The sequence below is a fragment of the Cylas formicarius genome, unplaced genomic scaffold (genome assembly GCF_029955315.1).
Source record: "Cylas formicarius isolate icCylForm1 unplaced genomic scaffold, icCylForm1.1 PGA_scaffold_6__28_contigs__length_40554024, whole genome shotgun sequence".
NCBI classification, from domain to species: Eukaryota; Metazoa; Arthropoda; class Insecta; order Coleoptera; family Brentidae; genus Cylas; species Cylas formicarius.
The window spans coordinates 31,189,676-31,261,764 of record NW_026844347.1 but is presented as its reverse complement, the minus strand read 5'-3'; the positions used below and the strand labels follow the sequence as shown (position 1 = coordinate 31,261,764).

The 72,089-nt window shown below is 33.5% G+C and overlaps 3 protein-coding genes across 6 annotated transcripts; 2 read left to right on the top strand and 1 right to left on the bottom strand.

Annotated features, from left to right (window-relative positions):
- Positions 1-13,972: 13,972 nt before the first annotated feature.
- Positions 13,973-48,957, top strand: LOC132704032 (obg-like ATPase 1). Of its 2 annotated transcripts, none has more exons than XM_060673650.1 (11): positions 13,973-14,075; positions 16,027-16,208; positions 23,615-23,675; positions 31,870-31,997; positions 32,060-32,235; positions 38,093-38,170; positions 38,588-38,685; positions 40,533-40,679; positions 45,724-45,820; positions 48,462-48,609; positions 48,716-48,957. In XM_060673650.1, exons 2-11 carry the CDS (start codon positions 16,028-16,030, stop codon positions 48,799-48,801), a joined length of 1,200 nt encoding a protein of 399 aa, XP_060529633.1. In that variant the 5' UTR covers positions 13,973-14,075; position 16,027; the 3' UTR covers positions 48,802-48,957. The 2 variants fall into 2 exon arrangements, with proteins under 2 accessions (XP_060529633.1, XP_060529632.1); XM_060673649.1 differs by having other exon boundaries at positions 16,027-16,212; positions 23,619-23,675.
- A 180-nt stretch (positions 48,958-49,137) lies between these two features.
- On the bottom strand, positions 49,138-55,122 carry LOC132703390 (uronyl 2-sulfotransferase-like). Of its 3 annotated transcripts, none has more exons than XM_060672622.1 (5): positions 54,591-55,120; positions 52,301-52,458; positions 49,752-49,874; positions 49,459-49,625; positions 49,138-49,389 (listed from the first exon to the last, which is right to left on the bottom strand). In XM_060672622.1, exons 1-5 carry the CDS (start codon positions 54,957-54,959, stop codon positions 49,256-49,258), a joined length of 951 nt encoding a protein of 316 aa, XP_060528605.1. In that variant the 5' UTR covers positions 54,960-55,120; the 3' UTR covers positions 49,138-49,255. The 3 variants fall into 3 exon arrangements, with proteins under 3 accessions (XP_060528605.1, XP_060528607.1, XP_060528606.1); XM_060672623.1 differs by having other exon boundaries at positions 49,266-49,400; positions 54,591-55,122; XM_060672624.1 differs by lacking the exon at positions 49,752-49,874 and having other exon boundaries at positions 54,591-55,122.
- Positions 55,123-56,852: 1,730 nt separating this feature from the next.
- Positions 56,853-59,949, top strand: LOC132703068 (protein kintoun). The gene is made up of 2 exons (XM_060672117.1): positions 56,853-59,252; positions 59,496-59,949. Exons 1-2 carry the CDS (start codon positions 57,238-57,240, stop codon positions 59,713-59,715), a joined length of 2,235 nt encoding a protein of 744 aa, XP_060528100.1. The 5' UTR covers positions 56,853-57,237; the 3' UTR covers positions 59,716-59,949.
- The last annotated feature ends 12,140 nt before the right edge of the window (positions 59,950-72,089 follow it).

The following is a 72,089-nucleotide window of genomic DNA, read 5'->3' as shown; positions in this document are numbered from 1 at the left end:
TATCGTAGATTTTCAACAATGTGAATTGCTGGTTGCATTGATAACGTTTCGGGTGAATGAAGTTTCATTACTAAATAACATCATCCGACAAATCCTTTGACTTCTCAATATCCAGCGATTAAATTCAAGTCTAGAAACATAGTCGATATTTTTTAAAGCTTGTGCAGGGAAAATGTGATACCCGTAAATTGTGTAATGTTCTCTCATCCGGCCTACGTTAAGCCTATTACCTTTTTTTTTTCAAAGAAAATTCCACAGGCTACTGTTATACTTTTTATAAAACTTCTGGATTCCTCCTGCTTCGGTTTTTGTGGAGTCGAACTAGCTAACGTTTCGCCATTCATCCTGTTGGCTTCTTCAGAGCTTGATTGAAGCTGGCTCTCACTTGCTTTTATATTGTTTGAGGGGGATGAATTTAAATGAGGGGCATAAAGACCATCTCAGATGACTGACTTCCATATTAGTGACAGGTAGAGACCTGAGTCGCGGTTAAGATTGGTAGGTTGCATATAGATTTCCATAGACTCTCGGATTTTTCGTCGGTGGAAGAATTGATTACGTGCAAGAATTTTAATTTTATTGAATAAAATTTTGTGTCCGGTTTCGTGATTGAGTTCGGCAACTGCTGAGTTTATTTGTCTTAGTCTTATTGCTCTTTCATGTTCTTTGAGCCTGGTTGATATTTTTCGTTCGATCTCTCCGATATATTCTTTACCGCATAAATGCTGTAAATTCCTGGCATCTCAATGGAGTTTTGTCTTTGACCGATCGAAGATGTTGAGAGATTTTTAAAACAAGTGGTAAATCTGGTTTTGGAAGGTTGTGGTGAAGCGTATTTTGTGATGGAACGCTTAATATCTTTAATGTGGAAATTATTAGAGATAAGAGCAGAGGTAAGGTGTTTTGATTCTGAAGAAGCCAACAGGATGATTGACGAAACGTTAGCTAGTTCGACTCAACAAAAACCGACGCAAGAAGAATCCAGAAGTTTTATAAAAACTATTACCTATTCTACGCTACACTACTATTTTATATTAATTTTTCTCAAACATCGATGGACATTGCTAAAAACAGTTCTACAAGGCACTCTACGAGTGGGAAATTTTCGCCGATATTCATCAACTGCCGCTCCTCCGTCTCTGTTGCACAATCCATAAACAAGAGTATATTAATGTATCACAAGAAAATCGATAAGCAAAATTCATTTAATTGACGTTCATTGTCTCAATCAAATAACTACGAGACATATAGAGGACCTGCCTATGCTGACCGTACAGGAAGGAACTCATGAAGCAACTATTTAATTTTTTTTGAGAGAGTTTTTAACCAATGGTAGCTCTAATGGCAAATTCGGCTTTTAACAAACAATTTTTAACTTAAAATCACCCCAGCAACACACTCCCTATGGCAGTCATTTCGTAGTACACCTTGTATAGAGCGTTCACTGTACTAATACTGTTGGTGGTCCATTGTGATGTCTGTGTATACTTTTTGCAAAACTTCTTCAATATTTTTTTTAGTGAACGCAACTCTTGTTATGATGGTATTCCGAATGCGATTGCATCCCGGTAAGTAACCGACGGTAACAACGTACAACCAACGGGGGTCTGTTTGGTTAAACAAGGGCGCGTGCTCCGAGGATAATGCGCGTAGCCGCCCTTGATTTTTATCAAACGAGTAGGACGTACGATTTTTCGATAATGCATTTATTGATATAAAAGTAGCAGAAAATGGGGCTTTGTTGTGTTGGGCCATGTGTTAGAGACGGGGACGACCTCCGTTGGATCCCGTTACGCCCCCATCAGCTGCAGCAGTTTTCGTCGAGTTTTAGTTAGTTAAAAAAAGGCGGAGAAAATGTGTCACATTTGCGACCCGTGCCAAATATAATAAGCCGGAAACGGTTGAAATCTGCTAAAATGTTTTTGCAAAATTGCGCGAACGCCCTCGTCCATATAATACGACCGATTATACCGGTATAAGTAGGTCGATGTTTGGTGTCCGGTGTCAAATTTAGCGCTGTCAAACGCGTTTAGAATGTTGCTTCCGATCACTTCATTCCGGGAAAATTTGGAACTTGGCCAGTTTTAATACGTAGGGCGTTACAGAATGTTAAGAAAGTTTAAGGGCAAATCCTATTTTTAAAAATATCAAGAAAAATTCCTGTAAAATTAGGTCTAGAAATATTTCATTATCGTGAGACTGGCTTTTTAAACTTTTCCGTGATTTGCAGCTTATTCAAATTTTACCGACGTTTTGGGAGAAGTAGAAACAATTTTACGATTTTCAACAGAGCACAAACAAACGACATAAAAAATACAATGAATGAAAAGGGCATAAGACCCAATCTGTACAAAAAAACAATACAGTGTGTCCGAGGTTTGTTGTCATTGTGGGATATCTCGGTTAAAAGTAAAACTAGAGTCTTGCAGTTAGCGTTTCATGGTGCTCCTTTTTTGTGAAACTAGTTTTTTCAGTTTTTTGATTTTTTGAATCACGACTTAAAGTTTTTATTTTTAAATGAGACACAATGTATAATTTTACATCATTGTATTGCATCTGCTTAAGGCTTTCCGGATATATGTAACACTTTACCATTTGTTTTTCATCAGGTCTGCATTCAATATTAAAATATTTTATTATGACTTCTTATAGATCACCAAATGCAAATAAGGTTGTGTTATTATTATTAAATATTTTTTTAATAACTGTATTATACCATAATTTTATACATTCAACAAATAGTTGGTTTTAATTAATTAACATTTATTAAGGGTTTAATGTTTTAACTTGTACTTTTATTAAATTTCTGGTAGACTGGAATTTGCAGGAGGTGTTCTAACTCTTGCCAAAACATTAATTTCACGAAATTCTCTTTACGTTTGTTATACGTTTTTGGCCGACCTTTGCGAAAACATCCAAAATTGAGCAGATTTTTTTTAAGCCTACTAACATACCAGCACAGCATGTCATATTTGTCAACATTCCCAAAGGATTTTGTTAACAGCCATAACATTTAGAATAATTTTAAAAACAAATTCAATGCTTTAATAAACTTGCCGAAGCAATAATCAGTACTCTTTGTAACATTGATAATTCGACAGACAAAGCGTTTTCTTTTGTTTTTGTCAGAGACAACTCTTTAAAACAATAAATGAGAACAAAAATTGCACTTTAACAACCAGTCTACCAGAAATTTTTAAAAAGTACAAGTTTAAACATTAATGTTGTGTTGAATCTATAGAATTATGGTGTAATATAATTATTAAAAAAATATTTAATAATAATAGCAAAACCTTATTTGCATTTGATGATCTTAAAAAAGTCATAATAAAACATTATAATATTAAATACAGACCTGAACAAAAACAATTGGTAAAGTGTATATATATATATATATATATATATATATATATATATATATATATATATATATATATATATATATATATATATATATATATATATATATATATATATATATATATATATATATATATATATATATATATATATATATATATATATATATATATATATATATATATATATATATATTCGGAAAGCCCTTGGCAGATGCAATACAGTGACGTAAAATTATATATTTAAAAATACACAATCTCATATAGTAATCATGGATTGTTTTATGAAGAAGCTTCTTGAAGAGTATGAATTTCAAACAATAAATTCGAAAATGGTCTTCACATAAAACTTGATTATCCCTGTTTTGAAGCTTAAAGCATCGCACACTTTTGAATGCAATAAAGCAAAATGTCATGATTTTAATATATCGATAAACTTCACAATTTATGAATTAGAAAAATGTCGCTGGATAACTTACTTTACAAATTTTCGGTATATGGTAACTAACAAAGTTTTCCAAGTAGTCAAATGTATTACGTACAGCCAATCCCGAATCGGTGGGTGTCACCAAAGTTTGAGTCAAGGTTTTGTTTAAAATACTTTATTGGCATTAGTTCAATTCATGATCGATCTTTTGTGGTAAGCTTGTCATTTAAATTGGTGATTTATTAGAAAAAAAAGAAAGAGAGTTAGTGTGGGTGTCATCTATAGTTTGCCCGTATTATTAACCTGCTTAAAATAAAAGACTCAAAAATCTGAAGTCTATTAATAGAGTCAGAAATCGCTAGGTCATTGTTGCACTTATCACCTTGCCTCAAGGATCAATAAATTATCATCGCGCTTTTAAAAACCACTCCTCAAATAAATTTTTAATTATTTTCTTAGCTGTACCATATTTTACTTAATGCACTTAACCGGGATCATTAATAACGTCCACATTAAATTTTTAACTTATATTTGCATTGTGCGTTAAATAAAACGCGATGGAAGTTATGACCGATTTTATTTATGGCCGTTATTTAGTGCTGTTCCTCCTTTAGCTGGTTTCCCTGCACACATGCACACATATTTAAAATAAAACAAGAATTGATATCATCGTATGATAAATGTTCGGTGCTTTTTTTCAGCCACGAAAAGTATGTTCCCATTTTTTAATCATCCCTTTTTTTTGACGAAATTTACTTAACATACTCGAAATAGTTTTAAAGCTTTGGGATTCTAATTTTTTTCTCATTCGATCTTTTTATTTGTTTATTTGGCAAAAAATTACAATTTGATATAAGCAGAAAAATGGAGAACAGCTAGTAATGTCTAGTGAAAAATTAGCAAAGAATTTCTAAATGATAATACGAACATACATTCAAGAAGACACCAGAACATTTTTTATCCAGCAAAAAAAACTAAAATCATCACAATTCTGTTTTCTTCTCTGAATACCATTATTTCAATATGTTATTATTTATAATTATTTTACCATGTTAGATAATGAATATTAATAATTTTTGCGCTTATGATTCTGTGTTATTTTACTTAATAAAATTGACTGTTGTTAAATTTTCTGCATATGTTTCATTTTTAACATACAGTTTACCACAGAAAGAATATAGCTTTATTGGGAATAATACATCCATACATCCATACATTTTCATATCTTTTAGATGTTGATCTCATGTTAGTAACGACATCGTTTCAACAACATTAGAATTAGGAAAATTAAATAAATTAAATAATAAAATATTATTGTGTGTTATTAGGGTGAAATTTTTTCGATAATTTGAAGAAAAAAAATTAAGTCAATGTTAGTACGCATTTGCCTTATTTTTATATTTTTATTGAAACTGCCTCATACATTTTGTTAAAATTGAGGTAGGGAGGATCACACCACATATTTTCTCTGGTGAAAATAAATTTTCAATTTTCCACAGTGGCGTTGGAGTAAATATGAATCTGAATGTTTTGAACGAACAAATTTTAAAATAAAATTTCCTGTCTTCCTGGCTTTTTTTAAAATCGTAATATGTACGTTTTGATTTGAAAACCCTCTGTCGGACAACAAAATTTTTATTTATAAAACATTGTTTCTATGGATCATGGGCCTCTACCGAACAGTTAACAAAATATCTAAAGCATTTTTAAGGAAAATGAGAAAATCCCGTTTTCTTCATATTTTCAACAAAATGTATATCAAAAACAAAGCTAAAAATCATCCAAGGAGCACCCCTCAGGATGAGCATCTTGTTAAAGGTACATTTATTTCTAAAGTTTAAATATTAGTTACTGCTGTCAAATTAGTTGGTTTCATTAACCACTGGAACCACTGACTTTTTTGACAGTCGACATCTCATCAACGTTTTTTCTTAACTTTAGCAAATGTTTTCGCATTGGGTTTCGTTTGGTTTAAATAAAAACAAACCCAGTTTTCTCGTGATTTTATTTGGACACTGGTTATGAAGTTTATAATCAAAAGCACAAAAATTTTTAAACTTGTTACTTTCACCTCGATGCTTCAATTTTTGAACTTTGCGGTTAGTTTTGATTAGTTTTCCTACTGATTCTTCATTTTTTGGACAGATTTTAATTATGACTTCTCATATTTATATCGATTGGTTTAAACTGGTTAATGAGATTGTAAGTAATTTTAAGTATTATGCTGTTAGAAAAATTGTATAAATTTACGGAAAATATATTAGTATGTATAAGAAAAAGGTTTAATGGTTGTTTAATTGTAAACATTCAAAAGATTAAACGGTATCTGTAAAATATCTTTTTGAAAATCTTCCACATCCACTTCAGATAGTCGTCACAAAAGACGGCGCCGGGCTTTTTTTCTCTTCCCGCTTAGAACTGTTAATTTTACAAGTTCATGTATTAGCTTTATGTGAGACATACTCAAAGAGATTATATAATAATTTTAATTCTATAATAATAAATAATTTTCTCGTCTCAGTTAGGGTTTACGGGTAAAATGTGAAAGAGCGTCGCGAGGTCAACTTTGGAGGTTTTTTCGGGCGATTTTTTCTTCTAAAAAGTCTATTTTCTAACACTAAAAACATGAAACCCTTGCGTGCTCCAGAAAAAAATTACGTATATTCCATATTTTCACTTTTTGAGTGTATATCATCAGGTTTTTCAGGAATCACATTTTCGTGTTTAGATGAAAGCTGATGATTTTCTTCTTGAATGATACTATTGTCATCAATGTAATCTTTTATCCCTTTATTAGCGCCATCATTATAATCCATTGGAGTGTCTGGTTTCTAAAAAATATACGTTTAGCCTCAAATATCTGTAATAAATACACAAATTTCATCTTTCACCAAAAAAAATCCTCCTTATACGTTATGTTGTTCAAATGTGGTCGAAGTGGACAATTTTGCAGAGGCCTACAGAGACGATCTCAAAATATAATAAGCACCAGATATGAAAAAAGGTATGATTACTAATACTTGCTCATAAATATCTTATTTTATGTGACACTAATAATTCTATACTGATTGTAACAAAAGACGGCGCTGGGCTATTTTTCTCTTACTTATTGGTGTTGGGTAGGAGATATTCAAAGAAAGTATATTACAATTTTAGTTCTATAACATTTTCTTGTCTGAGTTAGGGTTTACGAGTAAAATGTCAAAGAGCGTTTTTGTTTTTGTTTTTTTAGTCGATTTTTTCTTCTCAAAACTTTTATTTTCTAACACTAGAAACATGAAATCCTTGTGTGATGCGGAAACGCGGGAAATTGGAAAACGTCGAATAAGAACCTCTCACCGGGCGAATCTCTTTGTCCGATCAATTTCGCAACTCGCGATATTCGAAATATGCATAAAATATGTCCGCCGCCAGTTAACAGTAGGTAAATCGTTCTGCCACGAACCGCAACACGCGGAGCCATTAGCCGAAAGCGCCATTACGAGCATTAGAAGCAGTTATTTTTTGTTGCTCAATTTGGCACGACGATCGAGCGGACGCACTGTAATCAGATAAAATGATTGAAAGATGCATTTTATGCAAAACGCCCATGCTCGCTCCCAGAACCGCTCCGGCTACACCCAGTTTAAATATGAAAGGGTAGGCCAGTGGATATTTTAATGCATTTTATGGATTCGTGTTCGACGTTTATCTGTATTATAGACCTTTGATAATTTCCATATAGGATGATGACGGCCATGTTGGCGATCTGGAGAGCTGCCGGCCCGCGAAATTATAGTGATGATACGGCAGACATTTGCTGATTTGACCCCTCGGGCTAAGTCGATTCCGCGTCGAGCGTCGATTGCGCGCGATGACAATAACGGCGCGTCGCTTACATTGTTACAGATTCCTACGCTTTACTTTTTTAACTTAAAAGCCCAGATACAATTGTTTTGCGAAATTTCATCAAGAAAGTCTAAATTTGCATGTTAGTTACTAACTACAGTACGACTTTTTTAGAAAGATGACGATTACGTCATAATGATGACACCAGCAAATGAAATAAGAATACGCTTGATATCATTGCTAACGTAATCGTCATCTTTCGTGAATACTATTATAATGCTTTTAAAATTTTAGCATTGTAACGTTACATAAGAAAACCATAAAATTTTTCTCATTTGTTGAGGCGTCATAAAGCCATCATAAAACATCAACTCATAATGAAGAATGTAACTTATCAATTCTTTTCCCCACCAAAAAAACACGTTTTGTTTCTAGTCGCCGCCAACCTGGCAACAGAAACAACAGCGAAACTTCCTTAAACATTCTGTCCATACCAAGAGAACTCATTCTAGTTTCTTAACAATGAGGTGCGACGAAGATTCATAGGCAACATTTTACTAAACCATATCTTTTAAACAGAAGGTCATATGGTGTCATACGTCTTCTAAGTTCATTAAATAATAATATCACAATATCTGATGGATTGATAATGGAATCGTTACCTATAAAGCTGCTATTTTCTTCCAACCAGAGAATTTCCATCTTTAATTGTGCCAGAAGTCTGTGATCCTATTATATCAGTTCTTAAGGACAAATTAAGGTAAGTGAAGTATTTTAGTATTTAAAGTATACAAAAGTAAAAATTTTCAAAACCTGAAAAATAGACTACATTCTGAATTTATCTAATAATAATGTTATTGTCAAAAAGATAATACATTAAAAAGTAGTTAATAAATCATCGTAATTAATGTCGTGTTGTCCGTTTGGTGGTTCTTGAATCTTCATATTTGAGGATCAGTTGATGACAATGTTTGAGGCAAAGGTGAAAGCGTATACTCAGAGGCAGACAGAAGATGAATATAGCGATTCTTTGTTTGTTGGCATATAAATCTGAGGTGTCCCATTGTATGTGTGGGGGTGATCGTAATTGCCTCCTACGTCTAGTTTTTCACTGATTTGTGGCTTTTCAATAAAAGTAAATATTCATTCTGTAACTCCATCACACCATCCTCTGTATATTCCATATTTTCACTTTGTGTTTTTGTAAGAAAAATGAGAAATCACCAAAATTTTTTGAAAAAAATGTGAATTTCGTGAATATGGCTGCCAATTATTTTTTTCTTGTAAAAAGGGAAATAATAAACTATTTACAAAATTCACAACCAATTTTCACTTTTTTTAGGAAATTGTATGTGTGGTTGTGTTAAAAAAAAAGAAGGAAGGAAGGAAGGAAGAAGGAATGGAACAAAACTTCTTATTAAAGAGTAAAAACTTCTGTCGCAGTGTTGGCACATATACTTAACAAACTGAAATTTTCAAAACATCACCAAATTTTGCTGGGTTGGTTGACCAACACCAAATAGTCTGCCATAGGCGTCTCGGTGTGATACACGTATAAGAAAACATTTTTTTAATTATGCATTACATACATTTTATTGAGTATTGATTTTTATTAAGCATTATACAAAAAATTTATTTTCCAAAAATTAAATTATAAAATATCACATTATTCTTCGTTATCTAAGGAACTGTCATATCCTTTTGACGATATATTTAACGGATACGATTTATCAAGCATTCGATATTCCATATTTTCTCTTCTTCCAATATGGACGATTCCCTGTCTTCCCTGAATGCACTCGTTGACAGTTCTTCCATAAAAGCTTTTTTGTTTGTCACATAACGTTCATTAATCTACGTCATATCAAGAGAGATATTTATTAGTATCGAATTTGCAATAAAGGTCAAAAATGATTTTTTTACAAAGTTTTGCACGTAAACTACAACGTCAACTATGTTTAAGTAAAGTAAATTTTACGTTGTATGAAAAAATGAAAATATCTTTCTATATTGGCAGTGTTGACAATCTAACAAAGTGAAATTTTAAACACATCACCGAATTTTGCTGAGTTGGTTGGCCTTGGTCGCAAATTTCTTTCATTGTATGGCAATGACTTCACCAACACCAAATAGTATGCCATAAGCGTGCCGGTGGGATATACGTATAACGAAATAATTTTAGTTATTCATTACGTACACTTTATTGAGTTGCAATTTTTATTAAACATTATACAAAAAATTGATTATACAAAAATTGAATTATAACATATTATAATATTTAACGGATCCGATTGATCAATTATTCAATATCTCACATTTTCTCCCCTTTCAATATGGACGATTATTAGTTTTTCCCCTGAAGGAACTCGTTGGCCGGTCCTCCACAAAAGCTTGGCGAGCATTGGTTATATTTTTATCTGTCACATAACCTTCATTAATCTACGTCATATCAAGATAGATATTTGTTGCAAAGTTTTGCACGTAAACAATAACTTCAACTATCTTGACGTAAAGTAAATTTTACGTTGCATGAAAAAATGGAAATATCTTTCTATATAAACCAAGTTTTGGCGGGTGCATCGTTGCATGTCATGTAAAATAATTTCAACATCCTCGTGTACATCGCAGAAGTTATTAATCTACAGAATAGTGGTAAATTGTAGTAAAAATTTTGGTTTTTTAAATTTTCTCCATTTGAATTGGTAACAAATTTTACAAAAATGCTCAGAAAGAGGTACTGAAAAGGAAAATGGAAAAATTTCAGGTTGTATCACTTAAACAATCGGCACCAAAAATATTTTGCAGTATCTGATGGAATTTTCAATAAGCAAGTTCCGTTTTGCTAAATCACACCTTGCATATAAGAATGTTTCACCAGCATGTTTCAATAAAATAAATCTTTCTGGAAATTGTGAAAGAACATTTAGGCAAATGCCGACAATTGCAACCAAATACCAATGAACGGTTCATATAGAGAGACATCTTTGCGTTTCCTGTTGGTCGATCTATCTTACTTCTTCATCGTCTTGGTACAAAAAAAACCTCTAATCTTTTGTGAAATAGTAACGCAATACGGATACATAGCAACGATTTTGCGTTGTTCCGACAAAGTGTGGGCTCCCGGAAGCGGCAACTATTGTGGCGGACACCTTTTGTGTTTCGCCCACAATTGCGGTTTTTGCGCACAGAGAAGACGCGGAACGGATACCGGCTTGATGTCATTATTTTCCGAACCGTCTTGCAAAGGCGATTGTATTAATGGAACCGTCACGTCACATGTAATAGTCAAAGCAAACCACCAGACTTCTTAAATTCTACCCCCAAAATTTATGATTTCATTACATTTAAGTTGGATATTCTATTCTATCCTATTCTATTCTATCCATCTATCTATCTATTCTATACTATTCTAACATGTTGGAAATTTGATAGAATATACATATATGTTGCAATACAAAACAGTATGTAAAAAATTATACATAATATCGGATATTTTCTAGAAAATGATTATACCATAAAGGCAGCTTGGCTGTTTGTTTAACCAAACATTCAAGTTACAAAACAAATCTTGCTGATCTAGAAGTCCTGATGCAATTATTGTTATATTGTTATGAAAACGCTGAGTATGCCGTAAATATAAATCAATTTCTTTATATTTGTCCTCAAAGTTTACTTTCTAAAATATTTTGTCTGGACTTTCCTTCTCATTTTTCGGTATACCTGGTTTTTATTCCATATTACAGTTTCGTTTTTAAAATTCTTCGTAAATTTTTATTTAAATTGGTGTAAAAGTTCTTTCAAATTAAAAAATTCTCATTAGTTATAGTCATTGGAAGAGAACCAATACGGATACACTTTTTAATGCTCTTCTTTTCTGCTTTTCTATAACAACCTTGTTATTTTGGGTGTGCACACAGAAATGTGGTTGTAGAGCACCGTCTTCAGCAAGGATAACGCGATTGGGTTTTCGCAATAACCAAATTTTTCAAATTCGTTTCATTTTGAAATACATGGCTAAAATGAAAATTATACATTTTGAGACCCCCTCGTTTCTCAGTAGAAAACTGCTCCTTATATAATTGTTTTGACTGTTGTGTCTACATGTTTGGAAAACTAAGGCTACAATTAAAATATTTGTAATGTCATGTCAGATCAAGCGTTGTCATTTATTTTGGCAAATTATATTTTAAATCTTTAGTTACCACAGAAATCCGGAGAACAAATTTTTTCAATACCATATTATATATTTTATTAGGAGTCAAACTGGATATTTAAGTAAAAAAAAGGAGAAGTCATTAGCTGCTGGGAAGGCAGTAGCTTCGAATCTCTAACCCTACTTTCATTTGAATCGTACTGTGGCAGTAAAGCATACATGTTCATATGTTAGCACTGAAACACAAATGTATATGTCCTAAATTATAGGAGGACTGTACCTATTTTGTTACCCCGGATATTCCAAGAACTACCTGTGTAAAACTCTGCAACTCTTAAACAGTGACATATTAATAGTATATTATGCAACAAATTTGATAAACAACACTTTAGTGACTTGTGTTGCAGCATACTATACTTTTTCAATGACAATTAGTTTTTTACCATCAACATTCACAAACAAAATACAGTGTTTTACATTCACCGGAAAAATTCGGTCTCTTCCAACCAATAACTAAAGGCTCGAATGGTTCGAGACAGTGTCCAATGAAGTGACACTTTGCGCAGCCCAAGCATAATTCTAAAGTATAGAATTTTATAGCAACTGCCAATTTTTTGAAATAATGAGTCATAATAACCTCGTTGGAATCTTCAAAATTTACATTTTTAGTTTATTCGTCGAAATTCGGCAACCATATGGTTAGTAATTTATACAACGTCTACAACATTCAGTCCGCCATTTAATATTAAATAATATAAAATTACAAACGCGTTCGTGGCTACCGAAAATTATATATATATACTTTCATCGAGGTATGTACGAATCCGCTGCTTCAATTTGCATAAAAAACAATCTGCGCCTAAAGGAAACGCAAGATATTTTGGGTATAATAAGCTGGTTCCGGTTTTACCTGTTGATATATTGATAAAGAGGTTCGGTAGTTAAACTTAATATCGTTGCAAATCAAAAATTAGAGAATAAAAATAACATAGGAATAGGAATATGATTTAAATCAAGAATATAATTCACATAAAAATTTGTAAAGTGAGTTGGTTTTATCTATTACTTTTAAATATAAGTAATAATTACTTTCTTCAATTTTCATGTTACGATTATTTAAAAAAAAAAAACCTCTTACTGTATGGTATGATATTCCTCCAGCCAAATTTTTTTCCATGTTTTATTAAAATTTCTGAAATTGAGTTTAATTTCATTGCGGTAATTTAGTCGTCGTAATTAGTAGAAATGAGGTATGACTACGGATAATTAAGGATATTTTTAAGGTAATTGGTTCAAAACACTTTTGATTCTGATGCGACTAGAAATATCCGAAACCTAGGTTCTGTAGAAATAAATAAATAATTAGTAAATAAATAAATGTATTTTGGAAATCTGTTAAAGCTTTCTAGATGTATTTTTTTTTAGGAATTTGCTTTATATTACATGGTATTTTTTCTTTTAATAACTAGAATATTAATTATTATTATTAATTTATTAAATTAATTAATTAATTAAAAATTGAGTTTGCTTGCTATGTGACAAATGAAAACAATAACAATTTTACATTTATTTTACGTTAACGTAACGAAGTTTTGTTTTAAAAATTACTTTAAATTACAAATATATAAACGATGGTGCATATAATCACTGAGAACTTACCCGGTACAAGTATCCACCAGTTTAGTCGAAATAAAGGAAATGCCTAAACAAAATTAGATTATGTTCAAAGGGTCCCGCTTCCTCTCAGTCAATTTAGTCGGCGGTTGGCGCCTGAAGAATATCATTTTTTAAAAGTGTAACTAACAGACAAGGGTCGGAACCCGGCCCAAGACCACCTACAGCGTAAACAAATTCGATGACATACGTCAATTTCGGAATTTATTGTTAAAGTCGTCGGAGGAAAGCTGTGAGGGGTTGGCCTTTTTTACATAACATTCGGTTCATTTTGACTTTTTAAACGTCGTTGCCAGACCTTTCGTTCAAGTTAAATAAGTTTTGGTTTTCAACGTAAGCAACAAATCTTATTACGAATTTTAAAAATTGTAATTTAAAATTTAAAACGACTTGGTTTTCAGATTCTTTCTCTCAAAACTAAGTACCGTAGGCATTAGCTTTCTTGGCATCTTCTTGTCTTTTTGACTGTACCTTGTATACTAACATCTTCTGGATTTAGCCGAGAGTCATACCTCAGTTTACAGATTGTAGGGTAAAGTTAGCAAGGCTGTCACTTAACCTAACAGCTGTGTTGTGTAGTTTAATTGAAGTTCTAAGTGTGGTCCTGCATATTTTTAAACTAATTTAGCTAAATGTGAGTACGTGACAAATTTTAAAATAGTTGAGCTAGTGTGCGTGCCCCTAGATCTAAGCGTTTGTACGCACTTGGACTATATTTGAACGTTTTAGAAGTGCTCTAACCTTAAAAGCACGTTTCGTTTCGTACCGGCTTTTTGCTAAATTATTCAGGAGCATTGGGCTTGTAGTCTAAATCAGCAATAGCATTATATTTACCCACCACCATTAGTAATCATTGTAGTTTGGAAAATGAGATAATTTGTAACTTCGGATGGTCTCTTTTTTAAATGAAGCGTGCAGAGCCATCTAGTAGTCGGAAGCATCAGTTTGTACAGACTTCTACCCGCATTGTTATTCAACTCGAGTAACGCTGATATATTTTCAGGCTTTTCTTTTGTTTTAATGCAGCAAACAATTTTATTGATTAAATCGGCAAAAAATCTAAAATATATGTTTGCAATATGCAGCCTGGGGGTCGGAGTATATAAGATTATATTAATATAGTCAGGGAGAATTACTAGTAAATTCGAAATTGTAGGTTTTGTACCGCTCCGAGTTAGTTATTAGTGTTTTTATCCAGCCGGACCCTGTAAAAAGGCGCACTGTACAATTTCGGTATCAGATTGAAAATTGGTATTTTGTGGAAATTAAGTCGCAGTCGAATAATGTGTGTTATTATCCGAATATACGGTAGAAATTTGAATATCGCGAAATATAAATTCCAAGTTCTCAAAACTGGTGCCCCGACGTAAAGGCGTATACTTAGGCCCTTAAGTCGAATTTTTGCATATTTTTATCCAAACGCGGTTTTTAACGTTTTTTAAAATTTTTGAATGTTATTATTTATTCATTATGTTTATTATTATTCATATACTATAAATTTAAAATCAAAGTCAGTAAAAATACTAATAGTAAAATTTTAAATCAATGCGTAGGTACATATTATTGCTGTTTTAATATGAGTTATCAGATCAGCCGGAATAAATTTCAATAAAAATTCACATTAAATTGACTTATTTTTAATAGTGGGTGTAAGCTCACACGATTTTTAAGTTTTATATCGTAATCGGCCCAGTTACAATATACCATGCATATATATTTTGCTACCTTTAATCACATTTTTAGGAATTTTAAAGTATATGTTTTTTTTTGTCAGTTTCTTAATTTCTCTCAAATCAACCAAAAATCTATTTTTTTTTAAATTTTTGTCATTGTCCTTAAGGAAAAACACATCATTATTGCGCTAAGGTTGGGCTAAAGATCCGTCATCTGAAAAATTCTTGGTTTGCAGTATATGAGGTGTTTAAATATACGAAATTTTTACAATATGTTAAATATTTTTTGCTCGATTTTGTTTAAATCAATCAATGATATTTACTATGATAAACTTCTATTTTTGTTTTAACTAAAAAGCTACTGATTTTTTTTGTAACTTTTGTTATTTAGTTCGAATTTGCCGCTAAAAGTGCAATTTTTTTACGCTTATGTTGTTTTTGTATCTTGTCGTGTTTATAGTGCAAAAATAAAAATCATATTTTTTTTTAAATTTTAATACAATATACGGTATACTCTGTTACAATAGCAGATTTAAAACAAATGTATTGAATATATCTTTAAAATCTTGGAAGTTAAGCATTTCCAGACCTACGTTTATATGAAAGCACAAGCATTAAATTAATAATAGGTATAGTTGTCGCAAAGCAAAAATAGTCGTAGTCGAAGTAAAAATGTGGCAGAAAATGACTGATTAAGCTGCAACTGCAACTAATGTATGTAATCTTTTGTATTTTTTATATTTTACCTTTTATTTGTCTTCATCTATGGGTGCTCTATTTTGTAATGTTATTTTCAAAAAATATATATTTCGGTTCTCGTTATTTCTTCGCTGTTTAGTCTTGGTTTTCAATATTTCCGTATAATCCTCCACAATTGACAACCACTATATGCAATAATTTTTTCTTTTGCAGAATGCCTCCAAAAAAAGTTCCCGAACCAGAGCGAAAGCCGATCATCGGTCGTGTAGGGACCAATCTTCGTGTTGGCATCGTAGGCGTGCCCAATGTTGGAAAATCGACATTTTTCAATGTCCTAACGAAAAGCTCGGCGGCGGCTGAGAATTTTCCGTTTTGCACCATCGATCCCAATGAAAATAAGTATTCAATTTTTTGATTTATTTATTTAACAACATGCTTTGTGTGAAAATATGGAGACCGTCATTATGATATTTTTTATTTTAAGATTTACTGCAAAAATTACATTTTTTTAATAAATCTTGCAATGTTACATATAAAGTTTCTAAACAACTACGGACCACAAGCAGATTTTTTTCGCTCCCTTTCATTTTTCATAACAGTTATAGTTTTAAAATAAAAAAATAAAGCCTAGTATTATCAAGAATTAAACAATGAGAACTTAAAAAATCTACAATCTGGTTTCTGAATTTTAAAATGAGATTTTTCGTATGCATTCACACACAGTTTGACTAATATTTTCAGTTTTTTGCCTGTTCCTTTTACATTTCTTAAATTTTTTAAATCGATTGCCAGAGAAATTTCGAAAGTTTTGCTTTAGGCGAAAAGTTTCATTAAATGTAATACAATTTTTTGTGATACAAAATGTGATTGGTGATACAAGAAGAACGGCAATTTATTTTCGTTATCTCGCCTTGACAAGTGATTATGATTGCATACAAAATTTTCTAACCACTGTTATTTTTACACTTGTTCCTTTTCTTTAAAATATATCTATTTGATCTTTGAGGTTGTAAAAGAAAAACAAACTTGTTAAGTTCAAGTATTGGATACAAATTCCATGATTATTACACTGATTTAAAGTAAATTGAAGTTCAAACTTAATTTTTTATTTTTAAGCTATTTGTCCATTGCTTACGTGTCACTAGCATTTAGCGCTGTTTTGCCTAGTTTTTTTTTTGAATTTTGCATACCTAGTTTAGTCAACGTCAAGAGATTTGTGTCTAATAACTATCTGTTTAGGTCAAGATTTGTCGACTAATAAGATTGTTTCAAAAACTGCTTTAAATTTTGGAATTTTGGTTATTTTTTGTTTCCAGTTTGAATATTTTTTCCACATTCTGTTAAAGAACAAAATCTAGCATTTTTCTGATAAAACGTTGAATATTTATTTAGAATTTATTAGCAGAATCCAAAAATGTAGTAACATATAAGATAACAACTTCAAAATACGTCGAAAGGTCAGAGAATTTTAAGCATGTTTTTTTTTTATATTTCATGGAAAGTTGAAAAAGCATGTAAAAAGTTTCTATTAAATCTTATTTTTTTGTTTTTTGTTCTCAGTTTTAATATTTATTCATATTCTGTAAATGAACTAAATCGAGCATTTTTCTGATAAAACTTTAAATATTTATTTAGAATTTACTAGCAGAGTCCAAAAATGTAGAATAACAACTTCAAAATACGTCGAAAGGTCAGAGAATTTTAGACATATTTGTTTAACATTTCGTGGAAACTTGTTTCCATGAAATGTAAAAAAAAGTTTCTTTTAAATCTAATTTATAAAGTCTATGTATTCGTTATTTATGATCTCCTAAGAATTGGTTGTCGGAAAAGAAAGATTGATTGGTAATTATAATTGAAAACTTGAAAATGCCCGGAAGTTTTAAATCAGATTGTGCAAAAAGCCGCCCCTATTGTTGATTATTACGTTTATTACGTCATAATTATGTCCTCATTTGCATTTGAACATTTGACTTGGAAGTCTTTATAACGCCAACATGACAAATAAATTATCCAAAGGGATACATAACAACTACATAGCGGACAGACAAGAATCCTTTGAATATTTGATCGATCAAACGGTATTGGTACGGAAATCTCAATTGAGACACACCCGGTCTTTCAAATATAACGAAGAAAGCGATGTCTTACATCAAGAAGATGAGCGGTATCCTTGCGTCAACTCTTATTATATCCACCTCGAAGACTCAGATCCACTCGCAAAAGTGAACATTCTGTTAACTCATCCAGAAAAGTGCGTTGGTAAAGATAGTCACGTGTTTCGCAAAAATGACGCCTATTCCGAAAAAATCGCACAGCAAATTTATTTGGAATCTCCACCCGTTTCGTTTATAGTTCTGGGCAAACCCGATATCGGTCAGTCATCGCTAGCAAAACGCTTGGCAGATTATTGGAATTGCGTTCATATAGAACCCGAAAGCTTAATCTTTGACGAAATAAATAGCGGAAGCCGAGCCGGTCAGTGCATCGAATTCAACTTAAAATGCGGCCGAGCCGTCGGCGCCGACATCATTCTTAAATTGCTAGAGAAGAAAACGTCCTCCGAAGAAGCCAAGCACAAGGGAGTTATCATTTCCGGTTTTCCTATGCTTCCAAACGATTTGTACGAGGAAGATCCGGTTTCTTCGGAATCTGCCATTTTCACCGTCCGTGACATTTTCGACGAAATATTCAACTACGCTTGCGTGGCTTCAAGCAGACCTCAAGTATCTGCGTCGTCTAAAATCAATATAGACGATGACCGGTCGACTTTGTCAGAGAATCAGGATGCTAAAACTACTGGTTCGTATTCCCAGTGGCCCACGGAGAGAACCATCGAGACCAACTTCAGCACTCGTTACGATAGACAGCTGAGTTTCGTTTTCAATTTACTGACTGGGCCTTATTTGATTGTATACGTGCAATGTGGTGGCGGCGACGTAGTTCTTAAGCGTGGTAGATATCGTTTCGATCATAACGACGACGAGGACGGATGTCTGGAAGACCCTTATCCAGAGTTCAGGTTAAAACACCTAGTACAGCTGCCGAAGGACTTCGAGGTTAACGTGCGCGCCCAGTTGGACGCTTACCATCAGTCAGTTTTGCCCTTTCTCGAAGCCAAAGTGATCACTCACGACCCTCAGTGCTTCATCAGAGTCGACGGCCGTTTAGACATTTCGCGGATCTTGACAGTCATCAAAACCAAGTTGAAAACTATGCCCATACAGAGAGTCCTCGTTCCGAAAAAAATTATCGAGGACGAGTTATCGGACGATAACGGTGCCCCAAGGATCGCGGAAGACTACGAATCACCTACATCCCCGAAGCTAACGGGGGAAAACTCATCTCCTATCAGCGTGTTCAAGGAGCTGCGCCGCCGGCATATCCCTGCCAAAAATTTCATGTGGACTTTATCAGATTGGGGTACCAAATGTCCCGTATCCATGACGCAGGGCACCCTAACAGATGGTAGCGTTAAATACCCCGTCCAATTCATGAACCAATTATTTTTCTTGCGTGATCGCGAGGCGTATCTGAAGTTTTGCTCCAACCCGAGACCGTTTCTGCTGCCGCCTTACCCGAGACCTAGTTGTAAGATTTTTATCTTCGGTCCGAGACTTAGTGGCAAGTCCGCCCTCGCCCAGTGTCTCTCCTATTTTTTTAACGGCACCGTGTTGAGCACGGCACGACTGATAAGGGAGTGTATGCGACAACATAGCGACGAATACCTGGAAAAGTTGAAGCAGAAGGCTATCGCCGAGGCGCTCACGCTTCTAAACGAAATAAGAAAGAACGAAGCGGTAGAGAAAGAGAAGGAGCGGGCGGAGAATATTAAGGATTGGGTTAAGTCGGTGGTGGCGTTATTCGAAGAGTTGATTCGGGCCATCGAAGAGAAGGAGAGAGAAGGGACGAAGGAAAAATTCGAGATTTCGTCGTTCCCGATGCAAATGCAGACGCAGGCCAAGAAACACGAGGATGAATCGGAAACGGCGCTGGCCATTACGAAATTGAAAGACGATCTTAGAGCGCTGAACCTACCGGTGGACAAGTTAGGCATCGCGACGTGGCGGAGTTACCTGGAGGACCGCAGAAAATTCCTAACCTATCTTCCTAATCAATTAAGCCGCAAAGTTGAGGCCAAACCCGCCACGGTTTTCGACGAGTTTGTGAAGGAGTACGTGGACGAGGCGCTGGCGAGAGCCGGCTTGCACGAAATGGGGATGTCCGGAACTAGTATCACGGAAATGTTCCTGAATAAATTCAAAGAAATCGAAGAGAAGAACGTTTCCGTCGGTATCGGTCGGGGCGGTTGGATCGTAGACGGAATGCTCTGCAACGTCGAACTGATAAAGGAGTTTTACCCCGATTACATCGGGGATGAGGTAATCGTGTTGCGAGACAACGGCAGTTATTTTTGCGATCGATACGAGCGCAAGGAGAGTACATTTTTTAGTGATTTTAAGACGTTTTTTGAGTCCGTCGGTGCCCACGACGCTGCATGGAGGAGTCCTTCGTTGACTTCCACGCAGTCCGACAGACGTGGTATGGCTGAAGGGATAGTTTCGGAGATTCTCGAGAACCAGAGTTTCTACGTTACCCGAGATGACGAAAATCGCGTCAGCCCCCGTGTCGAGGAATATGAGAAACACCTTGTTGACTTTGAAAGTAATTGGGACAAGATAAATGCGTTTTACGAGGCGCACAGCGTAGAACCCATCGTGATAGATGCCAGCGATAAAAGCCTTCCCGACATTTTCGAAGAAGCTATAAAGGCGATCGAAAATCGGTACAGGATCACCGCCCGACCGCTGAACGAAGAAGACTTGGCGGAAGAGCTGACGCTCATTCCTGAACTTCATGTCGGATCCAAAATCGATGTTGAGGATGTCGCTCGGTACCCGTTGGACGAGCATCGAAGGTACGGTAGTACGTCCGACTTTTGTCCGGTCACGTTTCACGAGCATTTCGTCTTGTGGAAAGGAAAAGAAAAATTCGGGGCGAAATTTGCCGACGAGTGGTATTTTATGGCCTCGCATGACGACTTTAGTAAATTTCTAACAGATCCAAGACGGTACTTGCCGGTGAAATACGTAGAAAGTTTTCCTCCGCCTAGAGTTTGCGTGGTTGGCGTCTCTGGTTGCGGAAAAACTCGTTTGTCAAAGTCGTTGGCGAAAAATTTTGGCTTGTTTTATGTTAATTCTGACGTAGTGCTAACAGAATCTGGACCTGACCAATCGCCCGAGGCACTAAGCAGATATTGGTTCGCGGAACCTTTTAAGTCCACCGGCTTTGTTATCGACGACTTTCCGAAGCGATTGGCTGATGTGGAATATATGGTAGATCGTAAATTGATACCAGATGTGATTCTGTGCCTCAGCGCTGACGAGAGCTATTTGATTTCGAAATTTCTTTATAAGCATTTAAAAGATTGGCAAAAAAATGTCGACAAGAAAAGGGAAGAAGTTCTATCTCGATACAAACGGAAACTAGAAGCATGGAAACAACAGCGAAAAGTCCGATTCGATACATTGATTGAAGAAAAACGCGAAAAAAGGTATTTAAGCAAAACGATCGAGCGCAATCGAAGCCCTTCCCTAGTTAGCTTGGATTCAGTGGCAGACCAGGAGGATATCGATCAAGTCAATAAAATGTTGGACGAGGAACTGCCTCCTATTCTAATCGAGGTTCCTGCTGCCAATCGTCAAGAAGCTGCAGCTGCTGCTCAAGCGCTAATCGAGGAAACGGTGACTAATGATTTGACGAATATTGCCGAAATCGAAACTCTCTGCCTCCGGGAATTAATTCCTTTTCGAAACGTAGGGGTAAATTTGGAAAACTTTGAGATAAGCATTATGGAGGGCTATTTGTTTCTCGATCCTTTGAAATTTCGGAACAGGTCACTTTTTGAGCGGTGTTACGATGTTTCACCCGAAGTTGCTGAAGAACTCTTAGATTGCGGATATTACTTTTTAAGTAAATTCGGAAAGACGTGTCCAGTGCAGTGCTATCAGAACAAAATTTCAGTCCAAATGTATCTTGTTAGTGAAGCAAAGAATGAACTGTATCCTGTAATACACCGAAGTTACATATACTTTATATGTGGCATACAACAAAGAAACATCTTTAAAGCGGATCCGCTCAAGTTCATTAGCGGCGACGAAAATTTTCCTTTAATCCCTTTCAAAATTGCTGTTATCGGCCCTCCCAAATGCGGCAAAACGGTTTTGGCGAAAAGAATACGTGACGAGTTTGGTTTCAAAGTGATCAGTCGTGGTGAAGCTGTGAGAAACGTCCTCAGCGAGTTGACTCAGTCTGAATTGGCAATGAATATGGAATCTTTGTTACGAAGTGGAAAGAATGCACTAGATGAGATGCTGATGAAATGTGTTGAAGCTGCTTGTTTTGATGAACAGGCCGTGACTCAAGGCGTTGTGTTCGACGGGTTTCCCAACAGCGCGAGTGAAGTTAAGTACCTGTTTAATTTAAATCTTATTCCAAACTTGGTGATTGACCTAAGAGCCGAGGAAACTGAAATATTGCAATGTTTGTCTGATTTCGAGATGGTAGGACTCAAATATAGCCACCGTTTTATAAAACACAGGTACGAAGAATGGAAAACAACGGCGCACGAATTTAGAAAATGGTTTGATCAAGAGTATCAATCCCGGGTTATGGTCCGCATAGGTGTTTCTATTTGGTCTACGTGGCATCGCGTATTTAGCCACTTAGTTAAAAAAATTTGCGAAGTTAAGGACTATTTCAGGCTCATCAGCGCATCGAGCGACCGACCTTTGAGACTGGCTGCGTTGTCAGTAACTCCGTGGGAGTTCGCTAAACGTGAAAGTGATTTCCACTCTTTCTGTCCCGTTTGTCTGCACGTTTCAAATGTACTGGTCAGCGGAGGTGAACCTCCCAATAGGACGGGGCTGGTACAGTTCCGGCAATATTTCTACTGGATTTGCCCGGATCATATGGAAATATTTTTGAAGAGTCCTGTACAATTCTTGCCTCCATTTAATGAGAACGTTTTACCCACCGACGTTCCAAAAAGAATTGAGCTTACAAAATACCCAGATAATGTATACGAAAGTGGGATTTGTGCAGTTTGCTACAAAACAAAGCGCTTTGTAACTACAGGATCTATTACGTACGCTTCCGTATACAAGGAAAATGTTTATCTATTTGACTCTTTGTGTTGTCTAGATAATTTCTTAAAACAGCCGCAGCAATTCAATTTTTCAATAAAATTCCGACAGCCAACGTATCCTGATCTCAACTATAAAGATCTTCCTGTCCTTGGAATGCTGGAACAGTATGTCGCTAGCTATATGATTCAAGCGATCAGTTTTGTCTGCAGAAGACGCCCAATCATACCCGGTTTGGGAATTGGTTCTTCCGCTTTGATCGGTCTGGGGTTGCATATGAACGCGAACAATGAAAAGTGCAAGGGATATCGCAAGTCGGCATGCCTAGAAGCGTTTCGGTTGTATAACGAGCGAAGGGAATGCCTATTAAATTATGTCGATGTTGTGAAAAACCATAGGAACCCGTTCGTTTTCTACCAGGAACCGCTTCCAGATTTTAATCTGCCGCCATCTGATTCAACGGAAAGTGTCACCACGATGGTTTCCAGAATTGTGGACGAATGCGTAGACGACATGGACATTTATATGAGGGACGATTGTTCTCTAGAATTGTAATATTAGTTTGAATTAGTTTGCGTACGTTGCTTAGTTTAACGTTTCAGATAAATAAAATTTGATAATTTTTGAAATTCTATTTTCTGCTTTTTTTCCAGCAAGTAGGGTACCCGTTCCCGACGCAAGATTCGATTATCTCTGCGAATATTTCAAACCTCTAAGGTAAGTTTTGAGTAGCTTCAGTTGAATTTTTTTTTTAATCCAGAATAGTTTGCGTTTTTTTCGGAGTAAATAGTTTGTTAACGGGTAGTTTGTGGAATCATTTCAATCTTTAATTCTTGTTTGAACTTGGTGGTTGTGATATATTTTGACTATTTTGAGGGTAAAATCTTGTTTATGCGGAAATAGTAAGTTCTTTTGTTACACAAGCTTACAGTAATGTGGTAAATAAATAAATAACAACTCGTTGAGTTATTTTATAAATAACTTACATAAATGTGAAAAAGTATATAAAGTTATTCTAGGTAATAATGAAAATTGTTATTTTGATTGTATGATTTGTATAACTCGTTAATTAATTAATTGTGCGTATTATTACCACACTTAAATTGCAATCAATTTCCGCTAATTACATTTGTCATTATTATTGCAATAATCTCGCTTCTATTAAATAAACAATGATTAGGTAAAACAGTTTTTTTTAAATATTCTATTTCTTGTCTCACAGTTAAAATTCAAACACAAAAAAAAATGCCATCGAGACAAAACACATAATTTCTTTTAACTAACGAACTAAACATAAATTCTGCAACATATTCAGGAGATGGTAAAACGAATATTTTCATAAAACACCTAATCTGGAAAAAACATACAAATAAATAATCGAAACAAATCTTAAGTCCAACAGCCCACTCATCCTAAAATGTGATATTGAAACCCCATATTTTTCAATACTATTGTATTTTAATATCACTTTTCAGTTTTAACAATATAATCCAAATAAGCAAACAAATCTTATAGATATATAAGTAGGACTAAGAATAGGACTATCGCATGCCACTAAGTAGAATTCTATTTCCATAGCCAAAATATCTGCCAAAATGTAACTTAAAATTATAGAAAGAAGTGTATTTATTTTTACTTAAGTAAGTCACAAATGCATTTCTAAGTTCGTAGTTTTTGTTTTGATTTAATAAGTTCAATTAAGAGATGCCTAGAAAAAGTACTCGTTAGACCCTAGTCACTTTTTTGCCGGTTATCATATATCATGCCACTGACTTAAAAATGCGATATTTCTATTGCTTTTTTTCTTCTTCTTCTTAATGTGTCGTGTCTTCCCAGAACATTGGCGAACAGTCGTATGGTCTTCATTTTGATGTGGTGGTCAGCTTACTCCATACCTCTGATGGAGATTTTTGAGCCAAGATGTTCTTCGGCGACCAGGACCGTTTATTTATCCTTGCCTCTGGAGCAATTCATATTTTTTATTTTTCATTACATGGCCAAAATACTCCAGCTTTCTTGTTTGAATGGAATACCTCTGTTGCAGAACCGCTTGATTCGTCACTCTGTCCACTCCCCAATCCTCTTACACGTCGTTTCAGTGAGGGTGCATGCTTCCATACCGTAGAATAATATGCTAAAGACATAGCGCAAGAAGCGCATTCTTAAGGCCCTGTTGGTTAACATATTTTGCATGCTCTTAAAATATTTTCTTGCTCGCCCTATTCTGTTTGTGATTTCGTGAGTTGAGTCCCAGGCTTCATTTACCCGGCACCCCAAATACTTCTACGTTTATACCCTCGCCACTATTGCTCCATTTGCGCTGTGTTAAGTTATTAGTTATGTTTTTGTTTTTGCTGATCTGTTGCTGGTCTGTTACCGCTGATAAAAGTAGCTGTTGCGTCAGCGTATCTTACATTGTTGATGAGGATTCCATTAGCAATTGCACCTTCTGTTATTTCTTCGACGGCTTTCCTGAAGATTTTTTCTGTATATAAATTAAACAAAAGGGGGGATGCACACATCCTTGTCGAACTCCTGTTTTAATAGGAATTTCTTCAGATGTCTGGCCTATATTGTTCAGTATATCTATAGTATAGGCATATACATCGACGTTCATATCCAGACATCGCTCTATGAGAACTTGGATGCTAAACAGCGCCTCTCTGGTACCGAAACCGCTTTAAAAACCAAATTGAGACATACCTAAGTTTTTATTTTCAAGATTTTTAAGAACATGACTCATTAAACTGATCGTTTTATAATCTTTGCAATACGTGCAGTTAGCTTTCTTTGGCAGAGCAACGAAAGCAGACCTGATCCACTTTTTATGAATTATTCCGGTTTTGTAGGCGCAGGCTAGAAAACTTAACAGAAGTGTGAAAGCGCTATCTTCATCTAACGTTTTTAAGACCTCTATCTGAATTTCGTCTGGTCCTGATATCTCTCCATTTTTTCCATATCCGTCCCGTCTTCTCGAGTAAGAGAGTAAAGAGATTTTCTATATTTTTTTTCCCATTTCTGCAATTGTTGTTCTCTGTTGATCATTCATTATACTGTTTTTGTTCCTCTTTTTATGTTGCTTTGCTTTTTTGTGTTATATTGTTGCTGTTTGTCGTTTTCTTTTATATTTTTTTCTTTATAACAGCTAGTGAAGTTATTTATCAGAAAATTTGTCCTAATTGTCTTGACTGTGTACACAAAATAACGATTACGCATTTGTGCATATTATTTAGAAATAAAAATAATGTTTGATTTGGTGTCACAAAAAAGATTTAAATTTAAATTTTTTCTTTTCACTTTTCAAGAAATATGAAAAATCCTGGTCTAAAGTAAATATTTAGTTAGAGACGTGTGTATTTTAAGTGCTTTTTGAAATAATATTCCTGGCCAATCAATTTTTTTAAAACATTTGAAAAACTCAAATCTTTTGAATTTCCAGGTACTTCATTTTGTATGCGCTGTTATCGAAGTTTTTTTTTTTTAAAGAAGTTGGAGTATTATAAATTTTATTTTTTTGCAAATATTTAAAGAAATTATTGTTTGATGACCAAATATTAATGTCTAAATAATTGATAGGTAGATAATTTAATCAAACATTAATATAAACAATCAAGAGAGAGAAAAACAAGGATCACCATTGCTAACAGTCTTTTTGCAAAATTCCAGTTTAAATCAATGCGTTTAGGTTTATTACTTTTTTTGTACCTAAATACAGATTTCTGTAAGGTATTCATTGACACGGGCTACGGTTTATCCATGTATTTCTATTCGATTTTTTTTCTGTCGGCTGCGCCAATGGTAATTGCGATCGTTCTAAATGAGGGGTGCGCCATCAATTTCGTCGGCGCCTGACGGACGGTGGGAACGGCGCACCGTGACACGTGAATGCATTAAAAGCATCCGAAAAATTTCTAATTTACCCATCATGAAATAGATTTCGTCGGCGTTTAATCAATGGCCGAATAGACACTGTCTTTGTAATCATAACAACGCGGTGGCGTTGAAAGAAGCCGCACGACCTCGAATTCGTAATGGCGGTGTGTTTTCCCGATTCTTTTCGTTCGCGTTATTAGTGATCGTTGTTCAAATTATTAATTTTCAGATTTTACAATGCAGGGTGTTTCCTAATATGTCAATGGTGGCATTATATTTCTTGAATTCGGCATCTTAATATTTGAGATACCGTTTTCAGAAAACTTTTTTTTTATATTATTTAAGAAACGGTATACCTGGCGAAGGCTCCCAAATTAAACTACTGACAATACTATTTAATAAAATATATGAATCGGGAGAATTGCCTAGAGACTGGCTGGTTTCCACATTTATTCGCTCCTATTACCGAAATACCGAAAGTCTGATGAGTCATCGAAAATCCTACTTAACATCATCCACTCTTGTATATACAGAAAGCTCGAAAAACACATGAGCAAGGTTCTGTTCGTATTTAGAAGTGGAATGGGAACGCGTTTTCTATTCAAGTCCTGATACACAGGGCCAGGGACGTAAACTGCGATATCTAGGCTTGTTTTATCGACTTTGAAAGGCCTTTGACAAGGTGTAACACCAAAAATTATATCAAATACTAATATAAATACTGGTATAGATGGCAAAGACTTGTCCGTTATAACTAATCTGTATTTGCACCAGAGAGCGGCTGTGCGCATAGACGACGAAACCTCCCAAGAATTTACAGTTAATCGGGGAAAACGTCAGGGATGCATACTATCACCAATTCTGTTCAACACTTACTTCGAAATACTGTTTAGACAAGCGCTTAGTGAAACAGAGGAATTCATTAAGATCAATGTAGAGACTATCAATAAATTAAGGTATGCGGACGATACAGTTCTACAGTTCTTATAGCAGATACTGCTGAGGGATTGCAGAGGTTGATAGATCTTGTAGTGGAGGCATGTGATATGTATGGTATGAGGCTCAACTGCGAGAAGACCAAAATTCTTGTAGTTAATGAAAACGATGAGATACAATTTAGGGCCAATAATGTAATCATTGAGTTGAAGTTGAGTTGAAGCCTGGACTTTGACAGATGCTATATCTATGCGCTTAAAGGTGTTTGAAATGTGGTGCTATCGCCGCATGCTCAGGATATCGTACTCCTACCATGTCACAAACAACACCGTGATCCAGCAAATTCAAAAGCAATTCGAAGTCATGCATAATGTGAAAGTGAGGAAAATTACGTACCTGGGGCATGTGACTCGTAATGAGAAATATTAATTTATCCAACTAATCTTCCAGGGCAAAATAGGTGACCGAAGAGGTCAGGGGCGACGACGAACATCGTGGAGGAAAAATATCAGACAGTGGACGGGAATGATGACGGTCAGGGTAGGTGTCAACAAGATTGTATGGACCAACATGATTAGCAACATCTCTAGAGGATAGGCACTAGAAAAAGCAGATACCAGGTGACACAAGAAAGTGGGAACACTATATAACTTTTGAACCGTTTGACCCAGCGATTTGATATTTGGGTTGCTTAATATAGTGCAATTTTTTGACACTATCAAGTCAAGGTCCAGTCAACATTCGAATTTTAAATGGCACGAGCGTAACGAGAGCTTTTTCTGCATTCCCCGTATAGAAGAAGCATATCAACTGTTACTCCATTTGTAAACTAATTGATAATGATGTTAATCTAAATGAATAACAGGGCAAAACCAATCAATAACCATATAAAAATGTTAAGATTTGCAATATTTTTATAAAAATGTATTTATTGATCTTCTTTTGTCCTTCCTGTGAACTTATTTTTTATCGGATTTTCAAAATGTCGAATTAAAAATGTGCTGTTTGAAAAAACTAGGTTACCTGAAAAAATCATTACTTCTTTGCATTAAATGCTCTATGAGACAAGTAAGGAAATCTTTCTTTTTGAAATTTTCCCATCACCATCATCGGCATGGTAAATTGTATAATTTCCATTTTGAAAATTTCGTTGAGTTACTTTGTTTACACACGTCTCTACTTAAATATTTACTTTAAATGTTTGTGACAACGACCGATCTAGCATGCGGAAGGTGTCATTGTACCACTTCGCACATTTACGGAATTTGACGTTTGACAATTCTCCAAAAACTATCGGTCTTAGTAAAAGTATAGTATGCGACACGTTTGGTAAACTTTTTAAGTCACTCGCTTATTAAGCAGTTGCTCCGCTGTGTTCCGCTCGTACTAACGAAATTTGCAACTCAAATGACGTTTACCACCCTTGTTGCATATCCTATTTTGCATTTTTGTTTTAGTTTCCAGTAAATAAACCCGCTATGCCATATCCAATTTTCTGGGACAATTTTTGCTTCATATATGGCAAGAATTAGTAAAATTAATAGACCTTACCTTGTTATTTTCTTACTTACATTTTCTACAAAGGGAATTACCTGGATTGCTTGAACAGGTGTCAATAGCCATTGAAGGATTAAATCTGGTACATGCACTACAGGGTTCCTGTTCATTTCATTTCTAGGTTCATTGTTACGTCACCTTAAAAGTCTCGTATCGCTTGATACTTTGAAACATATAGTTTGAAATTGTAGCGAATACGCCTAGAATATTCTAACGAGTGCGCTATTCAATGTGAATAGCAGGCCATTTCCAACATTTTTTGTATTCATTTAGTTAATATTAGTGGCAAAAGCATTCCTTATTAAGTATGTTAATGCACTTTTTATTTAATTAACAATAATAATAATAATATTAATAATCAATTAATTAGTAATGATTTAGCACAGAAACTATAAGGAAAAACGATAAAATTAACAATATAATTGGGTACATAAACTAACCACTTAGAAAGAACACTTGAACGATATTAAATTAACAATGAATACGGTTAATGATTCAGTACAGTTTAACAGTTACAAAACAGTTAAAAAACAATTATTATAAACCAATTAGAATGGTATATCTGCCAAGAAAAACAATAGTGGAAATTATTAACCTGAGAAAACGTCAGTGACACCATTTTCTTGTTCAAAAATATGTTATACATATCGCACTACACTGAAGAAATGTTCCTTGAAGCAAAGAATACATTTACCGAACTTCACAAAGATGCTCAGAATCGTTTGTTAGATAATATAAAAAAATATATTGTTTTTTCAATCTGTATCTCAAAAGTTAAGTCGTTTAAGACATGTTAAGTTTGTTTTACTTAAAATGAACTGAAGAATTTTCCCATTCAGTATTAAGGAACACCTTGTATAATCTAATCCCAAAACGACTGTGTCAGATTATCACTAAATATATAAATATAAATAAATAAATAAATGCATTCACCATGGTTTCCATACAATGCTTTTCGAGAAAGTTGACACGATAAGCTTAGTTTTGGAAAATTCCAGTGACTACCTGTATCAATAGATTTCATTGAATTGCGCATATCAAATCGAATCGAATGAAAATAAATTTAACCAAGAAAGTAAAAATAAAAAATCTAAACTCGCATACTAGTTTTATAAAAACAGTTATCTCAAAACTAGAATTATGCAGTATGTTGTACGTATGTAGTAAATTTAAAGTGTACCCGATTTTTTACGGTCACCCCTTATTTGCGTATTGAAAACACAGTTACTTTGGCAAGAACTTAATATGTATATTTATTTGCAATAACCAAAGCCCGTTAAATGTCATATATATATGCTCTCACGCATTATAGATTATCCCGTTCAATAGATAACAAACGCTTCAGCTCGAAATAATGGCCGGAGTGTCCCCCTCCGGCCCCACGAACATCAGGACGCGTCACATTCAACAAAATTAGTTTCGATAAATTGCGGGCTTAAACCAAATTGTCTTGTCGTGCTACGAAATCTGTTAAGCACTCGGATGGACACGGGATCGGGTCCGTAGGTGATAAAATGATAGTGTTTCGAAACTTATGAAGTGTCCCAAAGTGGTCGGTATTCAATTATACGAAAAACGGAAGGTTTCGCTGCGGAGAACGTCTTTTGTCAACGTAAATAGCGTAATGATAGACCTACGATGGCGATAATAGAAAAGAAGCACGTCCCGGGGCTTACTGGGTGACAAAATAACAGTGCGAGACCAGTGTAACTAAACGGTCCATTGCCTCTATGGTTGTTTTTCTTTGCGTGACTATTTGGGTCAATAACATTAAGTTAGATAGTTATCCTGCTTAAGTCCCATTCAGAGGTACTTGAGCTAAGCTAAGTGTTTGAGGTGTTTTCGTTGTAGGTTTTAGGTTTATTGCAATGTGGTGAATTTTGCATCGAGGTCATTGATTTTTCTATTCCAAGCTTGTCTGTCTTGAGCCTCTCGGTTATCTATGCCATTTGATCCATCCTCTCGTGGGTGAACGTCTTCCTGATCTAGAGAATGAGCTTTTCCACCCCATACTCTCATTACTTAAGCAGTTTTAAAGTATTAGGCAGGATGACGCTGACTAATGGTCTACACCATTTGTAAAAATTTGATTCAAACAATATTGGGAAAGTAGTATGTTTTCCATGCTTCTGTTGTTTGGTTATTTGTTCCCTCGCTTCTGTGTTAGCTGCTCGTGGCAGTTCAGTTTACATCAAACAAAAAGTAAATGTAAAACCATTCCTTTCTGACAATCAAAATACGTTGAGTCTTTCGACTGAGATCTCAGCGTGCGAATTGCGGCTAATTGACATTGATCCATTCATCTCGTGGGAGAACATCTTTCTAACCTTGTGCCCTTTCATCGTTTCGTCTCAAGGTAAAAAAAATACAGTTCAGTACTGACAATCTCTGGAAAGTACTGAACTCTTGGACGATGGACTCATTTCGGCTCGTGTTCTGTCTAAGATATATTGGGTATCTTGCCCCAAGATCTCAGTAGTGTTAATCTTTTTTCTACCATAGTGCCTCATCGTTCATTTAAAATTTTCATGCATTTCAATTTCAGCAAAGTACCTGCATTTCTAAACGTAGTAGACATCGCGGGTTTGGTGAAGGGCGCATCGGAAGGTCAAGGACTGGGAAATGCTTTTCTGTCACACATTAGCGCGTGCGATGCAATTTTCCATCTATGCCGTGAGTTATTTTTATAATACAAATTCTGCAATATTCGTACCGTACTTGACTTTTAAACTTAGGAGCCTTCGAGGATGACGACGTAACACACGTCGACGGCGAGGTCAACCCGGTTAGAGATCTGGACGTGATTTCCGAAGAACTGCGTCTGAAGGACGAGGACATGTTGTCCAAAAATTTGGAAAAGTTGGAGAGAACGGTGGTGCGTGGCGGAGACAAAAAGAGCAAACCAGAATATGTAAGTAAACAGTCGGTTGCCGGAAACTCTTTTAAGCAAAAATACAACATTTTAATTCAATTTAAATGTTATTTTATATAAAAGCTTATCTATAAAAGTGCAGTCAAACACGAAGTTATCCACTAACGATGCCAGCACTGGTGCGCTTTCTTAGTGGTTGAAAAATACTCCTTATTTTCACGCTTGGGTTGCTGAAATTGTTGTTAATTTTGCTACGAAGAAGGCTTCCTTAAATTTACGCTTCTTCCAGTCAGGTTTGCTGTGGAAAATACATCTGATCATTTTATGTTATGTAGCTTCGAGGAAACGTGCTATCTAAGATCTCAATGTTTCACCCGCGTATTTTGTCGGGGTACTCCTTAAAGTTGCTCATGACTTAAAAACTGAACGGAAACTGAAACATTACTTTATATTCCGTACGTAAAATGTGAGTAGTTTGGTTTACCATTGGTAATATTTCTATTAAGAGATTTCTCAGTATAACCATTATTGAACAAATCTGTTTAAATATTATTCAATTTAGCATCGAGAGACAAGGGAAATACGTACAAAATGAGCCACTGTTTTGTTTAACTTTTTTAAAACATCGCCAGGTTAATTGAACTGAGGTGGCTTTTACTTGATGAAAATCCATTTATCAAAATAAATAAGAACTAAAAATTCAGATTTTCACGAAATTATATATTTAATGTCATTGATAAAGACACGGTGTTGTCGAAACAATTGTCATGTCAAAATATATAATTTCGTGAAAATCTGAACTTTTAGTTCTTATTTATTTTGCCAAATTAATTACCGCTAGTCTGTTATAAATGGAAAAACAAACATATTATTAATAAAAAATTGCAAAATAAAAAGCAAAACAACCTTTTAAAGGAACACATGTTGAATCATTTTATCCGTATGGTATGTACCAGATGCCATAGGCTCAAAATTGTTACAGTAGTTAAGAACATAATTCACAAACTAAATATTTGAACACATGAACGGTGCGACCGTTTTCGGTAATTCATGAACTGCAATACAAATCGTTACAGTAAATGCATGGGCAGTCATCATCGTCAGTGTTGACAAGGGGATCTTGGGATTCAGAATTCGTAAATTTGAATTCTGAATCCGGCTTTGTAATTTTCCGTTTTAGTCTAGACAAACTTTGCTTAGACATGAACGTTCAGCTTAACGCTGTTAGATGCTCAGGTGAATCCGGATAAAGATCTATAATTTTGGCGACTTTTTTCTTTTTTGAGGGTGTCAACTGCACTAATTTGTAGCCTGCCTTGCTTTTACTTCATCCATGTTAAGAGTTAAACTCAATACTATCGCGTTCTGCCTTTTACCTTGTCCAGTTACATATGCTGGATATTACCTAATCTGGAAATTGTAAAACTTTGTTCGTCTTCTAGATGTGAATCGTTTTGGAAAGCTTGAGGAATATTAGTGGTTCCAGAAGGTTCTAAACATGTGAATTTAACGGCCATATGCCGATCTTCGTAAAACCACAACCTTGTCTGACTTCTGTTTAAGCCACAACGAAATTTCTTGAGTAAATATGTTTTTAGCGGACCAAAAAACGAAATAGTCAATGGTTGGATTCCGTGGGTGTAATGGGCTTTCAAAATTTTGTGTGTCAATTCCCTTGTGTCATATCATCGTCTTTGGAGGCTTTCACATGTAGTCATCCAGTCTGAGTTTTGTGCTGCATTGGTGCCCATTAGTTAACTCATTCTTTATATTCTTTATATTTCTTATTGCGCCCATACAACACCACTTTAGTTGGTTCCTTTTTCGGCACTTGTGATAACTCCAACTTGTGTACGTCCTATAGTTGCAAATATCTTCGGAGGCCTTTGAGCGGTAGATAAACCCGACTAATCAATATTGTAGATACGAAACTGGGAAATATTATTTGTTCTGTGTAACTTCTTATAGCATTTTAAAGAACCGTTGGGCCTGAGGCTTATTAAAGGTCGATGCTCTTGCAGCAGAAATTGGTAAAGGCTTTCTTAAGCTGATTTCTTGTCGAAATCGAGATAATCTCTCTTGAGCTGTTTTTTTCCCTTACGAAAGTTGGGTTCAAAACCATTTTTTCTGCTAATTTATAATCTAGGTAGTGCACCTATTTACATGTAAAACCAAAAAATGTTGTCTCCATTAGTTTCAAATAGTTTGCAAGTTGTCTTTCTATTTCTAAAGATAAAGTGGCTTTGAATCTTTCCAGCCCCTTGCTGAAGAAATGCATGGCTAAAATGGTATAATATATTATTTATAGTATTTATAGTTTTTTTTTTATTTTGGACATATTTTTAATCATACCTACAAGATAGAGTGTAAAAGATTTAGGTGACATTCTGAGCTGCTCTCTTCCGGTAGGATATGGTGTGCCGCAGGGCACGGTTCTGAGGCCAATCTTGTCTACATTATATATGAATGGAATATTTTCTATTTTACCGAAGAATAAGGCTATGCGGATGATGCGGCATTGATTATTGTTGAAAACACTTGGAAAGAAACTGTCGCAAAGACTGAAAAATTCTGGTAAAAAAATGACTAGATTATAACCTGCTGTCACTTCGTTTAGAGAAAACCCAGTTCATTAGTTATTCCATGACGGAAGCTGGTGCTCCAGACGTGCAAAGAATAAAAATTCAAAAAATTTTGACTGTGGCTATTACACGAATTGTAAATCCGATCTTTACAAAAACTCTAGCAAAAAAGTAAAATATTTAGATGTAGTTTTTGATCAGTTTGATCAATTGTATCACTGTGAAAATTCGCAAGTTACTGCATAAATTTTTTATATTACGTCAAAGTTTGTCAAAGAGTTCCCTTATTAGGATATATAAATCTTTAGTAGAATTAATTTTATCTTATGGTATATGTGTTTGGGGTGCTGCAATTGCTAGTACTTAGCCAGAGGCGTGTTTTGAATATAATATTCAAAAATAAACTATAACATTCTAAAGAATTGTTTACTGAAGCGAAAGTACCAAGTATCAACAAAATCTACATTAAAACAGTCATCAGACTATTAAGTCTTAACAAAAGTCGTAAAGAAACAATCAGTAAAAACCAGATTTTTATCAAATCAGCCCAGCCAGTACCGATGGTAAAAATATAACGCCCTTCTAGTGTATTTGCAAAATAGCGAATATACAAAAAAGTTTATTGATTCCTGGTTGTTTAGAGACATTCTGGAAATGACAAATTAGCTATGAATAAATTTGATTTAAGTTAATTTAATAATTTTAGTTTAGTAAGTTTTAAGTAAGTAAAGTTTTGACAGCATTACTTGGCAATAAAATGCGTTCCGGCAGCTCTTAAGTGTAGGTACCGGTGTTTTCTAATTTGCAGCTCGATTCTAAATACTATGTCGTTTTACCCGAACGTGTCATTTTGTACGTATTTCCTCAACATCACTGCATATTGTCAATTCGTAATTCTATTGCACGTTTCTTTGTCAGAATAGTTAAGACCGATAATTTAGATATTGTCGCATATATCACTTCCTTAATATGCTTTATATATAAGTTTTTGGCACGTACTTCTTATAATAGTAACATTCGAAACGCCACGGTGTTTAAAGAAGGCTCGTCGGACGTCACGCGGGCAGCGAATCGTAATGAAATCTACGGACCACACGCGACGCATGCGCCATTCATATTATCCGTATTCGATTTCGATTTTATCCGTTTCATGTTTCGATTATTCGATTTTGCCGAGAAAAGCGGCAAGTCATCGGTGTCATAATTGTGTTAGGATTGTGTTTGGGCATTTTTCGATGTTGTAGAATAACAATGAGGAACCTATCTCGTCGCTCGCTGTCATTTATTGATATTGATTGATTGTTCGTGGCACGTCTCGGTTGTCACATTGGTTTTTCTGCGGAAAGGGGGGCGTGAGGGGGCGGCCGCGATCCGGTCAGATACAAATACACCTTATCGATTAAGATCCAGCGCATTGTGTGATCGATTGAAATATGCCTTGGCCTATAGTAAATAGTTTACAAAATATTAATGAAAAACTAGTCACATTTAATATTATTTATTGCACTGCCAACTGTCGTTGTTTGAGATTATATCTAAAAAGTGTCATTTATGTAGTGCTGACTTTACTGAGACTCGCAACTTAAATGATGCAGTCGCTATAACAAAAACTAACTGGTCTAAATGTCTTTTTAGTAATTCAATTGGGGTTACACATTTTTCCAAACTTGTCTACCTCGACACACATCTTGAGAGAACTTTTCTTTGGAATCCATCGTTCCTGACGTTAATTAATTCTTTATTGTTAACTAAGTAAGGAATATTTTTGACAAAAAGTAACTCACACTTTTTTAGGAGACTCTTTACTAACTTAATTTCAATAAGTTGTTTTTGCCAAATAAATAAAGAGACATTCAGACCAGTTAGTTTTTGTTATAGCGACTGAATCATTTAAGCTGCGGGTCACTGCATGTCTAATGTCAATTATACACAATCAAGAAATATAAAGTTATTTTAAAAAGAGGTAATAAAATTATTGTTTATGGGAAAGCAGTTATAATTACTATCAAGTTTATATTGTAAACAATACATTCACGAAGTAATCGGTGAATATCTTCATGAAATCTCAACGAAGCTTCCAGTTCATAATATTTGGAGGTTATGATTGACTGTTTTTGTTGGTTTGGAACCGTGTTTATTCATTATAGCCCTTATTTAGTTGAAGTGTTTAAGCTCCATTCTAATCTACAAGATGAATGAAACTCGCCAAAGTTAAGAAGTCAACGGTTCATTTAATTAATTCATTATTAATTAATTTAATGGTGCATGCCCAACTACCGTGTTTTTTTCTTTATAGTAAATGGTAGTAATATTTAATAATCCAAGAATTCTTTTTCAGTTCCACTCGATCGATTTTGGGGTTATAAATTATAAAAGTTGAAACAAAACTGACATTTGCGGCGCACATGCTCATATTTGATTTCCCGTCAGAGATTAATGAAAAGTCAAAAGTAAAACTTTTTATTGTTAATGTTAATTATTTATTAGTGTTGTACTAGTTACTTAGTAGTTGTTACTAAATAAAGTCCGATACACCTGATGCCTATAAGTGAAGTACACTCGCTTTATCTTTGAGAAAGTCCATTTTATAATAGTTTCATGAGCCTAATTTCACACTTAAACAACATTATATGCATACAAAATCCACAGAGTGAAAAGAAATTGTGTTGGTGCACGCTGTTATTAGTTTATAATAATAAAAGAAACTTCCTTTTTTATTTATTTCTACAGTTGTCATTACTGAATTGACGCAAAAATTTAAGTAATAAATAAAATTAATCCATAAAAAAAAGTTATTTAAAACTAGTGTAATGACTTCTTGAGCAGTAACTTATGATACCTTTAAAAAAAACATTTTGCTAAAATGTGTCAGATGGTTTATGCGTGTTTCAGCTAAAACTGGAAGCAGTTACTTGATATACAATATAATTTACTTTTACTTTACTTAAACAACATTATATGCATACAAAATTCACAGTGTGAAAAGAAATTGTGTTGTTGCAGGCTGTTATTAGTTTATAATAATAAAAGAAACTTTCTTTTTTATTTATTTCTACAGTTGTCATTACTGAATTGACGCAAAAATTTAATTAATAAATAAAATTAATTCATAAAAAAATTGTTTTTTAAAACTAGTGTAATGACTTCTTGAGCAGTAAGTTATGGCATCTTTAAAATAAATAAATTGTGGTAAAATGTGTCAGATGATTTATGCGTGTTTCAACTAAAACTGGAAGCAGTTACTTGATATACAATATAATTGACTTTTACTTTACTTATAGTTTCATTGTATTTAGTTGACATTTCATTTCCAGGATACTTTGATGAAAATTAAGTCCGTATTAGTCGACGAGAAGAAGCATATCCGATTCGGCGACTGGGATGCGAAAGATGTAAGTGTATCCTTTTATTTTTGTTTTTTTTTTAATACGTTCTGTACGTCCGAATTTATGCGACAAAAATTATACGGCCCGGCGATGAATCGGAATCAAAGAATCTGCCGCGTCATCGCAGACCTGTTAGATCACGTGGAGACACCCCGCGGTCGCCTGGGGGACCCTCGCCGAGAGTGTCAATGTCTGCGGCTACAATAAGCATCACCAGGTGGTGATATTATTATACCACATTAGCATTGTATCGAGTCATCGTCGTATAAACGGAATCATTCATTGGCCCGATAGCATCGATGCTATCGAGGCCTTTATGCGTGTATTTTTTCCGGTATAATTAAATGTTTGAACACTTATTATTTCTATTTTTGGGCCTCCCCGAGGTTCATGTTCTTGTCATGTTCGATTTAAAACTTTCAGATCGAAGTGCTGAACCGGTATCTCTTCTTGACGTCGAAGCCTTGTATGTACCTAGTAAATTTGTCTGAAAAGGACTACATTAAGAAGAAAAATAAGTGGTGAGTATTTATTAGACTATTGGAGATGGAACCCAGTTGCAAAACTGACCTTGGGGAAGAACGTCTTAAGTCACTTAAAAACATCTAGTTGAATCCATTTAAGTACCGCAAAAAAAAAGATAAAAAGAAAAGCCTGTGTCTATTAACTATTCTTTCTTAGAATGAGGCAGTTTTGAATTAAATTCCCATTTCTTTTTTGCTAACTAAAAATATAAGGTTAGATGTAAATATTTTCGGTTGCATTGGTGTTCCCCAAGGAAGAACTTAGCTACCTGGAACAAAATATATGTCTATCAGACGTTTGTCAGAAAAGCCGTAATATATTACACAAAAAACTGAGTTCTACAACATTAATAGCAGTCTGTCATGAGGAAAACCAAAAATTGCCCAATTAGTGGTTTCGTTTTTTTTTAATATAAAGAATACTACCTCCTATCTATGGAGATTTCTAATAGCGTTTGAGGTAAAAAGAAATTCGTTTTGACAGGAATTTGTTCCGCTTATCGCATGTGTGTAGCGGGAAAGATTTCTTTGGGACAGCTGTCTACTTATATATCGATTCGGCATTAAAATGTTTCCCTTAATAAATTCTTTCTTCACGCACCTTAGTGTTTCCACCTGTTTTCAGAAGTTACCTGTTTTATGAGAAACGGTTACATAATAATGAAATATGAAATAATGAAAGGAAAAAAAGCAAATTATTTTTTTCCGCCTCACTTTCATATATTCAGTAAATGGCCGTATTCATTGTGTATATAAAACATCTAAAGCAACATTAGGGAAATCCCAATGACTTTTGGAAAACAATTTATTTTGAAAGAATACGAGCTGTGTTCAAAAAGTAAAGTGACTTTTCAGTTTTATCAAAAAGTATTTATTTATTAGTCAAAATTAACTTTGTTCTCTTCAAGGTAAGATTTTTTTATCTCATCATGCCTGACCATAATTGGGGCTTTTTTTTGTCCACAAAGTTAGACACAAGCAACGATGAGTGAGCAGGTGCATTAGCATGATGCAAAATCCATGAATTGTGTTCCCACAATTCCGGAAGTTTTGCTCGTATTGCTTCTCAAAAACGACGCATAACTTCAAGGTAACACTCTTACCTTACTGACCTTACCGACCTTGTGTTAAGAACTTTTGATGTACTACGTCACGATAATCAAAGAAAACAATAAGCAAAACATTGACATTTGATTGAACTTGAATTGCTTTTTTGGGTTTTGGCGATTCTGGGCTCTTCCACCTAGACGACTATGCTTTGGTTTCGACGTCATAACATCAGGATTTTACTTCGACGGTCCTTCGGTTCAAAATTAAGCAGTTTCGGAACAAATTTTGCTGCTACACGTTTCATGTCCAAAACTTCGGAAAAAATAGACGTACTGTGGCGTCCAGGTTGACGTCTTCTTGGTCATCTTGGAACAGCTCGTACCATTTATAAACATATTTCCCGCTCAAAGTAGATTCACCTAATACCATTGTCAACATTTCAAGTGTTTTGCAGCACTCTATTCCGTTTTTTACACAAAATTTTATGCAAATTTTTTGTTCCATTTTTTTTTTGACAGCAGAAAATCGCCGGGCTGAAACTGTGAACATAAGTTCAACGTGTGTGCCAACATAACAAAAAAAACATCGAAGATCGATCTACGTTACCCGTTCAATTACAAAGGTCACCTTACTCTTTGAACACACCTCGTACTCACAGTAATTTTACTTGTTACTTTTAAATAATTATCGAAGACGGAAGCTTTATGTGAGTGAAACACGTAAAATTTGTATTTTTTTCTCGTTCTTTGTTTTCTTTCTTTTTCTTTTCTTTTTATATTGCATTTCTTGTTTAGGTTAATAAAAATTAAGGAATGGGTCGACAAGAACGACCCAGGAGCTCTAATAATACCATTTTCCGGAGCATTCGAACACAAACTGCTGAGTGAATATGAAGATCCCATTCTTCGGAAAAAGTATTTAGAAGATGTTGGCGCAACAAGGTAAACATTTTTATAAAGTTTTTTTTTGATAATCTAATTTTCTGTAATAACAATTAAATAGAAAACTTCAGCCGAAACAAAATATCAAACATCAAAACATTTTTTAAACTTATTATTTCGTCAAATTTCCGGATCTCTTAATATCACAACCAATTAAAGCACATGATAAAACTGAATTGATATTGGTAACATTTAAAAGTTAACTCTAGGCGTTTTAGAATTACTAGCGATTAGGGCAAAACATCAAATTCGTTGACTCTTTCGTGCCGCATAGTAATAAAAGGTAAAGGTATAGACAAGCTCGGTCTCTTCTCCCATTCATAATTTTCCAACCAATAGAGAAAACACACCCTAACTGTCGCCTGGGGTTAATTAGAGTCTGCCCCCGAAACTGCTATTAATGATGGAAAAATACATTTTAATGGGACCGAAAAATACGTTTCTAGGTTTATGAATTGACCATTTTAATGGTAATTTAGTGTTTCACATGGACCGGACTGTGGCGGATTGCCTATGAGATTTTTTCGCAAACTGTGTTTCGGTTACATAACATTTTTGTAAAATTGCACGATACAACCTTTGTATTACGTTTATTGGAAAAAAAAATTGGGACCATAATAATTAACACCGTATATGATTGTATTTTTGCTTTTGATTATTCGAGTTTGATGTCAATTGTTTTTAAATGTTTTAACATGGACCGACACATTGAATAATGTCATCTGTCATAATGTTATGTTAATGGCAATAACTGGCAATATAATTTTATTTTTAATTAGTTTAGCTAGCTTTTTGCTTAGTTTAACATCTCCAACTAACTTTTTTCGGTGTATAAAAGTTATAAGTATAAAAGTATATAAGTATAAAGTTGTATAAAAGTTTTTAGGTAGTTGGTTGGTTAGTAGACATTCAATAAATTCCGAAACAAATAAAAAATATTTTAAGCAATATTCCTGAAACTTTAAGATTATTTCTTCATAAATATGCGATTAAAAAATGTTCTGTATTTTAGTCGCAACAAAATTATTTTAACTTCAGGTTTTTACAATAATTACGTTTTATTGCTTCGAGATGAAATTTTATGGTATGATAAGTTTAGTCAATAATTCTTTGAACCAAATAAGGTTAAGTCGTCATAGGAAATTTTCGGAGTGTTTGAGTTGTTATAATGTTAAAACATTTTCATAATACTGTCAACACTTTACAGTAAAAGCAAAACACAATGACAAGTACACGAAATAAAATATGTTGTTAAAAGGTGATATAGAAAAAGGTGAAGCCAAAAGAGAACTTTTTTTGTTTGATGTCGACAAAGCTTATTTACGGTTTTTAAAGGTAAGGACAACCTCTTAATTACAAATAATGGGGGGAAAAGGTCACTCTTATCTTAAGAAGTTTAAGAGGTATTATACGGGTTTGATAAGAGTAAAGAAAACTTTTTTAATAATTGATAGGTTTTCATGTTTTAAAAAATAGCAAATCAAAACTTAACCGTTACTATTATAAAACAGAAATTGAACTGAGGTGGCTTTTACTTGATGAAAATCCATTTATCAAAATAAATAAGAACTAAAAGTTCAGATTTTCACAAAATTATATATTATGACATGACAATTGTTTCAACAACACTGTGTCTTTATCAAATGATAAACGCGGAAACGCATTCACGAACATAAAAGAGCGTTTAAAAATTGTGATGACAATTTTGATATTTTACTTAGAGCCACAAAAAGTAGAAAAAGATTAATAAAATGAGACATCATATGTATTGCTTTAAAATGAATTAAATGTAAATACCTCTCTCAATTATTAAACTTAAATTCTCACAACATTAATTAAGGTTTTATTGTCATTTTTTGGTATATATAGCAGCAGGTAGTGTGTAAATATTACATTTGATAAAGACACGGTGTTGTCGAAACAATTGTCATGTCATAATATATAATTTCGTGAAAATCTGAACTTTTAGTTCTTATTTATTTTTATTATAAAACAGAAAAGGTTAGTTGGTAAAGCAATCGAAAATGTACAATACTTAACCAACGGTAATATTGGTTATCAAAAAGTACTTGACTGGTTAAAAATAACCAGCGGGGCAAAACCTATTTAATTTAGTTGACCTAAATTCGATGGTACAAAATTACAGTCCGGTACTGGGGTGCGCATCCGAACGACTAACGCGACCGCAAACGCTACAAGAAAGAAGTTAATGATAATAATTGCCGAATTTTTAATGCGGTTGTTTCTGAATGACCCGAGCCAACAGACAAAATCTCATTGTTCCGTCTCCGAAACCCATCATTACCGACAAGGATACCAGGCTATATGTGTTACGTGTCTGGAATTAGCGACGAATCGAGGAATATTCTGGCAGTACGTGGTGGTATACATGCCCCAGAAAAACTACGATATTAAGAAAAATTAAAAATATTTTCATTTTGTATGTATAATGTTTTGAAAGGATTATATATTTTGTTAATATAAATTTGGACCGAGTTTAACTTACTTTAATACCAAGCAACTACTCTGCAAAGTGAATCTGTAGAAAACATTTCCTTTTGGAAGACGTGGCCAAAAAGACCTATCATAATTTCAAAATACCGTAGGTGTTCTTCACATCAAAATCGCCAAAATTCATTTTGACGTTTGTAATCACTTCCTTACCTCTTCGTTTCGATAGACGTTTCAAAGAGCAATGAGATAAGAGAAAATATTTCCTTTTATTTGTGTTTATTTGTGTATATGTGTCGCGGGTAATCTACCATACCTAGTTGTATATATATTGGTATAAATTAGCTTAAAGTTATTACAAATTATTAACATTATTAAACCATTATATTTCAAATTATGTAAAAAATGTTCCTACATTTACTGGTTTCTTCTGGAGAATTTGTTATGGTTTGTTTAAATAGTGGTTTTTAAACCTACGGTGCAATGTTTTAATTAAACTGAGTTAATGATAAATAAATAGTAAATAATAATAAATTATAATATGCGTTCTTCAACTTGTAAAAACGTCATAATTTGTCCGATTTCTGTATACAAATTTTACAAAAATATCAAAATTACAACACGATATTCAGACCACCGTTAGATTTTTAAGCTATATTTTGTTATTTATTATTCTCCGACCCTGCTTTCTTTGCTTTTGACTTTCCAATTGATTTCTTCCTTATCTGCTGATATTGCCAACCAACCAAAACTATTTCTATCAAAACGTGAAATGTAAATAAATCAGTTAATAAAACATTTATTGAAAATAGTTGAAACGCAATTTAGGCTATACGTACCCATTCAATAGGCTTTCCAATATAACCATTGGGAAAACCAACGAAAACAAATTAAATCGTTAGATCAAATGTATAAAGAATATTCATGGAAATTATTCATAAAATAAGTTCGAAATACATTCGAAATTGCGAAATAATATAATATTACCTTTATTGAAAAAAAACCTTTGAAGGCTGTCTTTGTCGCTATTAATTATGTCTGGTCAGTAAACTATTCCACGACAAGCTACTTGACAGAGTATAGCGCCTCACAAAGCTTGCAAATATAGTGATTTAAGTTTATATCGTGATTTTAGCAATATAATATTAACATGTTTATTAAACCGCAAACTAGAATCAATAAAGTAACCCCACAAGTTTGTCACCTTTTAATACCTTCAATTCTAATAATCATGATAATAACTACTTATATGATCATACAACGTGATTTCTATTTTATTGTTAATCCTTTATTATGCCAAAAAACTTTGGACTTTATAAAGGCACGCGAACCTGTGAGTAAAGGTTCCTGCTACAATATATATTTTTATTTGCAAAGCTGTGTACAAAAATTGGGTAAGTATCGAACTATAATAAATGAATTCCACTCCCCCCTCCCTTACAGCCTTCTGGAAATAAACTATTTCTTGCTCGCCAGACAACAAAACGGTGATATCAAAAGATCATGACAAATCGCGTGATAGTAATGACAAGTTGCAAAATCGAAATGAAAGCGATAAAAGCTAATGAGACGTTTCATGAAATTGCCGACGTGGATGATGTTTAAAAGCTTTCGAACATTAAGAAACTGGTGATTACGGGGGAATTTACGTTTTTATAGAGGTTCGTTTGCGAACACCGAAGGGTAAACGTTCTCCGATAAAATAAAAAAAAGTCTGCAAAAATTACAGTTTTGAAAACTTTCCGGGCAAGAATAAACGCAAAAAAAGAACTTTTGACATAGCCGATTCAACCGTTCGGGAAATTGTTGCATAATTGCACATCGAGAAACAACTTTAAACCGCCAACCTCAATAATAGCAGCCGTTAAATAAAGTTTCAGTAAATTGGCGACCCTAACATCTCACATCACTTTTCTTCCGATGGAATATTTTAATTAATTATAATAAATGTTAACGATTTGCTCTTCCAAAATAAAACCTTGCGATTTAGTATAAAAAAGACAGATTGTCGAATTGTTAAAAAACTCCGCTTTCATTTTTATTTGTTTATTTGAATTAAATTTAAAGTTTTTCAAGTAATTAAACAGGAAAGTTAATAATATTGTATTGTGCATCAATTGGGATAAATATGATTTTAGTTATGAGTTTGGCACAAACGGAACGAGAGCTTAATAAACGAGTGACTGAAGTAGTTTATCAACGTATCGCACGCTAGGCTGTTTCTAATACCATTAGTTTTCGGGTACATTTTTGCAAAACAGTATACTAATGTGTGACATGACCGTCAAAACTGGGAAACGTCAAAATACGTGACTAAAACCTACCGAAAACATCCGGTTACTCCCAAATGCGTGACTAAATTAACGGAAATGTCTTATGTGATTCGCGATCGATGCATAACTGGGTATTTTAGAGTAGATAGTATAAAAATACACACCTCAGTGAGTGAATATATCCGTACTGTTTTGCAAAATTGTACCCAAAAATAATGATCATAGTAAAAGTATATTATTTCAATACGTTGATAACTTGTTCTTCATCTAAAGTTGCGTAGTATACTAAATTACCATTGTCTTTATTTTTTCTCTTTTAGCGCCTTGGACAAAATCATAGTCCAAGGATACAAATCTCTCCAGTTGGAATATTTCTTCACGGCAGGACCCGACGAAGTCAAGGCCTGGACCATTCAGGTATGAACAATTTTATTATATTAATTTAAAGAAAAGAATAATAAATACGCGGAAGTAATTCAACTGACAAGGGACATTTATAAAAAAGTTTTTTGCAAGCCAGTAAAGTATAAATATTTAATTTGAAACTAATATATACGTTTTTGAACTTTATTTGATTTTCGAAGATGAGATTTAAGAAAGTTGATTCCTTTCATGAGTAATTAAACAATAATATTGTTTATTTACATAAATAACTTATGAAAATAATAACAACCTTTTTAAATAAACGAAAAATAAAGGATAAAGTCTGGTCAAGATAAGTATAAGTGAACAAGGAATTGAGGGAAAACACAATACTCTAATTTCGACCTTCCAAGATGTTCCTAATGAAAATTCTATATGTTATAATATTCATTTTTTTGCTGTTTCCGTTTTGCTTTCGATATTAATGTAGAGGTACATAAATATTAAAAAAATTTTTTGGGCAATAGCTTTTAATGTTATTTTATAAAGACAGTCTTATCTTAAAATAATTTATTTTCAATATTTGTCATTTATTTGAATTCAATGTCTAAGATTTCTCTATTAAATGACCAATTTTAGCCAAACGTGTACGCGGAACATTTACTTATTCAAGACGACGCTTAGTTTCGTAGAAAATATTTCCCCTTAATTTTCCAGAACAAGCGACTGACTTGGCATATTCGAAAAGTTATTCTAATATTCCAAATGTGCGCCCGGAAAATAAAAGAGCCAAAAGCCCATTGAATCGCGAACTAAATAAATTATCCCTGCCCTAAAATTGTCTCCGAAAATTTGCATGAAAATACTTCGCTTCGTGCGCTTTATCGAATAAGGGAGACGCGGGAAGTTTTTTGCTTTTCGGGAATGTTCCACGGAAAATGGTGTTTGCGCTCTTAGGAATCGCGGGCACCAAACGATTTTTGTTAATATTATCTTTATTCGTCCCCGTTTTGCCAAACATCTTTTGTTTGGTTCAAAAAAATTGTGCTTGATCTGCTCTGATCTTATCTCTCATTTTCCTTCTGTTTAGAAATACGTCTCTCTTAATAATTGCGCTGACGATTCCCAACTGCTTTTCAAGCAAATGAAGTATTTCTTGCAGCTACAAAGATTAACGAAGAACTAAATCCTCTATTCGATATATCTTTAGTTCATAACTTTACGCTTAATGCCAATAAGTCAGTGGAACAAAAAAATCTCCGGCTATGGATCGATACTAACCTACGATTCTTAAAACATGGCTCCATCGATATTCCTAGGGATAGCTTGAAAAACGGTTTCCAAATAGTGAAATAATGGATTCCAACCTTAAACTCTATGTGAATCATTAATTATATCCAGATTATCATATACTGATTCAGTTTATAGCGCGGCTTTAACGGCGATGGATAGTGACAGTAGAGATGCCTTCATCCCCTCCATCCAACCTACAATACCTTAAAATCCGTCTTATTTGTTTATAAAGCATACAGAGGATCCAATTTGATTAAAAAATTACCAGTAATTGTTTTAAACGACTTATCCTTACTTAATTATAAAAAAAGGTTAATATTTTTTTTCCTTAGAACGATTTTTTTATTATAATTATATGGCATGTTTGCGAATGTTTCTTGATTGTTAAATTGACGCCTATGAGTGGTTGTTTTTGTTTTCTTTTTATAAAAAAAGGTTCAGTTTAAACGTGTTCCTTGGGTGACACTTCGCGTATTATCCTATTTTTTTGAATTCGTCATGATTAAATTGTAAAGTTTCTTGCTTTTTGAATAATAAAGACACTTGTAATCTGTAAGGTACTTAACCATTTGATCGCATTAATGTTGGACTTAGATCTGAAATGCGTGGAAGCCCTTCTAAAGTTTCAATATTCATCTTATTTAAATAATTTTGTACTATTCTTGCAGTACATTTAACCTCGCAGAATTATTCGTCTGACATGTCTGAAGATCTAAGGTATAATTAAAAATAATATATATCCAAATCGAGTCAGCAGTGACTAAATAGGGAAATTAAATATTTATTGAATAACAGTGTACTTGTGTCATGGTTATACATGATGTTGCTTTAATAATAAGTCCTAATTACAGACAAGCAATGTCAAGGCCATTTTGAAAATAAACAAATATCCAAAAATCGCTTTTCAACGTATGGTGTGTCAAAGAAACTCCGATTTAATAATAATTAATATCACTACGATGTGCCTTGTTTAAATTTTTGAGCTGGTTTTCCACCCTCCATGTCACATTCTGTACAAGGTACCTAGAGAAAATAGGACTCACCCAAGAAAGCTAAATTGTTTTCAGAACTAAAAATGGCAAAAATAAACCAGACTATAAAAAGTATGTTTTAGGAATTCGCTTTGAAACTAAACAATTCAAAGATATACTTTTAAGTTTAAAATTTTTAAAAGTAACTTTAATCCATACAGTTAAATCTAAAAATTAATGTTTTATTTTCTGCATTTTCCTAAATGGCATTGGTTGCCATAGTTATAAATGAAATCGATTTTTTGTATTGAAGCAAGGCTTTAACTTTGTAAACAAAAATTAATATTGCCCTTAAAAGGCTCCGTTTTATTTCAACAAATAATCGACGACGCTACCGACATCTCCCTGGCAGAAGACGTTTTACTTTTTAGAAAGGGACCAAAGCGCCTCAAGCGGCCGGTCGAATTCATACCGACTTCGAGAAAGGTTTCATCATGGCCGAGGTTATGAAGTTCCAGGATTTCAAAGAAGAGGGCTCTGAAACTGCCTGCAAAGCGGCTGGAAAATACCGACAGCAAGGTGACGTATTTTTTTTCTTATTTATTTTACTCTTCCAATGGTTTCGTTCAATAGGCCAAATTTTACATTGCTCTTGTTATATTATATTTAATATTCATGTTTTTAGGACGTAATTACACTGTTGAAGATGGTGACATTATTTTCTTTAAATTCAACGCTGGGGCCGGCTTGCAACAAGCGAAGAAAAAATGATTGTCACAAATAACCATATGTGTTATGGTTTATCTATATGTCAACATGATTTTTTTCTACGCAAGCGTCAACTGTTAATTTATTCTCACTTAAGTGGTTTTACCTAAAATTGTTTGTCTTTTGCATTTAAATATTAAATAAATATTTGGCATCCTTACTAAAGATTCAGTCTTTTCTTATCCTGTTTGGGTCTTATAAAAATCGTATTAAAAACAAATTTTAAATGGCTGCCATTTCATATATAGGGATGGAAATGCTCAGCAATTGGCTGAAATTTAGTTGATTGTGAGTTTAAATATTCATTAAGTTTAATAAGAAAACAAAATAATACTGACGAGGCTTTATATCGAACATAAGCCGTTTAGTATGCGATATAAACATTCTAAAGGAAGCTTAACTAATTCCTTGTTCTTTGGTATGACAATGATGAAAAATGGTGTAGACATCATCACGGTCATGTATTTCTTGCTTGCCGTAGTAACCTTTCCTTCACCCAGTTGTAGAAAAGCCATTCGTTTCCCAACATTCTTTCCAATTTATTTCTCAGTTGCTTAGGAAATGCTATTGTCTTTCTTTTCCTGTGCATTTCTAAAATAAGACTTGGAAGCATCATTGAAAACACCACCACACAGTTAATTCTGTAAAATCTGGACTTACTGTATAATTTTCTCTGATATATATCCTTTGCGCCTTTAAAAAAATAAGGAATTTGTTTCTCCATCACGTGGAGGGTTGCGTTTAACTCTTCTAGTACCCCTACGACCGGATAGTATTTCTCGACGTTTTCTATGGCTGTCTTCAGGGCCCACGCATTATTCGGTTCCCTAGAAAAATAATTATCTATTTAATAACCCTTTTACTAATTTTATTTTTAATATATAAACAAGAATGTTATCAATCGACCCTGATTTTAAAAGAATGAAGATGAATCCCACCACCCCGACACTCACATACATCGTGGACTGTATCCGCAAAAATATGGAATAGCCATCTCCATTTTAATTTTGCAATAGTTTCCTTCTCTCAGCAAACAACGTATCGCAATATTATTTTCTACGTGATTCTTAGTAACTCTGAAATAATGCAAAAATCTATATTAGGTATTTTTTTGAAAATTTTACTACACCAACGGGTCACTTTTTTTTAAATGACTAACCAAAGTGTTAAAAAATATATTAACAAAGTAGCATCGAAAATTTAGTTCCAAAAACCTGTATGATTGGTGTACCACATTAATAAAAAAGAATGAAAAGTTCAGATTTTCCCGAAATTATATATTTTGACATGACAATTGTTTCGTCAACACCGTGTATTTATCAAATGTCGAAACAATTGTCATGTCAAAATATATAATTTCGTGAAAATCTGAACTTTTAGTTCTTATTTATTTTGATAAATGAATTTTCATCAAGTAAAAGCCTCCTCAGTTCAATATGCCTATTTATTTAAAAAGAAATCACTATTGCAAATGCTTCCATATGAAGCCGTCCTGTGCTAAACAAACAATTTGCAATATGGCTCAGTAAGTTGAAACCATTCGGGAAAGTGTTTTATTTATATATTGATTTATATTTTCTTTTAACTGTTTAATATTTTTCAATGCAATAACATTCATTAGTTTATCACATCCTAGATTACCATGAATGTTATTGTACCTAGAAATACATTTCAAAAATGAATAAATTTTGGTAGTATGTAATGAATGCATATTTGAATGCAGTTTTTAGTTCGGATCAACATTTTCTATAACCATTTATCGATATTACCAAATTTAAAGGTAAAATTCATATTTTTCGAACAAAATCGTTTTTTTTTTCTTCTAAAAATAATAATAAATAGTTTCCCATGTGGTTTCAACTTAGTAAGACATATGTAATACGAAAATCCGACCTGATTGAGGCACCTGTCATTCACATATTATCATTAAACGCTTAAAGGTAAAGAAGCTAATCATGGGTGGGTGGGTGGCCGTAGAAGCGTGTTTTTAAATGTTAGTGACAGGTGACCGCATTTTCTTATGGTTTGGAGACATTTTCCTCGTTTTGTGAAATTTGAAGGCGCTGCAGGTAAAATTATATTGCATTCTTTTTTTTTTTCTTTTTTATTCCACGTCTGTCTGTATTACAAAGTAGAGATTTTTCCGTCTCTAATATATTTCGCCTCGAATCGGAAACTGCCATGGATGCAAGGTTTTGTGAAATGTAATTTATGGGAGGCTCGAATAAATAATTAGATAAGACAAATTTAAGTGGACGTTTAGATAGATGTTTGTAAATGACATTGGTTGAAAATTTTAACGAAAATTATTTGATAATCATGCATGAAGTATGGAATTTTTAACAAGGATGAGGTTTATAACAGGAGCCGTAGGCTAGTGTTATAAACCGTTATATTATGTCTATTGAATAATAATAATATGTATTTACCAAATATGTAAATGTCTCAAGATACTAACCGCACCTACCAAAAAAAAACGCTATATTTGAATTTTTAGACAATACTCAATACTTTCACTGTTGATCGGTACTTATGGCTAGTGAGTAGAATCATTTAATTTTTTTTTTTTCATGTCAATTACGCACTGGGTCGAAAGAAGTACCGCACAACACTGAAATGTTATAAAACAACTGTGGTTATTTTAGCCCACAATTAATTTTTAATTGCCTCTTGGTCATTTCGATTACCGTTTTCTAGATGTTTTTGAAAAGTATAAACCCCTGTGATTTCAGTTATCTGATACAAAATTTAGAAAAAACTCATAAATTTATAACTGATTGTTTGGTTTGGTTAATTTATGAAATGTGAAGCATAGCCGTGCAAAAAAGAAAAATGATAAAATAAAAAGCACTCTATTATGTTTACAATGGATTGAATGAAACACTTTTATTTCAATTCAAAAATTCCAGCACTTTTTTCGGTCGGTGGGATTAATGTGTTAGGTATTTGGCAAATATTATTTTACTCTGAAATACCACAACACATATGAGACAGTTGTGGCGCTTAGGGAGCCCTGTGTGACCATATAAACGGTCCTCTAAAAAATTATACCAAGCCAGTTTTTAACAACACAGAATTGTTAAAATTCTCGGATGTTAAGCGCAAATCAAGTCTATTTTAGAAGCAAATAGTATAATGTTAGTGCCAACTCATCATGAAGAATATGTTTATAATATTTTGTACGATTTGTCCCGTTTGATTATTCTTTAGATTATTATTAATTAATTGCGTGTAAAGTTTATTTTAATTTCGTTTGCATTAATAACGCAAGTAATTAAATGCAGATTTTAATAATAATTTTAATAATAATAATAATAAGATTTTAATAATAATAATATAATACCAGAGGAACCGAACGCCGTAATTTGCCATTTCTATAATAAATCGAAAACTGCAGGAACGCCGTCAATACCACGCTTCATTGAGTTGCACAGGGGGATCGTTGCGCAACATTGAAATTATTTAACTTGCCAACGGCGAACAAATACAACAAATCGCATACCTGGTCATAACTTTCTCAACTGGATCTCTAATTAGATTGATGTAAGTCGGCAACTGTCTATCAAACGTGGTGAAATTGATGAAGTGCACGTTCTTGTCGAAGCTTAAAGGAATCGCCGCGCTTTTTCTTATGTCGTAAAAATCGTAAACCAGCTTTTCCTTAAAAAAAAACGCATAAATTTTATGTATTTAATGCAAGTAGTTTATTTAATTAATCCGGAGGGCAAAGAATTATTGTTTTTTAAATATCATCGGGCCCCAGTAATAACCGCAAAGTTTTTAAGTAAGGCGGATATATCGTATTTCAGAAATTCGAAACAATATTTACATACGCTGCGGTTTTGATGTCCCAATCAATTTTGAAAGGTAAAATAATGCAATGTATTGATGATATTCATATACCAACTCTAATAAAATTTAATTAAAAATTAAGGTTCTGCCAAAAAAATATATAGGTGCTTTTATTATTTCATTTCAAAGAAATGCCAATAAAGAACAGTGAGCAAGCTGTACCTTACTGTCTGCAGTGCTCATGAAAATTGCATTCTCAACTCACACAATTAGCAAAATTTCTGCTTTTTTTACATTGATGTTTAAAAGTTTTATTTAATTTGTTATTGCACTATAATGTCCATTTTAAAAATTGTTATTAACGTACTATTTAAATATTTGCTAAACTTCCGGATTCATCCTGAGTCGAACTAATTTAGCAGGAGGAATTCAGCAGAAGTTTTGTAAATAGTATTACAAAAGAAAAAGTGTTATTAATTTAGTACAAAGCGTGCAACATAAGATAATATATTCCCTCTATAGCTCAAAAATTTTCGATTCACAAACAAAAATGTGTTGCTGGTTTTAATAGGAGATTTTCAAAAACCAACATTTGGCAAGTTAAATGAAGCTATATATGTAGGCATTGTTTTGGATATGGATTCCTAGTTTTTTCTGTAAGAGGTCCATTCTATCTCTCGTTATTTTGCGAAACTGCCATATTCAGTTTCAGTTCAGTTGTTAAGTTTGGAGCAAATTATTCAGAGCAAAGTTATACATTAATCCAATATATAGCTGGAAATTCGTCATCGTTTAGATAGGGGGCCGTTAAATATTGTATAACATAGTGCAAACATGCAATTAAGCTGATAGTGGTCATTTTCATCAGTTATTTTTTGTTGTGTGATTTGTTAGAACTAGGTTTATTGCGTATCAAATGGTCCAAAAAAGAAATACGTTTTGTCAGTTTTCATGATTTTTATTTTTGCGCTAGAAAGCAATGCAAGATATAAAGTTGTACTTTCAGTTGCTTTTTCAAAGTAAATAATAACAAAAATACGGCGACGTACATCTCTTTGACAATATTACTATTCGTTAACAAACTTCCCAGGACAGCGTTGCACATCGCTCTTTTCATCCAAAATCTAAAATTTTTAATTTTTAATATTTAACATTGCAAAAAAGACATTTTTAAGAAATATTTTACTATTTAATTTATGTTAGATTACTTGCAGAAATTCCTCTTTGTTGTAAAATTTTCAGTGTTATTAAGTACACATTTTTTGTCAACAATATTTCAACAGAATCAATTACCAAAAACTTGTATGACTTTATAAAACCAAGTTACGGGATGGTGTGCCTACGCATATTCACTCTTTTGTTTTATTCGATTAGTTCATGGTCGTTGATTACGTATTTATTTAAAACAAAAACGCAATGAGGCACGCATCTTAAGATACAATTCAGGGCCAACGTGTTGATTTATTAAAACTAGTTTAAAACGCGTTGAAGCTATAAGGCGCTTTTAAATGAGGTATGAGGTATTGTTAATACGTATGCCTAATACCGTATACATATTTTTAAAGAAAAATACGGGTTTTTATTTATTAATTCATAATCGGATTTATCAGACGGAGTCTCTTTTTTAAACATAGAAAATAACTCTCCTTTTCCACATTTCCCAGCACATCAAATTTATCCCAAAAATATGTAAATTTAAATTTGTAGTGAAATGGATGTTATAAATTATAAACGCAATTGAATACGTCGAAATTGCATTTTTTTCAGTATTTATTATTATTTTCATAATAATAAAAAGTTTAAAGACTTGTTTAATTAAGTACGGAATAACTTTCTACAAAAACCGCGTTCGTGATTTCAACTGTCACTTTACCGCAATCACCGCGGCAGAGGCAGAAATATTATCCTATAAGAACAGTAATTTAAGCTTAAAATATAAGTATTTGGAAATATAATATAAAAAATTATACACGAAAATCTACTTTTCGAACTATACTTACCTGTTCTGATTTCGTCAACTCGCCTTTGATCGGCCCTTTCATCCTGATGTGCCGAAAATTATTCATACCCTGTACTCTCTGCAGTATAAAAATCAAAATTTCGGCGCCGCTTCTGGGAATATAATTCAACAGAAGAAAATGCTTGTTGATCTCGTCCATTTTTCCCAACTGGGCCAGCGATTTAGTAACAAATTTTCCCAATTTCCGGTGGCTTCTAGTCTGGTGAGATTCGGTGGTAAAGTGATCAACTTTGTCCATTTCGATAGACTCTTTGTGTTTGGCGCCATTGTAAACGTAAAAGCCCCAAATTCCGAGCGAGGTAACTGTCAGAAGCCACTGAATTTTGAGTTTGCGCCTGCACCACACCATTTTGTGTTACATTTTTTTAAAACGCGCGTTCGTTAAAATCGTGAAAAAAATAAGACGATTGTTAGACCCGATCATAATGTCAGTGGGTCGGCGGCATACTGTTCAAGAAATCTCTTCCAAAAGGTGAAAGGTGCACAACACATCCCACGAGACGGGTGCTTACAAATAAACATTTGTCGAATTATGTTGTAAGTTTAAGATTAAAACGGGATAAAATCTGAACCTTCATATTAATGATTTATTTTTTTTTACTTTCCTTTTTTCCCGCTTTTTCCGAACCATTGTTTATAATTTTATTCTAGATCTGATGATTACAAACAATTATGTATCGTGTGTGTGTAAATTACATGCATTTTTGCCTCTAGTTTTCATCATATGAGTTCCAAAAACACAAAGTAAACATTTTTAATAAATTACCAGGCTACCAAAAAGTAATCTACATTCACTTTGTCTTTTTTTATTCTTGATTTTTTTTTTATTTAATTAGGTACTTTTCGCCCTTGTTACCCACACCTTACCTACACTGGTTTTCACTATCCTACTTTTTTAACTTGAACTTGTGTCATAAATACTAGTAATTATTATTGCTAACAACCCCATATTTGTTTATGCAGGTATGTTTTAGTTAATAAATTACATTTGCAGGCTTCCTATTTGTAATAAAATAATTAATTTATATATAAATTTAGACACCCTGCTTCATTATTTGTATATATTATATATTAAGTATTGGCGCTTCAAAACAAATGAGAAAAACTTAAGGAGGTTACTAAATATTTAAACAAAGGTCAGTTTTTATGTAAACTTTGGATCTAAAGCAAACCATTATTGATATATTTCTTCAAATATATCAAAAAAAGAGCTTTTTTTCTTTTAAACACAGATCTATTGAATCGCTAGAATTGAATTATTCTTCTTAATTAAATTAAAACATAAACTTATGCAATGACGAGGAAAAAAATACATTTTGATAGACGAGCTTCTTAGATCTTTTGCGATTTTAACTAACAAAACTTCTATATAAAAAAAATATAAAAAAAAGCATGGTGTGCCCAAAACACTTATTATTGAACAATTAACTGATTAGATAGCAAATTTTTGATTAAATTAGTCGCATTTTGTATTTAAACTAACTGAGCAATGTCAAATAAAGCACTGATAAGAAACGCCATAGATTTTTTTATGGCGTTGTGAATTGCTTTTAATTTTATTTTTTTTATCTAGAAACATTAAAAAATTGCAGGAGACTAAAGTTTCTAAGTTAGGCATAAAATGTAAAAATACTTTTTTGTCATTACACAAGTTTTTAATTAAATGTAGTTAAGAAGAATGATGACTATAGTCTAATTCAAGCCCTTTCAATCATTAAAAAAAATCGTGCATAAAGTGTGTTTTTATGTTAATATAATAAGCCTATTTTATTATTCCATTTTCCTTTTTAATTTTTTTTTCCGCCACATGTGTAGCGATATCTTCCTAATGGTTGGCGTTTATTTAACCTCTACATAACACACTGCCCTTTCTTTTCAACAAGAAGCTTCGATTTTATACATAACAATGGCTTCGATAAGATATCAAATATATAAATTCGTTGGGATTTCATTTTATGTTAGTTAGATTAAACCGGCGCATTCGCCTCGTTTGTTAAATATTTTATACCGGAAAAATTGGGGATTAACTGATATGTACATCATATCAATTGATTACCGTCGACCTAATTTCACTAACAAAATGTAAAGCTTTATTATCCATGTTTGGTGTCAGTTTGCAACGCAAAAATTGTTGCAATTACATTATGGGAAAGATATGCAGCCTATCAAACAGTGGATGAGCTTCAAGCCTTATCGCACAAATTAAAAATATATCACACATTGTTTTTGTATTTTATGCGTCCGTAATTGTGACAATCGAGCTAGCAATTCGTTTGTTTTACCCTGTTCCTGTTTAAAAATTGTTTTGTTTCGGATTGTTTCCAGGGAGATATTTGATTGTTGAATCGTTGAGACAAATTCTCGTTAAGTTGCATTTGAAATAATAAGTAGGTATTCGAATAATATCAATGTTCTTTTGTGTCAAGTTGATTGTTGACATTTTTCGTATTGCGTAATATTTCATCCGGGTTTTTTAAACTTCGCGGTTATTACCCGGCTGATTTTGACTGGACCGGCTGATTTGTCCACGTGAGCGGTGGAAAATTCTAGTCCTCTCCTGTTATTGCTATTACGTGTTTTGCTTGCTGCGTTCTGCGTTGTTTTTGGCAGAGTTGGATAATATTGTGATGGAAAGTTCGTTTGAAAAACTTAAAGAATTGAACCTGTCCCGCGATGAAGTTGATCGCCTTGGAAAAGCGTTGAAAAATGATGAATTTCGCAAATTGCTTACCGACTACGTCGATGAACTTCAGGATCCCAAAAACCGGCAAATATACGAGAAGGAAGTGAAACAATTAGAGAAAGAAAGGGGTCAGGACGTGACTTTTCTGCATCCATCTCCCGGTTATGTTATCAAGACTAGTGTAGATGGTACCCAAAAGGGATTTATTAACATATCATCTAATCAAAACATTGGACAGCCCACGTCAAACCCTTGTATTAAGGAAGGAGTTAAAGGACTTCAGTGGTCTCTGCCGCATTCGTTGTCTCCTCCAAGAGAAGATACCGATAATAAAGGTGTAAGATGTCAGGTTTATGATGTACTTTTCCATCCAGACACCATACATTTAGCTAGCAAGAACTTAGCATTCAGATCACTGGTGAATAATGTTGCTTTAGATGCTGTGGAAACCAATTTTCATGTTAAATTGGATAAGAAGAATTTAAAATTTCCTAAAATGAGTTACAAGGGCTTTCCCCAAGCAAGTATAGTTCGCAAACCTTCTGAAACTAAACCATTAGCCATTAATAGTGAAGACAAAGAGTTTTATGACAGACTCTATTCTCATATTGATGGACAACGAAATTCTCAGGCCGTGAAAAGTAGTCCTCAAAGGAACAAAACACGTAAAAATAATATAGAAGATGATTCAGCTTATACTGTCCCCAAGTATGTCATAAAGCACCGTACCAATGTTGATATTCAGGAGTTTACTGAAAGTAAAGAAGCAAAGTTGAACACCACTATTCCGAAAGAGCTGATAGTTGAGGTCAATTTACCTTTGTTGAAATCTTCGAATGATATAAGTTTAGATGTTACTGAAAAGACAGTACAACTTATTAGTGAGAACCCTGTGAAGTACAAATTAAATTTGACACTTCCTTATGAGGTAACAGAATCCAATGGGACTGCAAAATTTGATAAAGATCTGAAAAAGTTATCCGTTACATTACCTGTTAAATCCAAGCACCGAAATATTTATATTAAATATGACAGCGGAGTTGAAAGTGACATTGCAAGTCCAGCTGGTTTGGATTTGGAAGACAACCTTCATAAAAAACTTGTTAGTGAAATAGGTAGTGTTAGTAGTTTGGAAACGCAACAGCAGCTCAGGACTAAAATTGATGAATGTGATAGTTTTCTCGATATTAACAAACTTTATAATTTGCCTGAGTTTACCTGTAATGTCTTTGATAACATTGTTGCTTTTACATTTCATGTTAAAAATGTAGATGACCGTACAGTTGTTAAACAGTGTGATAAAGATAAATCTCTTGTTAAGGTCAAGTTTACCAGTATTAGCTCAAGTTTCTTCTCTAGTCATTATTCATTTTTTGTCAAATTTGAAAGCCATAACATCCAAACAGAAGATATTACTATAGAAGTCTGGGATAATAATGTAATTCTTCAAATTCCCTTGATCCCATGTGATATGGAATTGTCCTCCTATTTTTGTGGTGCTAGTGAAGATGATCTTAAGGAAAAAATTGTTGAAGAACCATTTGTAATTAATAAACATTTCGAAAAGGCCATGCAAGAAAATCAAATCCAAGTACTTGAAAAATCAACACACGATTGTTTCAATGGCAATATTGAAAAGCAGGTAGAAATTGATGTACCCAAACTTTCCAGCAAAGCCATTGATATTCCGTTTTCGTCGTACGAGTCCAGTGGCGATGAACTGAGTTACAACAGTTTTTCTCCAAGAAAGAGTAAAGGAATTTTAAAACGCATTTCCTGTACTAGAAGCAGCTTTGTCAGAAGCGTGTCCGAGTCGAGCCTGGATGATTACGTTGTGTGCTCTTCTATAGAGAATGGTTCCAGTAGCTTTGAATTTGTCATTCCTGAAGATGTTGAACTCTCGACGAGTTTGAAGAAAACAGTCAGGTTTAACGATGTTGTTTCAAGGCAACTGTTCAGGTGAATAAATTTCTATCAAAAAATATTTTGTGAAAATTCCTTCAAATACAGTGTCTGGTAAACAAGGAGTAATACTCTAATAGAAAATAGATTTGATGCAGCTATGTTTAGTTTAGTTTTAAATTTGATATTGAAAAAGCTACATGTTTTTTAAGTTGACAATAAAATTAATTTTTCTTTTTTGAAGTTGCCATGTAATAAAATTTCATATCACATGCCCAACTAAATGTGGTTCTTTTTTAGGTCCAATTCTAGCATTCTTGGCCAGAAAAAGAAAAACCAAAGGAAAGCTAGAAACAAGAAGCGAGCTCACGATAGACGTCATAGTGAAAGCGAGACGTCAGATAATGAGAGCAAAAGAGAGGTTGATACTAATACGGAGGAAAGCAAATTGAATAATGGTATAGAAAGTGGGGGAAAGAAAGATGAGTCGGATATATTCCATTTAGAAATTAACTACTAATAAATTCAAATGTCTAATATATATTTGGGTGGTGAAATAATTGTATCGTAGGTGACTTGTCAATTTTTTGGTCGGTTTGGTCTGTCTTAAAGTACAATTTTAAAGTAAACATAAAATATCTTTGATTTGTGATAAATTTTCAAGCTTTAGGTTCAGTGATTGCACACTTTTTTACTTTAGATACTTACTGTTTATTTTAAGGTATATAAATATTAATAAAGTTTTTTGAATTTATTTTTATTTTATTTGCCCACGAAAATTTCATTTTAAAAATCAATTTTAAAAAATTGATTATAGCTTCTACAATACATTTTAATCGCCATTTATTATTCAAAACAAATATTTAACAGCCCATAATTTCCTTCAATAATTTTTTTTTTTAAACTTTTGACAAAATTCGACAACTCCAACTGGACTAATTAGAAGTTAGTAAATCAATAATTATGTATTAGCTTTAATAATAATTTAAATCTTTTCAAAATGATCAGAATGGTGGATGCGCCGGGAAGCCGAAAAATATCTTCCGCATAATTTGTGAACTTTAAATTGTGGTATCTAACCAATGTTTTTAAATTTCCTGTGTTGTTGAATAGATGCGCAATGAAGCCTCGAAATCATCTCAAATGAATAACGGTTGCAATAAAAAACGAACAACTTACGAATCTTTATAACTTATTGATCTCTTGAAAGAAAACTCTTCCCTCAAAGTATTTAATAACAAACTACCTGTATCTACTATCGTTCTCTAACTAAAACTTTTTGAGCGACGTAAGCAGTTTAATAAAAGTAAAAACAATTACACTCACCTAACAATATTGAGTAAGAAAAGATTTAGAAACCGAAGTTTTCAAATAAAATCGCCATTAATCGACGTTCGAGAGAGTTGATATCGACCTCCTTTAAAAACTTTAAAGCATTTTAAGAAAGAATGAACGTCTAAATCCTCGAGATTTAGTTTATATGAGCTCCCGTTTCAAAATAGTGATACCTAACTTTAAATTAACGCGCTTATATACAGTGTGACAACGTAACGTAACGTAAATAAAAAGTTCAATAATTGTATAAAAAATGTAATAAGGTATAATTGGATATTTTATAGAACGGAGTAGAAAAATATATATAACATAAGCTATATAGCTTATGTATTCGTGAAAGCGCAAGCTTGAACAGAACGAATTAAGGATGGCTAAAAGAAGAAAAAATTCTTTATAATCCACTACATCGGGAAGGCACTAATTTAGTTATAGTCACCTTTACTTTCATTGTTAATACGGTAAACAAGATTTTTGTTGGTTTATAGGTATATATAAACAACGCAAACATTAACAGTTTACGGGCGATGCCGATAGATTTTTCTTCCGAACTTTAACGAAAAGTGTTGGTTTAATTTTGTGCGTATAAAGTTTAATGTTTCTGTTTTAATAATCAATGACGAAAAGATGAGGAAAATAAGGTAGGTTTTAGAAACATTTGTATATAGGAGTGTACCGATATTATGTACAGGTGATACAGAAATGCGCACTCTAAATAAGTGTACTTTTAGTCGATTCTAATGGACGAGATTTTAACAATATAAAATGATTAATAATTGCTAAAACTCTTAATTTGTAGACATGTAAAAATAAAGAAACGCTTTTTTCTACCTCTAAAACACCCAATTATGCAGCCATCAACTGTGTGCAAAGAATTACTTTAACACAGTACTTTAGTTACTCTTTTAGGAGTGAACGGATAATTTTTATCGAAAAAATGACAGGTTCAGGTAAGCTCTGAAGAAGTCAACAGGAGGATTGGCGAAACGTCAGCAAGGTCGCAGAAAGAATCCAGAATATTTGTAAATAGTATTACAGTGGCCTGTGGTTCATAGTGTTTCTTTGAAAACAAAAAGTTAATAAACTTCTTCGGCCAGTCGTTTATTAAACGCTCATGCTTATAGTCGTGAATAAATTGGGTTCTACCAAACTTGAGCATTACAAAAATCAGTGTTTCTAAAACACCATTTAAACGACTATCGTTTAAAGTTATATCTCAGCAACTAAGGTATTTCAATTGAATACAGTTTAAAACATTACTTATTACAAATGTTCAGCAGCATACTATTTATATTTCAAAGCTTATATTTACTGCTAATTTGGGTCCTGTTATAGGTACCTTATTATATAACCAGTTAGATATTTTTTTATAACGACGCACTTGGCGCGTTTATTATTTTAACTTTTGTTGCTTAACATTCTGAACTGTAGACACTCGCTTTAAGAATTTAAAAATTTTACTGTTTTTAAAAAAGCATCAATTTATTAAAGCTTATGCGTAAAACAACAATCCGTGGGTTTTGTGTGTTTAGAAAGTATTTTACGCGCGATTACTGTTTGCTTGACTTCATGTAAAGGAAACAAATAACTTTAATTTTGAAAAAGCTGGCGCATGTGTATACGTACACTTTTATAGGCGCAAAGTTTTAGACAAACTTGTGAACCAGAACCTGTTCGATTAATTGTGGGATATCAGCAAACTGCCGCTATTATACCATTTACTGATTTTATGCCACGTGTAGCTGTTTCTATAGTCCTTGGACTAATGAAACCTGTTTAGAACAACTATGAACTATGAACAACTATGGTATACCGCAAGGTCCTTTCGAACTTTAGGATTTAAATGTAATCATAAGCTTGCAAAATAATAAAAAACTCTAAAAAGCAGTTTTCAAAAATTGAAAAACCAAATCAATTGAAACTAAAACAGCTTTTATTTTTGCTTCATTCGTCTTCGTGTCGGATATCCGTCTGTCCGTTATCCACCGTAAACTATAAACTAATTCTGAAGAGTACTACGCGTACCTACTAGTTTAACCTGTTTATCCTCACCTTAAGTTATTATTATAAGGAATATGGGAAAAATCAAATATATAAGATTGACTGAACCACATTTTAGCATTGGTTTCAGCTAATTGTTGGTCGAACAGTATTCAATATTTCCATTTAATCGGTTTCGAATAAAACTTTGAGAATTTTATTTCATGAATGTTTATTTAGAACAATGAGAAAATAGCATAAGCGATTTAACTGAAGATTTATAATTATCAGTATAAATTGAATTCAAGTCATACTTAGATGAAATGTATATATTACCATTAAGTGTATCCTGATTTCAATATTTCAATGTATCAACTTGGTAATAATTATGGGACAATATCGATTTTTGGAAAAAAGTATTATGTACTTATGTACAGGGTGTCAGAAAAATCATTCCCTTCTCTACGCCGTCTGCAGCGCATTTATTTTTACCGTAGTAGAGTCACTATATTATTTAATAGCTATATGGAAACATATCCAACGATGCTGTAGAAAATACAGTTAGAAAATTAGAACTAATCTGTAGAACTTGTAGAAAGCTGATTTTAAGTTTTGAAATTTGTTTATCTTTTTTTTTAAATTGGTTTGGTAAATGTCGTAGTTATACATGTTATATAATCATCTATAATTCTGCTTGTGTCAAAGCATCTTTCAAATTTTATTCGTCTTATTTTATTTTGAAACACCATGCTCACCAAAATTCTTCTTCGTTGTAGATATTTTCTCCGATATTCTCTTCTGGTTAAAACCATACTTCTGTTGTTTTTAATATAACGAGTATATAGATCCAATCTTTCGTTTTCTGAATACGTTCGGGTTTTAATGGAAAAAATCAGAATAAAAATTAATCAATTAAACTGACAGGTAAACAGATAGTGTTTCGCAAATTGGCGTTTCTATGCTCCATGATTGTACTCCTTTTCAATTAACTACAAACTTACGGAATAGACAATCTTAATTAATTAATATCAGAATTAAATAATTAAGCATTGCTTGCAAGAAATAGTATGTTATGCAACAAGTGCGGTAAACGGTATTTGACTCACGAGTTTATTTGACACGAACGGAGCGAGTTAAAAAGTTTACCGCAAGTGTTGCATACTATACTTTTTCTACGACCGTTAGTTTTTGGGTACATTTTCGTAAAACAACACGAATATATTCACTGACATGACCGTCAGAATTGACAAACGTCAAAATTCAAAGCGTGGGAAATATCTCCGAAAACATCCGATTGCTCCCAAATCCGGGCGGTAAAATCCCGGAAATGTCCGAAGTAGCTCGGATTCGTGGGAAAGGATACTGACGTGGTAAAGTGACGCTTCCCGCACGCTAGATCGCTGGGTAATTAGGTATTTTACAGACGGGAGTAGAAAAAATTGTTTTATGTATTGGAAACGTCATTTTTGGAGCAAAATTCAAGATTTTTGGACTTATATGAATGACATGGTACAAGAAATATATCTTGAATTTCCGGGGAATCCAAAACTACAATATACACCAGATGAACAAAACACCCTGTATATATAAAAAAATAAAACTAAAATCTTAAAAACATTCTGTACCGATACTATTTATTAGAATTAATATTCCAGGCATCATTCATCTGCAGCAAAAAACTACTTATCTCTAAATTTAATGACGAATTTTGGCAGATTATTGTCTAAAAGTCCCCAAGGCTAACAATTCATCCATCAGTATTGTTTATCATACTATGTGTTCAATTTAACTACAATATGAGATGGTACATACCAAATTATATTGGTTTGTTCTGTATTTCTAATATAACAGGAACCTCAGTTTTCAGATTAGTGACACAGAGTATATAGTAATTGACTGTAGTTATTTTGTATTTAAATTGAAGGTTGGATTTGTTTTAATTTTTCCTAGCCTGATTCTAATAAGCGATTTTGAGTTCCCCATTAAGGTCAATTAAGGACGCTAGGATTGCGTGCATTTTTTTATGTTTCTTTGGCTTAATTGTTAATATTTGCTATGAAAAGTCTTTCAGTTAGGCTCCCTTTCCACATGTTCTTTACAGTCGTACATTTAGAGGACGTTTTGTCTCTCCATTTGTATCACCGCATTTACAAGATGGGTCTGGTTTTGGTCAAGGCACTTTTTAAAGTCCTTCCATATTTTCGGTATTCGTCTGATCTTTTCAGACGTACTTTTTACATACCAAATCATTAAGAGAGAGAAAGAGTGTATCTTCTACAGGTGGGCGTACCATTGAGTCTCTTTTACAACTGATTATAAGGCTATTGAGAGCCACTTCTCTGTTTTAATGTTATTTAATTCGGCATCAGAAAATTTTCTCCCAACCGCTGCAAATAAGATCATGAACATGAAACTGGAGGCTTAGAAAAGGCTTAGGCGATCTAAATAAGTTTTAATTAACAAAAGCTGTAGAGATTTCTGAAATTTGAGTTGAATATTAAACTAATTAACAAACGCGTATATAGAGAACGGCGTTTACGTTAAAAATAAATACGAGATTCCGTAGTAATTTTAATGAGTATCGAGCAGCCTGTTTCCCCGCCCGTTTAGAAGTAAATGGCTGCTAATTACTTTCAAGCATCTTTTTAGGAAAAAACGAAACGGTTTAGTCTTCATGCCAATTGAGTTGACTCACTTTTAATTGCCTGATAAACAAATTCCTCTGCAAACTGACCCTGCGACGATTAACGTAATCTCGCATTTTACAGCTGCCAGTTATTGATACTGATATGGGAGCGATAACAGCAAACACTCGATAGATATCAGTAAAAAATCGCACTTCAATCGATACTATAAATACCCTTTTCAGAGAAATGTTATCTGTTGAATTGTTCAAGCGGTTTAACTGGCGGCTATCGACAACAACTACAGTTTGGCTTTGACAGTGTAAACGTGCGTCAATTTGAGCAGTGTTAAACTCGCCACACACACTCAAGCAACTCGATTTGGCTTGACAAGCCAAGTCTGTGGGTTATGGCGAAATAGGTACTTTAGTGCAACAATATGTTTTGATCTAAACCAAGAAAATAACGACGCTGCTGGAGTTATATTCCTATTCGATCTCGATATACCTTTTTTAGAACATAATCTGATATTTAACTAGGCCTACCTCGCTTGGGTTTCTGTTTGTAATCCTCAATAAATAGATTCGCAATTCCACAAGCACCTCAATAAAAATGGCACACTGAGTCTGGAAAAACAATTGAATAACAGTAAGTTGGTAATTACTAATTACAAACACAAGACGGGATAGAAATAACTACAATGTTTGGACGGCTAAGAAATTACTGTTTCATAAAACTGACAGTATACTCCAATTTCACCAACCCTCACAAATCAACCAATAGCAAACTAGGAAAACATCCATTAAAAATCAATTATCTGCATAAGATTTTGTATTGCTTTCCTAATTTTAGAGTCATTATGTCGAACCCTTAAATTGAAAATCAGTTTAAGCTTTCGAATGTGCTTTTAATATACAAATTTACAACTTCACAACAGGCGGGTCTTAATCTCATTGCGATGTCAAAACCGTAAAAGGTTGTAAAATCGGTATATGGTTAGGTAACCTTTATTTTAAATTGTTTCTCGATATGGATCCTGCAGCTAGTAGGTTTCAAACCGAATTGGAAATATTTTAATTTTATTTAAAAAATTGTAAAAAAAAATGTAAAACTGATTAGAATTACAAAAAAGTTCCGCTTAGTACAATATTTTTTTTAGTTTGTGTTGGTGATCTATCTTTGAAAGGTTCTCCAAGGGCACTAATTAGTCGTTCTACTTATAACCCCAATACCATTGCGACCAATCCGGTCTACATTTTTTTTATAAAAGCCTTTCGAGCGGATGTTATCTTTTGCTTCCTTCAAACTTAGTTGTTTAATTGACTATACACGAGATGTTTTTTTACAAGAGATATTTTTAAAAGTCTAATTCCCAATACCCCAAAGGCAATAACACTGAAAAGCTCTAAGCAAATTTCTTAAAAGGAAAATTATAAAAAACCTTTTTTTTTAGTGAAATCAAAAAATTCTGGTTATTTATAAACAGACTGGGACAAAAATGTTGTCGTTTACTACACTTCACGCAGGGCATCAAATAAGCATATAAAGAGTGACTCATGTTGAGTGCCCTATTAGAACTAAACATTTTTTTTGTCAAATGTAGTATATGCCCACAATGCGCCATGATCTATACGAAACAGATGAGACCATTGGAAATTCAAATTTTATATTCAATTCAAATATTAGTTCGTTTTCTGCTTTTGTGCTAGTAGGTTTCAAACCGAATTTGAAATATATTAATTTTCTTTAAAAAATTGTAAAAACGTAATGACTAGTTAGAATTACAAAAAGTTCCGCTTAGTACAATATTTTTTCTTAGTTTGTGTTGGTGATCAATCTTTGGATAATAAATTGAAGAAAATAGCTTTCCCATGCTGGTTTAATATATCTACATTTGTTTGCATTTAGCTTGATGAAGGACAAATTGAGTACTGATAGAAATTCTAAAATATCAGAAAAGCCGCTAAAAGAAGTAGTAAAAGTGTTTGTGTTTAAACTTTTAACAAAACGGAGACAAAGTCATCAAATTTAAGAAAAGTGCATAATTGATTGATTGATTGAAGTGATTGAAGGAGACATAAACATTCCATATTTATGTCACAGAAAATACTGATGCAATTAACTCAATAGAAAGTATCCATTGGTAATTTACAAGTTGTTGAGAAACCTTTAATTGGTTATCACCAACTTATCTATTTCACCAGTTAACTATCCCTTAAAGAAGAAATAAAACTATTTGTTTCATTGTTTTTCTTCTGTTTGCTCCAAAAACTACCGACAATTTTCTTTAGGCTTCAGTAAAATAATAAAAATAAGAATTTCACAATTCCGAAAGTTTGATTCCCAAACCTACACTCCGGCCTCAATCTGCGTTTTGAAATTATTTTCTCTAATTTGTAAAGATAGATATAAAAGTAAAATTTAACGATTTAAAAAAAATTCAGATAATTTTTTATTCATATAATTTTAATTTGTTCAATACCGTAAGATATTGGTTTAAGAAATGTTACACGATGTATGAGGGTGGAGTGAAAAATCTCCGGCTTGGCGACGTTTTAAGTTTTTTTTTTGCTTCATTTTTCAACATAATCTCTGTCAATACTGATTTCTCATAACCAGTTTTAAACGTAGATTCGTCAAGCTTCTCAAAATACTGATTTATAGGTTCTTCGTTGCTCTTAAATCTTTTACCTTTATCTCAAAAAGTAAGTAAAATTTAATTATAAGATAGATTACAAACTTACCTTATTTTTTGTCCAACGATTGTTATCTGAATACAAATATAGTGTGTTCCATTTGATATTCTTTGAGACTTTGTTAAATGAAACGGCACCACCTATTTGGGACACCCTGTATAAGCTAAGGCGTATCTGTCAAACTGATTGAGTAGTGCATGATCTCCTTAGTCTGTGGTTAAATTTTCGTTTCAGTCCCTGGATCAGCGTCCCAACACAATTTAATTTAACCTCAATTCCTGCCTAAACTGTGTAAAATTTGAATATGAATTGCTTAGGAAAGTGACCTTTATTTTAACCAAGGATTCGCAAAATGTCAAAATATATTTTCCATTTAAAATAACAAAGTTGATGTCGGGGGGGACGCTTGGGACACCCTGTTTTATCAAAATTATAATATTGTGAATCTTCGAGAAACTCTTGTAGCAATCTTTTTTTCGAATGTCTTTTGAGTTTCCAGATTATATAGTGTATCATTTTATTTGCCACATGGTGTACCCCTAAGTTCAGTAGGAATGGTACTGTGGGACGGACTTCCAAAAGTTGACCTAGTGGCGCCACCTCTTGGACAGACCGCGAACTTTTCACCACAGCCTCGTATATCTACCTAAATTATCGGTCAAATTAGGTCAGACTTACAAATAAACGGGTCCGTTCTGCACTGAAAACTGCATGTAAGCTATAAAAGTTGAATCCCAAACTAAAATAATTGGTATAAGGTACCTATTTTGCCGTATGCGAGGATATATCTGAGTTGTACTGGAACTAAAACAAAATATAAGAAAAACGTACACCTGGAACATGGAAGCACACGTTCATACTTGTAATTAAAGAGATTATTTGTCTAACTTTAAAATCTTTCAAAATTAGAAAGAAATCAACGGAAATATTTTCTCCCAGCTGTTAAAGATCAACGATATCAGAAAATTATTGGGAAAGCACCCGGAGTCTTTACTGGAGGGAGTATTGCGCTAACGAGGCCAATAAGGAATTGACGTTTGAGAACCTTTCGCAATTAACGATGACTTCGGATTTTGGAATTTCAAATTCGTTGTTTTTTGTTATTAATCGAATTACTAAACAAACTAATTATTTTCGTTTTTGGTGTTATCCCAAACTGCAAACTTGAATAGTCAACAATGTTCAAGAAGGAAAAGTTGCTATAACAATCAAAACAAGGTAGAAATATTCTAAAATATATGAAAACCGTATAGTTGATAATAAAATACCTTTAACTTTGATTAAGGTGCTTTCAACGCATTCTCACGCAAATGTAATAACGATTGAGTCTTCTGAGGCGGCGCTAGAAGCCTGTTTAATTTCCGGTGGTTGCAAATTCCGAAAGTGCACATTGAATTTGGGGTATTTCCTTACGAAAATACACTTCGCAAGATCACATAGGGGGCCCTATATACCTTAAAATTGATGCACCTCAGGCGGCTATGACATTTTTGTACGAACCGCGTTCTTGAATTTCAAAAGTGATCTCCGCACACTTAATTCGTTTTTATCCTGAAGGTTTAAGGATTTGGGCATATTTTGTGATAATATGCCACGTCGCAACGATTTGTAACGAATCAGATGAAATCTGCCTGTGGCAGATTCTACCAGGATAATCTTGCGTCATGTCGTATATACGTTTTACAAAGTGTCCATTTTTCGACATTTTTGCATGTTACTTCGTTTATTTTGATAGATGGAGAGTCACGATTTTCGCAACCTTTTTATGAAACTAAAAATGCCACCCCTTGCCAAAAACAGTCTGACTAATAGCTATAGCAAGAATAGCTATAAACAAGAACTATTATTTTCTTTATCAGTAAAGAAACATGGCTTACTATATAAAAATGTATTTAATTGTAGAAAAATGATATTTATGTCGTTATTTTTAAAATTAAATATGATATATTAATATATGCTTTTGGAAATTTTTAGTCTCATTAAAAACTGGTAAGCATTCATGATTTTGTCCAAAAAACTAGATGGCTCCTAATATAAAATTATCTATTGGTTACATTGGTCACCTGTACTTCCTCCATTTTCCTTCTGAACAGCAATTTCCACACACTTAACTTTAAGAAAATACTTTCGTAAAAATACCGCATCCGAACTTATTGACGATCTGCGACACCGCAGGTCATGGGTTTAAACCGAGATTTTAAATGTCGCCCATGCGCATGTCGAATGGACCTGCTAATTGTTTCTTCTCAGAGGCAGGTTCTTTAGATCTCTAGTAGCTATTTGACTCTAAGCTCTAATTCCTGGCTAAATCGATATTATGGATATCGGTGGACCCGTATTGAGTCTCCGTTCATGTCCGATTGCGCTAAAAGGTTCTCCGAGGGCACTAAGAAGTCGTTCTACTTATAACCCCAGCACCATTGCGACCAATCCGGTCTACATTTTTTTTTATAAAAGCGTCTCGGGCGGATGCTGTCTTTTGCTTCCTTCAAACTCACTTGTTTAATTGACTATACACGAGACGTTTTTTACAAGAGACATTTTCAAACCACTAATTCCCAATACCCCAAAGGCAATAAAACTGTAAAGCTCTAAGCAAATTTCTTAAAAGGAAAATTAATAAAACCTTTTTATTTTTGTGAAATAAAAAGAGTCTGGTTATTTATAAACAGACTGGGACAAAAATGTTGTCGTGTACTACACTTCACGCAGGGCATCAAATAAGCATATAAAATGTGACTCATGTTGAGTGCTCTATTAGAATTAAACATTTTTTTGTTAAATGTAGTATATGGCCACAATGCGCCATGATCTATACGAAACAGATGAGACCATTGGAAATTCATTCAATTTTTATATTCAATTCAAATATCAGTTCGTTTTCTGGTTTTGTGCAAAAGTACCTTTTTTAGCTAGCTAATACCATTCTTTGACCAATATGGGGCTTGTTAATTTATACAGGCTGTCCTATCTATTCACAATCACAAAAATCTTAAAATATGGGCACATTATAGTCTACTTAGGAAAATAATTTATTAAATAAATCTTTTTTACATGGAGTTAAGTTCTGAAGAAGCCAATAGGATGATTCGACTCAATAACTACCGACGCAGGTTGAATCCAGAAGTTTTGTAAATATAATTATAGTAGCCTGTGAAAATTTCTTTGAAAAATGTTATTTTAATTATACCTATTGTAGTTTCCGACAACTCCAAGGACATTTTTGAACTGTATCTTCAAAGAAAAAGAGCTTCTTATGAAATTAAAGGCCAATGTTCTCAATTAGGATAATTGTTATTTAATATTAATCTAATGACATCCATCAACAGAGCAATTTGTTTTGTAATTGGATTTGATACCGGTAGATAAACCCCAGAACACAAACATGAAAGTTATATGAAACCAAGGTCGCCATTAGAAAGAAACTTAATATTTTTTCCACCAGAGATCTCATTGAATTGTAAAATCGGTAATTGTGATTGTATTGTTTTATTTAAACTGTTGCGTTCAAATGGCGAAGGGTCCGATCAGCGTGATTTAATTTCGTATTCCAAAAGACCTTTCCATAGTCAAAGCGACCGACACAACATACCGAAATTGAGTTTTCCGTCACCGCAATTCGTCGAAAAAATACGCAATTCTCATCGATTAGTTTTAATAATAATTGCTACTTCCATCACAAAGGCTTTTAGAGAACGTTTTCGGGAATTTATTCTCCTATGATGGTGCTGATGGCAGTAAACGCGTAAAAATGTTTAGCTTTTGAACCTTTATTGACGTTATTGGTCGCTCTGTTGTCAGTTGTTGCGTGTCAGAGCAATATCTGCCTATGAAATCCATTTCATCGTGTTTAAATTGTAATGCTGGTGTTTTGCAGAACGAGAAGCGTTATCGTAAACAAAACATGTTATATTAATTTGGTCTACTCCAGAGGCCGATAATTTAAATACTTTGCATCGTGCCTTCAAACTAGCAAAATAAAAGTACTTCTTCTGAAATTTAGAGCCAATTAAATATTGTAGACGCCCAAGTATATATACATCGCGTTTCTTTGTAAAGCTGGTTTGTTGGGGAAGTTGCAAAAATAATGTCGCAGTTTTTCTAATATGTAAGCTGTAAAGCATAACAGGAAATCTCTTTTTAGGAAAATTGTTATTTAATGTTTCTCTAACAGCATTCATCAAAAGAGCAATTTTTTTCAAAGAAATTGGTGGTATGGTCTGTTCATAGATATAAGAAAGTGACCAATTGCTTTTGAATGG

What these genes read in the sequence shown, in the direction of transcription:
- LOC132704032 (XM_060673650.1), top strand. Translation starts at nt 16,028, where the DNA reads ATGCCTCCAAAAAAAGTTCCCGAACCAGAGCGAAAGCCGATCATCGGT. An exon ending in GAAGATGTTGGCGCAACAAG is followed by an intron (nt 40,680 to 45,723) that starts GTAAACATTTTT and finishes TTTCTCTTTTAG; the next exon opens with CGCCTTGGACAAAATCATAG. An exon ending in TCAAGGCCTGGACCATTCAG is followed by an intron (nt 45,821 to 48,461) that starts GTATGAACAATT and finishes TTTACTTTTTAG; the next exon opens with AAAGGGACCAAAGCGCCTCA.
- LOC132703068 (XM_060672117.1), top strand. Translation starts at nt 57,238, where the DNA reads ATGGAAAGTTCGTTTGAAAAACTTAAAGAATTGAACCTGTCCCGCGAT. An exon ending in GTTTCAAGGCAACTGTTCAG is followed by an intron (nt 59,253 to 59,495) that starts GTGAATAAATTT and finishes GTTCTTTTTTAG; the next exon opens with GTCCAATTCTAGCATTCTTG.
- LOC132703390 (XM_060672622.1), bottom strand. Translation starts at nt 54,959, where the DNA reads ATGGTGTGGTGCAGGCGCAAACTCAAAATTCAGTGGCTTCTGACAGTT. An exon ending in GGATACAGTCCACGATGTAT is followed by an intron (nt 49,626 to 49,751) that starts GTGAGTGTCGGG and finishes TTATTTTTCTAG; the next exon opens with GGAACCGAATAATGCGTGGG. An exon ending in ATATCAGAGAAAATTATACA is followed by an intron (nt 49,390 to 49,458) that starts GTAAGTCCAGAT and finishes GTCTTATTTTAG; the next exon opens with AAATGCACAGGAAAAGAAAG.